This window comes from Gadus chalcogrammus, chromosome 8 (assembly GCF_026213295.1).
Source record: "Gadus chalcogrammus isolate NIFS_2021 chromosome 8, NIFS_Gcha_1.0, whole genome shotgun sequence".
In the NCBI taxonomy this organism is placed as follows: Eukaryota; Metazoa; Chordata; class Actinopteri; order Gadiformes; family Gadidae; genus Gadus; species Gadus chalcogrammus.
This window is the reverse complement of record NC_079419.1, coordinates 25459774-25531065: the sequence shown is the minus strand read 5'-3', so window position 1 is coordinate 25531065 and position 71292 is coordinate 25459774. Positions and strand designations below refer to the sequence as shown.

Sequence of the window (71292 nt, the reverse complement as noted above, 5' to 3'; positions counted from 1 at the left end):
TGTGTCTAGTACAGTGATATATTTGTATATGTTAGGCTATATATTGAGATGGCAGTGTACGAAATACCCGACAATATTCGGGGATGCCCTCATCCCCAGATTGTTCTCGATATGCAGTAGCCAGCTAGGCCATAACATTACATAACATGAACATGAACTGAATAAATGCCAGGTATATAGCATATCGGAGACGGGCACACAATCAGTGCATTTGCAAATGAGAGCATGCAGTATGTGCCATGTGTAGATCTTGTGACATGTGGTCGGAGAGAGTCGTGTGTGTGTGTGTGTGTGTGTGTGTGTGTGTGTGTGTGTGTGTAGAGCAAGTTGTTGAAGGAAGTGTTTCTACTTGACGTTACAATATTTCATGGATGCAAGCAAGCCAAGACAATCAATCTATATCTATAGCCTACATGACCACACACACGCACACACTTTAAACACACTGGTAAAGCAATAGGAGCCTGCATTGGCTAAAGTTGTTGCGATGCACGTTATTTTATAACAGGGAGGGGCAAAGTTGTGCATTACAATGCAAACACGACAATAATTGGCACCGTTCTTGCGCATTCAGAAGAACATGAACTGAATAAATGCCAGGTATATAGCATATCGGAGACGGGCACACAATTAGTGCATTTGCAAATGAGAGCCTGCAGTATGACCGATCTTGTCACATTATTTAACCATCCATCGACAGCTAATCAGACAGATACATCATTGATCACATATAAGCCCACAACAAGCCCAACATCACCACGGCAGGTGCGCTCTCTCTCGGACATTCACACAAACAATCCAACTTCTGCAACTCCAAGGCAAGACTGTTTCACTAAGACCACAAACAACCACAACTAACCAGCCTACATATCCACAACAATGCACAACAATCAGTTCATTACGTTTATCTTCTGTTTGGCGCACATGGCTAATTTGCATACTTGCACATGACTGTCGGCTCCGCTTGTCAAAAAAATAGAACGTATTTGTGAATAAATGCTTTGAATTCTGAATACTGGACTTGGTGAGCTTAAATAGGCTACATTTAAGTAACATTTAGTGAGATGGCCTAAATGAGTCCATGTCCATGCAATTCTTGCCAAACCGTACGGATTCCGTGCGGTTTTGCACTTTTACCGCGCCATTCTAGGGCCGGATTGTGGCCTTCTTGGCTTTCCATACGTATGGCGCGTATGCGACCATTTTTGACACAAAATGGTCAAGCAACATTTTACGCGCGTATCTCGCGTAAAAATTACGCGAGATACGCGTCTGGTGTGGCCGCACCTTAACAGTGGAGTTAAAAAGTTAGCGTAATATTTTGCTCATGGGCGGTGTCATTTAAATTCTGGCTCTTAATATTCACAAAAATATTGATTGGAATTTACTCTGAAAATGTCAGGCTGACCAAAGAGTAATGAAGTGAAACCGAATTTGCATTTACTGATAACTGTGATGTCAAATGCATATACTTGGCTTTACAGTGGTACAAAGTAAAGTTACTTAAAGGATACAAGCCTTAGAATTGTACATTTTCGCCCCTATTCAACTTGTATTGTTTACAGACAATACATGCTGCAGAACGATTACAAGCTTGTTGTCCGCCATCATCTTTTTTGTTGTGATTTCTGAGACTCCGCGGGCTTAAGAGCCATTGGCTAGGAGGTCGAGGGGTGGGGCGATGACGTCATGGTTTGCGGTTTCAGTTGGCTTCAGGCGTCCACACGAAACCAAAACGAAACCGGATAGATTTGAAACCACCTCTGGTTTCAGAAGTTTGCTGTTTCGGTCAGCGGATTCGCCGGCTTCGTGTGGACGGAAGGCCGAACCGTACACGACCTTTGCGGTTTCGCCATGAAATCGGCTTCGTGTGGACGGGGCCTAAGTTTCCTACTGGAGTCATCGAAACTTTGGACTTTGTTATTGTAAGAAATATTGTGTTGCAAAAACACTTGTCTTACCCTTAGCGTTACCCTAACCTTAACCCCAGTAACATTTCTTCATCATAAACTACAAGTTACGCAAAATGGCATACAAACATCCAGTCCAATATGAAAGAAAAACGCTAGCTTCATTAAGGAATCGAACCCCTTATCCCCGCGTTAATGAGTTGTTCTCTGACCACTAACCCATCAGGTCTTAGTACATGCGATTCAAGAGTTAACCACTTGACAATCTTTAAACTTCGGTTGCCTAGAAATTGTAAAGACAGTGATGTGTGTACATTGTGCGAGTATCCGTCACTCGCGATGTGTGTGCAGTCCAAAATGAAAGAAAAAACCTTGCATCACTAGGGAATCGAACCCCCAATCATCAGTTGGTCGTTGGTAACTGTAAACAAAGAGATCGCATTTTGTTTAACTGCTAACTAACAAACGGGTTTATGTGTTCACTGAACAAAGATTATGGAAATAAAAGACCACTTTTCCATCAGAAAAATCATCAGAACCGTTATTACCAACCCATAGACACTAAAGCCAAAACCTTTCTCACATGCACACCCATCGCGAGTGACGGCTATGTGCACACATGCACACCCAAAGCGAGTGACGTAGGACGTAAAGTCCCGCCCAGGTGGGACTTTTATCGGTTTTCTTTAATGTCTTTGGAGGAAAAATTGGAAGTGAAAAGATTGGGGACACATCAACCAAACGATGTACAGATTTACTGTCAGGAGTGCGGTCAGAATATGGCCGGTAATAGTGCATTTGTAAGCGGGTCAACTACGTTTAGTATCGAAACATTTAAAAAGCTGTCTAAATAACCCAACATGACGTGACAAGTGTGTAGAGATAGTGGCCCCTCTCCAAGCTGCATTTCAGCGACAGGCAGTAACAATAAGGTTCTCTAAGGAATCGGAAATTATCTCATTTAATGTTGCATACAACATTGCCAAAGAGGAGTTGCCATTCTCAATTTAAATCCGAAATTATTCTCATGAAGAGAAATGGATTAAACATCAACCCGACGTATAGCAATGAGATGGCATGTGCACAATTCATTGCAGTAGGCCTAATGGGCGACACCTTAAAGCAAAAGACAGCTGCGGACGTCGGAAACGCCACATAGGCCTACATGTCCTTCATGATTGACGGCGACAAAGACGTCTCTACCAAAGAGTGTGTGATCGTCTACAGCCGCATTTTGCGCAAAGGGAGACCAGTCAACATTTTAATTGTGTAATACTTTAAGCACAAAAAAAGTTTTCTTTTCCTTAATGGTTTAGTTCGAAATGTTCAATTTCAGCTCAGTGTAGCACTTTAAACACCTTATTTTTCTTCTATTTATAATTGTGCTTCAAATAAAGACATGCCTTTCTCTACACCTTAATCTTGTTTAAAAATCATTCACATTATATGAAAGTTATGAACAGAGATATAAAGGTGACCTCATGGCGTCTGGAGCCCTGTGAAGTATTGATAAATGTAATGCATTCTTTAGCCCACCCACCCAAAATCACCACCAGCCGTCACTGTAATTTGAGAAATGCATCCCTGCCGGGGACTTTCATTGGATTAGGAAATTATGGGCGGGACTATTTTGTCCCGCTCACGGACGCTCTGTCATCTACGGATACGAATACTTTTGCTACACATTTACCACCTAGGGGTGTTGCAAAACAACCTGCAAAAAACCCCACAGCTGAGACTTGCAGGAGCAGATTCGAGCAGTTGTAAAATGGTTTTGTGCTCGCTCATTAAAATGCTGAATTAACATAGCGTTCACAGATGTGCAACTTCTGATGCATTTGTTCAAATTTGGGTTTACGAATGCACCCCTTTTGGGCATGTTCTCAGATTATGAAACACGGGTGTGCGAATGTGTTTTGCAACAACTGCGCTGCAATAATTGTAGCAAAAGGATTTGTGCACCTGTAACACAGATTAGCGTACTCGTAGACCCTATTTTGTGTTTACAATGGTATAAAAAATATATATATATTTTTTACGACTACAAATGTACTGTTACACATTTGTGACTTTAGAGTACACATGCAAAATAAATATATACGACTTCAAATTTACTGTGACTTTAGTGTACGCATTCAAATTCTGCAGTTACAGGTGCTAAAGACTTTTGCTACAATAATACCTTCATAGTCATCGAGTCCGCTGCTGTTCCAATCGCAGGTACGTACTCGCGTGCTCGCAAGTATGTGCTTGAAGTACAGACTTGCCAAGTACGTGCTTGCAAGTCATCGAGTCCGTAGTACGCGTGCTAGGAATTGAGAAACGGCCAAACGCTAGGAAGCACTCGAGCTAGCACTCTAGTCTCATCTCCATAGGACGCGACTAGCAAGGACGCGTCCTAGCAAGGCTGCAGCCTTCACTTTGGGAAACAGCCACGAGCCACCTCCGATGCATGCTTGGTGAAACGGCGAGATCGAGCACGCATCAAGAACACTTCCGGGTTTTACGACAGTACTCGCTTGATGCCTGCTTCGAATTGGAACAGTGCTCGGGCAACGACTGATGACGTTTCACGAGTCCACGAGCACACGAGCACACACAAGTACGCAAATTGAGAAACGGCCAGAGTTTTAGTGAGTTAATGTCCAAAAAATAAATGGGCGAATGTTTCACATATGTATGTTGCTTACAGAGTGTTTTTTTTTTTTATCCTCACTAGTGCCGATGATAAAGCATTTTTTTTAGCAACGACATCGCTATTGATTTCTATCTAGTGCTAGCTGATATCAGCTGGCTGGATGCTGGCTGTCGGCTGATTATCTGCTATGTAGCCTAGTCAATTTATGGTGGCTATTGAAAAGTAAAAGAACGGTATATGTATTAACATCGTTTGATTTACAGATTCATTAATATATCAATATAATGATGTTATCGTACTTTTGGTATTATATTCTGAAGCCAGGCGTGATACTTAATAAAACAGTTTGATGACCCTGGTGTGTGCTACATAGCAGCCCAGGTGTGAAATAAAATGCATATTTTTTTCATTTAAACTTAATATAAAGTTATTTCGAGCCATTTTGTAAAATTAGGGGTTAGCTGAGCCAGCTAAATATCACCACCTAAATACAGTAGGCTAGTGTTGCCTCTTGCTGCACCAGTAGTAGTAGCTGCTAGCCTATAGGTCAAACTACTGGTTGTTCTTCTCAAGGGCAAATTTGCGCGATAAACACCACAAAATGAAGTTGTATGTCTCCACCTGTCGTCTTCTCCCATGCAAATTATCCTGTAGAAAAGAAATAACGCTGGCTGAAAAGAAGACGGAGCGCACGATCATTAAGTTATTGATTTTTCTCTGGTCAAAGCGTATACCTAAATGCAGTTCAAATGCAGGGGCACATTAATTGAATGGGGGGGGGGGGGTTGTTAGTGTGTTCTTAGCCTAGATGTTGATTTGGTGCAGTTAGATTGTTTGTCTTTTCTTATTGACTGACCTGAACTGCCAGCTTGCCACCCAGCTGATGCATTCCCTCAGGAAGTTCTCCTTCTCCTGGTTTCCTGAGCCTAGGGGTCGTCGCCAGGGGTTAGAATCCTTGACGGATCTGCAAGTAGTATAGTTGTAGGTAGATAGTCGTAGTTAGTGGGGTCAAGGTAGGTAGGTCGTAGTTAATAGGGTGTAGTTAGTAAGTTGTATGTTTGTAAAGTTAAGGTGCTATTTTTTTTTACATAATTACCTGGAATTTAGCACATCAAAAAGGTGATTTAATTTGGCTACACAGTCAGCTGTATCTTTTGCCTCTGCTGGCAGTCTTTGCAATGTTACCATCGCAGAAATGCCTTGATCAAAACAGATACGACAATTGAATAGGTGGTCAGTGTCACATTACAATCAGTTAGTTATTGAAGAAAAGTTTTTGAGAAGATGAAAAAAATTACCAGCAGAGACAGTGTGGCTGAAAACCTCATCATCATCATCATCGTCATCCGCTTATCCGGGGTCGGGTCGTGGGGGGAGCAGCTCAAGCAGGGGGCCCCAGACTTCCCTTTCCCGGGCCACATTGACCAGCTCTGACGGGGGGATCCCGAGGCGTTCCCAGGCCAGTGTTGAGATATAATCTCTCCACCTAGTCCTGGGTCTTCCCCGAGGTCTCCTCCCCACTGGACGTGCCTGAAACACCTCCCAAGGAAGGCGCCCAGTGGGCATCCTTACCAGATGCCCGAACCACCTCAGCTGACTCCTTTCTAAGTAAAGGAGCAGCGGCTCTAATCCGAGTTCCTCACGGATGGCTGAGCTTCTCACCCTATCCCTAAGGGAGACGCCAGCCACCCTTCTGAGAAAACTCATCTCGGCCGCTTGTACCCGCGATCTCCTTTCGGTCATCACCCAGCCCTCATGACCATAGTTGAGGATAGGAATGAAGATTGACCGGTAGATCGAGAGCTTTGCCTTGCGGCTCAGCTCTCTTTTCGTTACAACGGTGCGGTAAAGCGAACGCAATACCGCCCCCGCTGCTCAGATTCTCCAGCCAATCTCATGCTCCATAGTACCCTCACTCGCGAACAAGACCCCGAGGTACTTGAACTCCTTCACTTGGGCTAAGGACTCATTTCCTACCCGGAGTAAGCAATCCACCGGTTTCCTGCTAAGAGTCATGGCCTCAGATTTAGCGGTGCTGATCCTCATCCCAGCCGCTTCACACTCGGCCGCCAACCGATCCAGTGAGTGCTGAAGGTCACAGGCCGATGATCCAATGAGGACCACATCATCTGCAAAAAGCAGTGACGAGATCCTCAGACCACCGAACTGCAACCCCTCCCCACCACGACTACGCCTCGATATCCTGTCCATCTATATCAAAAACAGGATTGCTGACAAGGCGCAGCCCTGGCGGAGACCAGCACCCACTGAGAACGAAACTGACTGGCTGCCGAGGATGCGAACACAGCTCTCGCTTTGGGAGTACAAAGATTGGATGGCCCTGAGGATAGACCCCCTTACCCCATACTCCCGCAGCACCTCCCACAGTTTCTCCCGGGGGACCCGGTCATACGCCTTCTCCAGATCCACAAAACACATGTAGACCGGATGGGCATACTTCCAGGCCCCCTCCAGGATCCTTGCGAGAGTGAACAGCTGGTCCGTAGTTCCACGTCCGGGGCGAAAACCGCATTGTTCCTCTTCAATCTGAGGTTGGACGATCGGCCGAACCCTCCTTTCCAGCACCTTGGAGTAGACTTTACCAGGGAGGCTGAGAAGTGTGATACCCCGGTAATTGGCACACACTCTCTGGTCCCCCTTTTTGAACAGGGGAACCACCACCCCGGTTTGCCACTCCTTTGGCACTGTACCCGACTCCCATGCGATGTTGAATAGGCGTGTCAACCATGACAGCCCCTCAACACCCAGAGCCTTTAGCATTTCTGGCTGGATCTCATCAATCCCTGGGGCTTTGCCACTGCGGAGATGTTTGACTACCTCAGTGACCTCCACCAGGGAAATTGACAACGAAACACCATCAACCTCGAGCTCTGCCTCCAACATAGAGGGCGTGTTATTCGGATTCAGGAGTTCCTCAAAGTGTTCCTTCCAACGTCCGACGACCTCCTCAGTTGAGGTCAACAGAGTCCCATCCTTACTGTACACAGCTTGGATGGTTCCCTGTTTCCCCCTCCTGAGGTGCCGGATAGTCTTCCAGAAACACTTTAGTGCCGACCGAAAGTCCTTCTCCATGGCCTCTCCGAACTTCTCCCACACCCGCTGCTTAGCCTCCGACACGGCAGCAGCTGCAGCCCTTCGGGCCTGTCGGTACCCTGCAACCGAGTCAGGAGTCCTCCAGGATATCATATCCCGGAAGGCCTCCTTCTTCAATCGGACGGCTTCCCTGACCACCGGTGTCCACCACGGTGTCCGAGGGTTACCGCCCCTTGAGGAGCCTAAGACCCTGAGGCCACAGCTAGCCACCGCAGCTTCAGCAATGGAGGGTTTGAACACCGCCCACTCCGGCTCAATGCCCCCAACCTCCACAGGAATGCCAGAAAAGCTCAGCCGGAGGTGTGAGTTGAAGATACCTAGGACGGGGGCCTCCTCCAGATGTTCCCAGTTCACCCGCACTACTCGTTTGGGCTTACCAGGTCTATCCGGAAATTTCCCCCATTCCCTGATCCAACTCACAACCAGATGGTGGTCGGTTGACAGTTCCGCCCCTCTCTTTACCCGAGTGTCCAAAACATGCGGCCTCAGATCAGATGACACGATCACGAAATTGATCATCGATCTTCGGCCTAGGGTACTCTGGTACCAGGTACACTTATGAGCACCCTTATGTTCGAACATGGTGTTTGTTATGGATAATCCATGACTAGCACAGAAGTCCAATAACAAACGACCGCTCGGGTTTAGATCAGGGAGGCCGTTCCTCCCACCACGCCTCTCCAGGTGTCTCCATCGTTGCCCACGTGGGCGTTGAAGTCTCCCAGCAGAACTACGGAGTCCCCTACTGGAGCCCCATACAGGACTCCATTCAGGGTCTCCAAGAAGGCCGAGTACTCTGAGCTGCTGTTTGGTGCATACGCACAAACAACAGTCAGAGTTTTCCCCCCTACAACCCTTAGGCGCAGGGAGGCGACCCTCTCGTCTACCGGGGTAAACTCCAACACCGCGGCGCACAGCCGGGGATTTTGAGTATCCCCACACCCGCCCGGCGCCTCACGCCCTCGGCAACTCCGGAGAAGAATAGAGTCCAACCCTTATCCAGGAGTACGGTACCAGAGCTGAGACTGTGCGTGGAGGTAAGCCCAACCAGATCTAACTTATAGCGCTCCACCTCCCTCACAAGCTCCGGTTCCTTTCCCCACAGCGAGGTGACGTTCCACGTCCCCAGAGCCAGCTTCTGCCGACCGGGTCTGGTCCGTCGAGACCCCTGACCTTCGCTGCCACCCATGTGGCTGCGCACCCGACCCCAACGGGTCTTCCCACAGGTGGTGGGCCCATGGGATGAAGAGAAGGGGGGTGCCACGTAGTTTGTTCTGGCTGTGCCCGACCGGGCTCCGTGGCAAACCCGGCCACTAGGCGCTCGCCATCGAGCCCTCCGTCTGGGCCTGGCTCCAGACGGGGGCCCCGGGCTTCCTCCGGGCCGGGTCACATCTCCTCTTTTTTCGTTATTCATTGGAGTTTTTGAACCATTCTTAGTCTGGCCCCTCACCTGAGACCACTCTGCCATGAGTGACCCTACCAGGAGCACAAGGCTCCAGACAACACAGCTCTCAGGTTCACAGGGACACGCAAACCTCTCCACCACGATAAGGTGACGGTTCCAGGAGAGGCTGAAAACCTGTGCAGCCAAACTGACACGCATCTTGGAAAATGCTGGCAGCAGAATCAGTTAGCATCGGGGCCATCCGAATAATGTGGAGCTTGTCCAGCTCATAGAATTGGCTGATGTGCTTCCAAAGAACATTTCTTCCTTGTGTCTAAGGATGTAAATACATACATATGTGAATCATTGTGATATCTTGTATGTTCAGTATGAGTCCTTGCAATTGTGATTGCTTTGTTTACTGTGATTACCTGTAGGGCATGTTTGAGGTTGTTCCTGATTGACTTCAGAAGGTGAGGGACATCAAAAATCACAGGAACCCTCTGAACCCCCACCAGGATACAGTGGGACTCCTCACCTCCCAGAGGGTCCAGGCTAGCCCCAAGGTTCCGCACAGCCTTCACATTAGGGCTTCCCTGGTCACATATTACTGCCTGCACCTTTGAAATTGGTTAATGCATTGTTGTCAATACAAGGTTGGAGTTAATGTTCATTTGTTAATGCTGCTATTTAAAAAAATAAAAATAATAATAAAACTCTTTGCACTACATACTGTCAGCCCTATATGATGTAGGTGGCGAATGGCATCCTTAATGACGGTAGCAATATCATCTGCTGGCATTGAAGATGGGGAAAAGAAGTAACCAACCGTCTGTTGAAAGACATGCTTTAGGTAAATGTGTTTGAATATACACAGCAATATCATAATAAATGTTTTTCTAAGGTATGGCTTGCCTGCTTCCATTTCCCCATAATGCCCCTAGCCATGACGACCATCGCTTGTATTGCTACAGCCCCAGATGCAGATACACCATAAATGGCATCGTTCCTGCGATCATAATCAAATCGTTTTTTGATTGCCATCTCGTCCAGGACGAGCGTACACATGATCCTCTGCACAGGGGTCATGGTGGCGGCGATGACTCCCATTTGGGAGATGATTCCCTGTAGGAAGCCAGGCTGTCAGGAAATAAAAAGGTTAATAATCAGATTTTGTTTAATCTTAAAATTGTGAAACTGGTCGAAGTTGAGTAGTTTTATTTAATAAATTTGTATTTACAGGGAAATATCCCACACGTGCGCTAACGCCAAAGTGTCCTTGTAGAAGGAAGCGAGAATATGGCCTTCATTTGACGGTAGGCCTTTGGGCTAGGGTGACCAGATTTGAGTTTGTGAAAAAGAGGACACTTCGTCGCGGGGGGGGGGGGGGGGGGGGGGCGAAAACATGGGTATTTTTTCTTTAGTTCGTCCGTGAACATTTACATTTACGTTTAGGCATGGCTGCAGACAGTGGCGATCCTAGGTCCAATTGCGCCCCGGGCAAGATTGTTGACGGGGGGGGGGGGGGGGGGGTTCATTCCGTCTATACACGGCACCTTCTCAACGAGCACATAAGATCGGTCGCCCAATGACAGACTCTCTCTACAGTCAGCTCGCGCAAGAAGGTGGAACGTAAGGGAGATACCATTTCCAGAACTTGGAAGGCCGTAATAACCATATACATATACAATGGTAATAACTAGTAGGTTATGTGAAAGAGCCAGAAACACAAATATGCGACGAGGCAAAAAAAAATAAAAAGATAATAATAACAATAATATATATATATTTTTTTTTTTGCGACGAGGCAAAATACCGGACGTTTTTGGAATCCCTGCCGGACGCATTTTTTAGGTCTCGAAAAGAGGACATGTCCGGGAAAAAGAGGACGTCTGGTCACCCTACTTTGGGCTGCTGTGTAACAGCTGCAGCCCTAGATCCTTCATGTGTCTGTTGAACAACAACACAGAGAACACAGTTCGCACTTTGCTGAGTCTGTTGCTTATTTGGATAGATGTTTACCGTTTAATGGGAAAGAAGGCGTGCGCGTGTCGGCTCATTAGCATCTGTACCGTAGCGGCCCATACCGAGCAGCACACCTCTCCCAAGTGGCCATATTGGCCTGGCCTTGCCAGACTGGCCACACTCACACTGGCAGATTTGAGCACAGTTAGGTGGAAAAAGGCCACGGCCAGATGGCCTAGTGTGAGTGCACCCTCAGATCAAGGAGCCTCAGATGTTGAACACACTGACTTTTACATATAATTGCACCATTCATGAAACTACAGGGTTCCCACCTTTCTTTTCTGATGTTTGGCCCTACTCCTTGCTTGCTGTGATGTTTGAGTGTGTTCTGTTGGATGGAGAGACTGTCGATGTAAGTACGTTCAGCCTTTGGGGAAAGATCTAAGGGAGGCTACAACACTTGCTCAGACACATATTAGCAAACGACAAGCCAAGCAAGCCAAAGTTTACAACAGAAAGATTGAAGGGCTTCTCTGTTGAAGAGGGTGACAGGGTCTTATTGGCAAACAAAGGGGAAAGGGGGAAGAAGAAGTTAGCTGATCGATGGGAAAGTGCAGTGTATGTGGTTGTAAGAAAGAATGATGAGCTTCACACATACAGCGTTCGGCATCCTGTTACAGGCCGGATTGAGACAGTCAGGAACCTGATCATGCCTGTTAATTTTCTGCCGCTGCCTTCATGAGGGGAGTCTGATCTGGAAGCTGACTTTTCTGCCCTCAGTACTGATCTGAGTCAAGATACTGTGGACATGTTGGGTCAGATGGACCAGAGTGATACTCGGACCACTTGTTGGGTATCTGACCTTTCTGAGTCTAGAGCTGATGATGAGACCGATCAGTCTGTCTTTTTGGACAGGTCTGGTGTTCGCAGTGGTTTAGAGGAGGGACAGCAGACTTTCTATTTGTGGAACAGGGTGAGCAAAGTGTTTAGCTACAGGCTCATGTGGACACAGAGTCAGTTGAACTCAACTCTGGCAAGTGTCAGCTTTCTGACCAGTCTGTTGATGCCCACGGCGTTGGGTCTGCTGTTAGCGACTCTATACAGTCAGTCAGGAGTTCATGTGCGGAATCGGTAGCTGTGAGCGAGTCCCAGGCCATGGCCACTGAACAGAAGGGGGTGGTCGTGGGTCTTTCGAGAGGGGGAATTCGCACCAGACTAGGTAGATTGGATAGGCCGGTAAGTAGGCTTATTCAGACTATGTACATACAAAGGGTTAAGATTGTTACTTAAAGTGTAACTTCTGTCTGGAGGTAACTATCTTTTTCTGGGGTATATGTATTTTTTTGTGGTTCTATGCAGGACATTTTCTGATGTGTTGCGGTTGTCTTTGGTTTTGGGTGTATTTTACTGGTACTATGTGTTCCGTAGCCTTGAAATGACATATTTTCCTGGGGTTAAACGTGTGACTGATCCCCTCACGTTTGTCTTGATCCATAGCTGGATGGTTTTTATAACTGGTTGGGCTGGTTTATGGTTTAGTAGTAAGGGATTTACATAGTTACACCTGTAGACACTGTATGTGAGGTTTCAATTGTTTTTTTGTGCCATCGGTTAAGCTAATGTGAGTCGTGTTCATAATATATAGCGATATTATGAACAAGGCAGTGAAGCGCAGACTTTTTATTTTGAAGGGTAGCATTTTTTGCTGTTATGTTTTTCTTTATTCCTTTGAGTGTTATTATATTATGAGGAAATTGTGTAAATGCTAATGTTTTGAGCATGTGTCAAGAAAAAATAAATAACACAACGCAGAATTAGACCAACTACATATGTATGATTCAATTCAGTCTTTTCTTGTGGTGGGTATCTTTCGTATCAAGAATATCTACATTTAATCAATAGATTAATATAATAAGTTAGAAGAAATGTATTTATGACTACGTGCCAAACAAATCGGATTCCATGTTGCTGCACATTCAGCCATAATGAAGGGCAGGTGTTGGTTTATTTACAGTTTGAAAAGATGTGTGTGTTTGGGCTTGCGTACCTTTGTGCGTGCGTACTTAAGTGTGATTATGTACGGATCGCTCTGCAGCTGCATGCCCACATGTCAGGCCTTGAATAGCCAGCTGTGATTAGCAAGAAATCCTGTCCACAAGTACTACAACCCTAATTGGTCCCAGTTAACATGATCTAGTGAAAGCTTGGGTTATGATATAAACTTGGACATGTATGGCCCTCCTCAACATGAATACATGTTATCAACCAAATCCCTGATACATTGATAGAGCAACGTATCACAACCCTAATCTCAAATGCTATTCGGTGCACGCAGCTGCAGGTGCTAGATGTGAGCCTTGTACAATGGTTTCTATAACTGTCAGACGAACGGTAAACAGAGGTAGAGGTAATTACTAATAACAGGAGTGTTTTATGGTAGAGAAAGAAACCACTTGTACACACTTGAGTCTTAGTTACAGAGAGCTTTATTCAGGGCTTGCAGTGTCTAGTAGTAGGAGTCGTTGATGTGCCTCATGCTCATGAATCTCATGCCCTGGTTCATGCCCTGGTTCATGAAGTTCCTGTACTCTCCAGGCCTCATGTACATCATCCTGCCCCTGTACTGGGCCTGCTCGTACATCAGCCAGTGGCCGTCCATCACGTTGCAGGACATGCAGTTGGACATGCGGTAGCGGTCCATGACGTTATCGCAGTCGTCCATCAGCTCGTAGGACTGGCCACCGAAGTTCTCCTTCTCGTAAATCTTCATCCTGTACTGACCACGGTGCTATAGGTGAGGAGGATGGGGGGGGGGGGGGTTAAGGAACCAGGAACTACATGGAGCGGTTAACATAGATGTACAAAATTCACACCACCATGCATAGCATTCGTTATAATCACTGTATGCATACAGTTTATGTGTATAGGCTGCATGTGTTCCTCTGCCGACCTCTTACACCCTCCCTCTTTTATCCAAAACAGTTCTGGTACGTGATCCAAATTATGGAAGCAAACTGTTGATTCAGAACATGAAAGCTTGGATAAAGGTGTGTGCTACATGACTAAATGACCCTATAGACCCTACGACTACCAAACCATGTTCTCCTTCAGTAAACCCACTGTGAGGGCTTACCAACGGGAACATGTCAGTCTGGCATAACCCCTTTACCCTAACCCTTACCACATTCGGATCATGCACTTAGTTTAGCGGTGTGCTGATAACCCTTACCATGGGGATCATGCGGCAGGACCTGATGGAGTCCGTCATGCCCATCATGCTCATGTAGTCAGCGTACTCGCCCCTCCTCATGAAGTACTGGTTGCCCATGAAGTTGGTGCGGTCGTAGACCATGAAGCAGCCGCGCTCCACCCTACAGGAGTGGCACTTGCTCAGGTAGGAGGACATGTCGGGGCAGTCGCTGCTGGACTCGTAGGAGCGGCCCTGGAAGTTCCTCTCCTCGTAGAAGGTGATCTGGGGACAGAGCATGGCAGGGGGTTAGTGGAGCATACCATGAGACTGGAACATGGAACCACAACCACGGCCCTTGTTTTTGTTATCATTATATCAGCTCGTCTGGCCCCTACTGCACTACTAAGCATCCCTGGATAGGAGGGATACCTCTGTTGTGTTCCTTCTTAAGGTTCTCCCCCTCAAGGTTCTTCCCTGTTTTTTTCCTTCAGAGTGCTTAGGGTTAGGGGGTGGACCTATAATGTGGTCCCATGAAACCCTTTGAGATAACGGCTATGCAAATAAAATAGACAGAGATTTTGTTCATGAAATGAGACACCACTTACATTACTTAAATACTCCATGACTGTGCTTTAAACCCTTACTACTGTTGCTATGTGGGAAAATAGGCCTTTTTTAAAACATGCATTCGCTTAGTGCCCTAACATAAATCAAACACGTGATACTAATCACCTTCTGTATACATGATGCATTGAAGAGCAGAGGAGAGATCAACGTCAGAGCTCTGCTACTCGGCAGAGGAGGAGCAGAGAGGACCTACCTTGTTCATCATGTTCATTCCGGTGGAGGTCATGTTTACTGGCTGGATTCTGCTGCTGTTTCTGCTGTGACTCTGCTGCTGTCCTCTACCTGTTTAACCCTTTCCTTTTATACCTGAGCGAGGTGAACCTGGTCCTATTGTCCCTATTGTCCAAACCCCTGAGCAAGCAACATGCCGTGTAGAAATCTATAGAGCACAGGGGGCTGGGTGGACTACGTTGTTTTTTTCCCATTCAAAGCCAGCTTTCAAAAGGTTAACCATCACGATCACTCCTTGGCATTGTTTATCTTCTGTGACAAAACATTTTTAGTATTGTTTTGGGTGGTCAGTAATCCATGACTTGTCGTGAACTGACAGCCTGTACTATAGCCTATTGGACATGTTAAAATATTTACTTACATTTATACTGCAAAAATTGAAATATATATTTTTTGTAAAATAGCTTTAATCTATTTGTTGGTTGAGGTGACGAAAGAATGTGGGGGGGGGGGGGGGTTATTTATTGGGAGTGCGTACATGGTTTATTTATTGGCCGTGGGTGTTCAACAGTCTAATGGCCAGGGGGAAGAAACTGTCACTGAACCTAGATGTCCTACTGTGGATGCTGCGCAACCTCCTGCCAGAGTTCAGCATGGAAGACAGTCTGTGGTGAGGGTGGGTGGAGTCAGAGGAGATGCGTTGGGCTCTGGTCAGGCAGCCTTTCTGCCCAATGTCCCGGATGGAGGGCAGCGGAGACCCGATGATTTTCTCCTCTGTTCTCACCACTCTCTGCAGAGACTTCCAGTCTTTGGCCCTGCAGGCCCCAAACCAGACTGAGGTGCAGTAGGTCAGAAGACCCTCGATAGCGCCTCTGTAGAAGGTGATCAGGATGGGAGGGGGGAGGGAAACTTTCCTCATCCGGCGCAGGAAGTGCAGGCGTTGCTGTGCCTTCTTCGCCAGGGAGATGGGTGTTGAGGGAACAGGTTATCTTGTCGGTCATTTGTCATTTGGTCATTTGTCGGTCAACCACGTCCTTTGGCATCATGGATTGTGTAGCTCAATCTGTATTGGCTATTTATTGACATTTATTATACATATTAAATATATTGAAGGACATGTTAATTCCTTGGAAAATACATCCAGCAGAAAATAAAGAATGAATCAAATCCATTTTGGATTTTGTATAAAGTACATTCATTCTCATTAATGTTCATATTGGCAGTACAAATAGTACAAATATAGGATGCAGTACATTCAGGATGTAAAATGATATGCCCAATAAGCAGCAGAGGGCACTGTGACGCATGCTCTCCTCACCGGCGAGCCTATCTTTGTAACAGCTTTGTTGTCAAACGTTGCTAAGGAAGCTGACGTCAGGCTAACACATTGCTAATCTGATTGCTAACACGAAAAGACGAAAAGATGTAGGATACTGGTTTATGGGCCGTAATTTTTAAGGTAATCTAGATCGACGTTTGCCATTGGTATCCCTTTGCTTTCTACGGTGTCTCCCAACTTTGGTCGATTGATAATATTAGCTTTTAGAGCTAGCCTAGCATGGACCCTGTTTCTATTGCTAATCCTCCTTCTAATGTAATAATAATAAATTAATGTAATGTTAATTTTACCAAACGGGTCAAAGGAAGCGAATTATTGTTGCAATAGGGTATGTGATGTCTTAAGGGGACATTTCGTGCTTGTGATTTGCAATGACGTTATTAGTGTTGCTATTAGTAATGTGGTAGTAGTGGGATGGCCTGTTTCAATTGTAACTGGTTTGTGTTTCGGATTTTTCTAGGATATGAACAAAGGGAATTATAATCCATGGAAAAAACGTGAGGATGACTGAGTCTTGGGAGGAGATCCGCTCCCACCCCCCCGTGGCTCCTCGTCTGTGTGGAGCCCCCAGTAAGGCTGACCCAGCAGCCAATGACAACAGGTCGTCCAAAGCCTCCCAGGTGGATGTGAACCACACCTCCAAACCCCCTCATGCTTCTCGATACGTCCAGGGAACCGTCAACCCCTACCAGCCACGGCCACCGCCCAAGTTGTCAAAGATCGGCAAGCACTGCTCCGAGGATGACAGTCTGAGAACCAGGAGACTGCGAAACAGCCAGGAGAGTCTGAGCGATCCCACCGAGACAGGCTCCTCCACCGACTCCCTCAAAGAGGACCTGAGAGTTCCTGGTCCAAGGGACTTTGTTCTCGGCGACGCAGCCACCCTCAGTAGCAGACAAAGCTCAAACGGGGCGGGGCCCCTGGCCAGTCTTCCCACGGGGTCCCCAGTCTTTCGAGGGCGGGGCCACAGTCTCTCTGAGTACGATGAGAGACCACAGCAGAACCACCTGTCGGAGCCCCGCAACCGGTCCTCCAAGCTCTGGCTGTCCCCGGTGCATCCCATCGGGCCACTGCCGGCGCTGGAGAAGAGTTTTGCTGCCGCCTCCCTACGGACATCTAACAAGGTGGACCGGAACCGCCCGGACGGACCGAGGCTACACCGGAACCTGAGCGACAGCCGGCTCCTGGACAACATGGTGTCAGACAATTCCTCGGTCAACTCCATGAGGTCCACCTTCAGCGTGCTCAACCCCATCAGGCCTCAGGACGTGAGGAACAGGTAGGAACCACAAGACAGCAGGGCCGTCAGTTGACGTCTTGCTTTCGTCTTCTTCTTTTCTCTTCGTGAGTTCAGCACCAATGATTTGGAATCGTCTCATAAGAACCGTGTGGGCGTGAGGTTCTTATCTCTGTCAGGGTGAAGATAACGAGGGAGAGAGAAACAGGGGATTAACGCGGGCTCAGGGAAGATGCTTGCTACTTTTGCAGCGATCAAGGACTTGGTAAAGGGATTGATCTTGACTCGTCAACAGCAGGAGCAGCAACCCTTATCCCTCTCTAACAACCCACTAATTTTCAGCATGGCATAGCATAGCAGCATGTGTCCCCCTTTTGAAGCACACCTCAGCAGTCCGTTATGTTTTGTATGGCTGATGTTTCCTGCTGTCCCCTCCAGGAGCTTTCTTGAGGGCAGCGTGCTGGGGAGCGGAGCCCTGCTGGGGGCAGAAGAGCTGGACCGCTACTTCCCTGACAGGAGGCTGGGCATCTATGTAGCCACCTGGAACATGCAGGGAGAGAAGGTACCAGGGCCGCCTGGGTCTGTCCCCTTCCAACCTCCTCCCTCTGCTACCAATACGACAGACATGTAGTCAGACAAGTAGTCATTATGGCGCATTTCCACCGGAGGTTGCGGGTCGGTTCAGTCCGCAAAGGTGCTGCACAGGTCGCGTTTCCACCGCAAAAAGTTGGCGTGATCCGTATTGAGCCGTATTGAGCCGTACTCGTCTCGCAGTACTCCTCCGTTGGGGTAGTGAGACGCCTGAAAGGGTGCCGGCAAGTTCGAGCTGCATACGCCGTCAACTGTTGTGCAGCACTACACAACAGACTTATTACCCAAGAACCATCAAAGGCCCAGACTAAGTCAAGTGTACTCGTCTCGCAGTACTCCTCCGTTGGGGTAGTGAGACGACTGAAAGGGTGCCGGCAAGTTCGAGCTGCATACACCGTCAACTGTTGTGCAGCACTACACAACAGACTTATTACCCAAGAACCATCACAGGCCCAGACTAAGTCAAGTGTAAAGTCTGGATTTTATTATTCCTCAGGGGCTTCCGAACAACTTGGACGATCTGCTGCTTCCCGCAGACTCTGAATTGGCACAAGACGTCTACGTTATCGGCGTGCAGGAAGGCTGTCCCGACAGGTAGGAGGGCAACCCACACACTGAGACTGGGGTCAACAGGAGACTGATCTCAGGGGTTGTGTTGTGTTGTACCCCAGGAGGCTGGTCTCTGGTGTTGTGTTGTGTTGCACCCAAGGAAACTGGTCTCTCGTGTTGTGTTGGTCCACAGGAGACTGGTCTCTGGGGTAATGTTGTAAAACATTCTGGGTCTCTGATGCTGGGGTTATGTTGTCCAACAGGAGAGAGTGGGAGGTGCGGCTCCAGGAGACCCTGGGACCCTACTACGTCATGCTGTATGCCGCCGCGCACGGTGTCCTGTACCTCACTGTTTTCGTCAGGAGGGACCTCATCTGGTTCTGCTCAGGTCAGTGGTGCTGTTGCCACACAAAGGCCCGGTTGACATGTTTGGTGATTCTGGCTATCACAGTTTCAGTTAGTAGTACTAGTGCTAGTGCTCCACAGTGAGTCAGTTACTAGTGTTTCACAGTGAGGCAGTTACTAGTGCTCCACAGTAGGGCTTTGACCTTTGCCCAAAAATCATATTCGAAATATGTTTGTTTTTTAATATTAATAATCGAATATATTTGAATATTTATTAATAATATTTTGACCATTGAATGCCTTCAGTAAGACCTGGGTTGGGCTTTGCGAGGTTTGTTTACCACGTTGCTATGGTTACCGCTCTTGCGTGTTCCAACGGTTTATTACGTTTCTAATAAATCGCTGTCTAATCAATACTTCATTCACTGCCTCTTCCGTGGTCATTACAATATTATGAATAGACTGCGTCGGGTTCTCCGACGTCTCTCCCTCTTGGCCTGGCCATAAAAGGTTCTTAAAGGTCCAATGACATGAAAATCACAATTTATGAGGTTTTCTAACATAAATATGAGTTCCCCTAGCCTGCCTATGGTCCCCCAGTGGCTAAAACTTGCGTTTGGTGTAAAACGAGCACTAGCTGTTCTGCTCGCCTTTGGAAAAAATGGAGGCTCAAGTGCGCTGATTTGGAATGTCTGTATTCATGACGTCACCAAGAATCTCAGCTCCTCCCCTTACTCTGCCTGGCCCGCCCAGAGACGTTGGCCCGCCAATGAGACTCGACCGTGCGAGCGCCACATGTGTGTGTGTGTGTGTGTGTGTGTGTGTGTGTGTGTGTGTGTGTGTGTGAATACACACACTGTTACGCAAGTGTTTCTTGCCGGTTCTTTGACGTGTCTTGTATTTCCACAACGAGACTGTTGTGGGGGTTATCTGAGCCATGGTTGAGAAGGAATTGGGGGAAAGGAACTTTGGCTTTGACTCGCTGAAGTACATGAACTGCGACATGCCGCCGGTTGCCGCGAGGCACCATCGCCCGGCAGCGGGCAGCCGGCAGCAGGCAGCGCGCGGTTCAGTCGACTTCGGGTTGATGTGAAAGTGGAAGAACCAGAGACGTTGCAGAACCCGACAAAGTCGTTTGTGATTCATAATATCGTCTGGAGGCGCACACAGCTTTTGGCCGTGATAATATGTATTAAATGATATAGATTTCTATGTATTATATGATATTATTTAGATATAGTGCTCCAGGACTGTAACGCAAATGTTGTACACTTCCTTATTATTTGGATAACCGTTCTGCTTTTGGTGTTATATGGCGCATAACACGTCGGACTGTCGTCTCTGGTATTTCTACAACGAGACTCGTATTGGGGGTTATCTCAGCCATGGTTGAGAAGGAATTGGGGAAAGGAACTTTGGCTTTGACTCGCTGAAGTACATGAACTGCGACTTGCCGCCGGTTGCCGCGAGGCACCATCGCCCGGCAGCGGGCAGCCGGCAGCAGGCAGCGCGCGGTTCAGTCGACTTCAGGTTGATGTGAAAGTGGAAGAACCAGAGACGTTGCAGAACCCGACAAAGTCGTTTGTGATTAATAATATCGTCTGGAGGCGCACACAGCTTTTGGCCGTGATAATGTGTATTAATGATACAGATTTCTATGTATCATATGATATTATTTAGATATAGAGCTCCTGGACTGTAACGCAAGTGTTGTACACTTCCTCGTCGGACTCTCGTCTCTGGTATTTCTACAACGAGACTTGTATTGGGGGTTATCTCAGCCAAGGTTGAGAATGAATTGGGGGGAAGGAACTTTGGCTTTGACTCCCTCAAACACATGAACCAAGACATGGAGGAGAAAGGGATTGTTGGCGGCGAATGTCTCCCGCTTGAGCCCCGCTGAGGGACCACCGCCGGAGGCGGAGGTTCCTAAGACCGGCAACGATCCCTTTCTCCTCCTTGTCGCGGTTCAGTCTACTTCACTTTGATGAGGACGTTGAAGAACCAGGAACATCGGAGAACCCAACGAGGTCGTTTGAGATTCATAATATCGGCTCACACAGCTTTTGGCCGTGATAATATATATTATATGATATATCTATGTAGGCCATATGATAATATTTAGATATAGAGCTCCAGGACTCCCGTGTGTTCTAGAATATTTACAGAACACGGCTAAAGGCTGTGTGCGCCTCGCCATTGCGATACATCCACTGTAAACAGAGCGCATGGTACCGTGGCTGCAAGCTGCTCAGGGCCACACCCCCACCCTCCTCCTTGACCCGCCTCGCTCCTCCTCATTTGCATTATAGCTACAGACACCAAAACAGCGCATTTGGGGGAAGCTCAATGTGCGACTGGCTCGGAGTGGCTGTAACTCTGCACCACGGCTGAATTTCGGGAACGTCTTTGAATACTGTGTTAGTTGCCCACTAATACCTATATTAAAGAATACATAAAATAGCATGTCATGGGACCTTTAAGGGCTGCCTATTCGTTTGAATTTTGATTTATTTTTTGATATTCGAATTATATTCGGATAACGAAGTTCGGAGTCAAAGCCCTACTCCACAGTAGTGGTGGATTTAATGATTTGTTTCCGTGACCCAGTTCGCATGATTCAGGTCGCCAAGAGGAGTCGTTCGCGAATCGTTTGTTCATTCGTTTGTTCGTTCAGTCGAGTTTCCGGTAGCACTAACTCCAGTGAGTCTGACTAACTCAGCTGAGAGCCGTGCAATGGCGTCCATTCCATGATGCGATTTACCGCTACCGGAAACCAGGCTGAACGAACAAACGGTTCGCGAACGACTCCTCCCAGTTCAGTCGAGTTTCCGGTGAATCGATTCACAGGAAACTCGACTGAACTGGGAGGAGTCGTTCGCGAATCAGCCTAGTTTCCGGTAGCGGTGAATCGCATCATAGAATGCACGCCATTGCACGGTTCTCAGCTGAGTCAATCAGACTCAGTGGAGTTAGTGCTACCGGAAACTCGTTCCTTCGTTCGTTCAGTCGAGTTTCCGGTGAACGAACCGGTTCGGTTCGTTCGTCCTAAAGACTCGTTCATTCGAACCGGTTCACGAACGAACGAGCCAACACTACTCCACAGTGAGTCAGTTACTAGTGCTCCACATTGAGGCTGTTACTAGTGCTTCACAGTCAGTTACTAGTGTGTTTACATGGGACAGCTAGATCGGATTAAGCCTTATACCGATTTTGCTACTCGAACGGACCGTGTCAATTATCTAAACGTACATGGCCTTTAAGAGATCGGATAATGGCTGGAGCATGGCTGAATCTGCTACCCTAGGTGGCGCTGTAGCCCTTTCAAAAAGTGGTTATAGAGCCACTTCCGGTTGACCTCTACGTCCCAGCAACAACAAACACAGGCGGCATTCGAGAAACATGTTCTCAAGATGTTCTCACTCCTCCGGTGGCAGAGCAGCGGGAGAAGTCCAGCCGGAGGAGTCCGCATACGACCGAGAGGTCGGAACAATGGAGCGTCAGAGAAATAACATGGACCCGAAGTGAACTGACAGCTGTACCGCATACGGCAACAATCCCTTTCTCCCCTATGTAACGGTTCAAACTTGACTTCAGAGTCAAAGCAAAAATTCAGTTTCCCCAATTCCTGCTCCACCATGGCCGAGATAACCCCCACTACGAGTCTTTGTTGTGGAAGTACCAGAGAGTCTGAGAATCCGACGCAGCCTTTAAGATTCATAATATCAGAGAATATCCCCGTCAGTTCAGTCGCGGCGCAATGAATGAATAAAGATCGTATACACGTCAGAAGAAAAAAACTTGAAGTTACTACTTTATTAGTGTGTACTGCATGTTGATGATGATAGGGGGTTTCACTTTATAGGGGGATTATTTGTCTATCAACGCGGTGGATGGGCGCGCAGAATGATCGCAAAAAGAACATTTGTTTGACCGGTTGCCATGGTTATCTCTGTGTGGTTAATTTGCAGTTGCGGTGTTAATTAGCGATGTTGTCAGACTACTATAACATTAAACTGTAATCAGAAAAAGCGGTTACATGCTATAGACCCCATAGTATCTGTGGTATAAAGGCTCGGACGAATTTCTAATTCAATGTACACTTTATGTTGAAAGTATAGGCTGTCGCGATTCCCATTGAAACGAATGGCGCGGTGATTATTATTCAAAACGAGAGCTGGTAAATTGTGGAAAATGAATTAAACTGTAATCAGACAACGTGGTTATAAGCTATAGACCCTACAGTATCGTGGTATAAAGGCTGGGACCTTTATACCACGCACAACATGTTTACGGCTCTTGTCGTTCTCGTCTCTTTCTGCATATTATATGCGCGTAGAGCGGGGAGTGACTTAGACTGATAATCCCTCTATAGAGTGGCGAAGTCACGTCCCTTCCGGTAGAGCTCATGGGACCTATGAGATCGAAAAATATGAATGGGTGTCAATGGAGAGAAAATAATTATTTTCTGGTCCCGGTCTTTATATGCCCTGGATTACACATATGTTGTTTGTGGATTTAAATGATAATTTTTCATGCAAAGAGTTCAACCGTTTATTGTGCAATTGTTCAGATAAAGGCTGTAGAGAAAACACAACGAGAAAGACTACACGGCTCGTATGTGACGTCACGCTCCCTGCGACTGGCGTGGAGAAGACCGCCAATCTTCCCATCGGCATAACTGAAACTCTGCACGTGCCCCGACTTATGATGGTTTCCACCTCTTTCGATGCTTTTATCCTCCCCTTGGAAACAGCGGTGAAGTGGGGCAGAGAGATCGCCATCTCTGTGCCGAGTTCCAAGTGCGGGTGTTGTGACGTATATCATATGCGTCGAGAGCAGCGAAGAGCTGTAGTTCACAAAGCGGCCTCACATAAAACCTAAAATTATCAATCTTCTTCACGAAAATTTTTAGTTTTCTTTGCATGAAAAATTATCATTCAAATCCACAAACAACATATGTGTAATCCAGGTCATATAAAGACTGGGACCAGAAAATAATTATTTTCTCTCCATTGACACCCATTCATATTTTTCGATCTCATAGGTCCCATGAGCTCTACCGGAAGAGGCGTGACTTCGCCACTCTATAGGGGGTAAAGGCATGACACCAGCTTCCTCCATCTTCTGCGTCACCTTTTTAATAAATCGCAGTTTTTCGTTTTCCGACGGCGACAACCATAAACATATAAAGAAATAATTTAATATTTATAATTAGAAAGAAATCTGAATTGTTTATATGTCTATGGCGACAACAACACGACTACCGTCTCCTTCTACTTCCGGCTCACGCCCCCCGGCCGCAAGATCTCGAGCATGCGCAGAACGCGAAATCCGACGTGGGTTTACATGCAGGTAGAAACCGGACTATGATTGAGTTATCTAGGTGTTCTTATCCAATCTCGCTTGTCCGGTGATGTACCGATTTTGGTCCGAAGTAGATCGGGTAAAGGTGTTTACATGCTTTTTAAAAGTCTGGTTGAGGTCTTATTCGTTTCTTTATCCGATAATGAGTGAGTCAGTTATTAGTGCTCCACAGTGAGTCAGTTACTAGTGCTCCACATGGAGGCAGTTACTAGTGCTTCACAGTGAGGCTGTTACTAGTGCCTCACAGTCAGTTACAAATTGGGAGTAGGAGAGGGTCATGTCAAATTCCTCATCTAGTTATTTTCCAAGGCTTACCTTAACCTACGTTAATCTCCACTGCCTCAGATGGTTGACCTATGACCCTTGTGGACCTATGACCTCCCTGGAATGTTTTGTCCACACAGAGGTGGAGCACGCCACAGTCACCACCAGGATCTTCTCTCAGATCAAGACCAAGGGGGCAGTGGGGGTGGGCTTCACCTTCTTCGGCACATCATTCCTCTTCATCACCTCCCACTTCACCTGTGAGAACAATAAGCTACTTAGTTTCCTTTAAGATTCAGAACATTCAGGATCTGTTGGTGATGATTCTGATGGTTATAAATTCATTTTTTTATTTTAGCCGGAGATGCCAAAGTTTACGAGAGGATTTTAGATTACAACAAGATCATCGAAGCTCTCGCTCTCCCCAAAGGCCTGCCGGACACCAACCCGTACCGCTCTGTGGCCTGTAAGTCTCTCTGCATACTGACACCACCACCAGCCCTACCCTCACCAGCACCATCCCTACCATCACCACCCCCACCACCACCCCTACCATCACCTCCACCACCACCACCCCTACCATCACCACCACCACCACTACCGCCTCCACCACCACTACCATCAACACCACCACCCCTACCATCATCACCACTACCATCACCACCACCACCACCATCACCACCACTACCATCACCACAACCACCCCTACCGCCATCAGCACCCCTACCATCACCACCACCACCACTACCATCACCACCATCACCCCTACACCACCACCATCACCACCACCACCCCTACCATCACCACCACCTCCACCCCTACCACCCCTAACATCACCATCACCACCCCTACCATCACCACCACCTCCACCCCTACCACCCCTAACATCACCACCACCCCTACCATCAATCCCACCACCTACACCCTTACAATCACAACCAACGCCCCTACCATCATCACCACCAACACCAGCGCTGCCGCTCTGTGGCCTGCAGGTCTCTCGGTATACTAACACCATCAACGGGGAATGTGATGAACACATTTAGATTTAGGGTCTTACAATAAGTATATATATATCACTGTTGATACAGTATGTTCATGGAACCAAGTGTCAAGCACTAACAATTGTTAGGTTAACCCATTCCCCTTATAAAACAAAGATAGCTAGGAATAGTCTCTACACAATGCTAAGTACTATTTTAAAGTACAAGGGCGGATGCTATGCAGAGTCTAGGTAATCTCTGAACATGTGAGTCTTGAGTCTCTTGCGGAAATCTATAAAACAGCCAAAACTGAGGAGAGTTGTGACTTTTTCACACCTGGTTATCTATTCTGGCTTGAATGACCACTTACTAACAACGGAGAGTTCAAATGAACACTACCAACTGCAATTCTAAACATAAAAGTTCTTAGTTTCTGTAGTCACCAGCAGCAGGATAACATGCAACAACCTTTTTCAAGACCAATGTCAAACGTACCTGATGCTCATGGGCTGTGTTTGTTGTTGTCGCAGCCGACGTTACCACCAGATTTGATGAGGTGTTCTGGTTCGGTGATTTCAACTTCCGGCTAAGCAAGGATCGGCCCGCAGTGGAGGCCATCATCACCCGGCAGGATGACCCCGACATGAACCCTCTGCTGCAGCACGACCAGCTCTCTAAGGAGATGAGGGAGGGTATGACACACACACAAGCACATGCACACACACACCAGACATGGGTCTCTCCGAACACCGGATTCATTTGAGTATCGTGATGCTTTGCTTCCCCAATACTTGTATATCAGAAAAACAATATTGAGGTAATCTTAGTAGAAGCATTTGAATGTTATCATCCTACAGAGGGAGGATGATATTTTCTCTTCAGCCACGTTCATTTAAAGCCTGTAAAATCCAAACTCTGACTGAGAACGTTAAAGGGGACATATTATGAAAACAGCACTTTTCCTGGGATTTTGGGTGTTGTGGGTATTTGGTGCTCCCACACGCATACAAACTTTGAAATAAGTCTGTACATGATTTTTTGAGTGAGCTATGCATTTCTGGAAGCAGCCCGCCTCCAGCTACCAAACGAGCGAGTCAGTTTCGGCGCCCCCTCCTACGTAGGAAGGGGGCACATTTGAATATTACCTCCCACTTCCCCACTCCCCTCCAATCAGAGCATCGCTAAGATTTTGTGGACCAGCGGACGAGCAGCTCCGGCGGGGGGAACTCGGCGCTAGCCCTGCAGCTAAGCTCCGGGAGTACAATCCCTTTCTCTGGCGCCGAGCTCACCCCGCCGGAGCTGCCGCCGAAGGGAAGTCGGTAGGAGGAGACATGGAGTAGAAAGGGATTGTACTCCCGGAGCTGAGCTGCCGGACTGCCGCCGAGCTACCCCAGCCGGAGCTGCTAGTCCGCTGGAGCTGCCACCTAGCTTCGGCGCCAGTTCAGCTCCCTGAGTACACCGCCGGAGCTGCCGGACTGCGGCCGGACGGCTTCGACGGCGGCCGGACTGCAGTCCGGCAGCTCCGGCGCGGGGAGCTCGGAGGCAGTACAATCCTTTTCTTCTCCATGTCGCGGTTCATGGACTTCAGAGAGTCAATGCCAAAGATCCTTCCCCCCAATTCTTCTCAACCATGGCCGAGATATCTCCCACTATGAGTCTTTATCTGTGGAAGTACCAGAGACATCATACACAGTCATTATTCATAATATCATCCGAGGCGCACATAGATTTTGGCCGTGATTTTAGATTATATAAATACTGTATATTATATTATATAGATATAGAGCTCCAGGAATCAGCAAACGGCAACAATCCCTTCTCCTCCATGCTGTGGTTCAGTCTGACAGCTCATTGGTCAATGGGCAGCAGCTCATTTGCATCAACGCTACAGACACCAGAAACAGCGCATTCTGAAGGGACTGAAACAGAGGGGAATAGCGGTAGACGATATTTTATTACCTAAAAGCTATTTCCAGCAAACAGCTTCAAAAACATGTTTTCTGGAACTCAAATACTATGTTTACTTGTTGGGAAAACACCATAATATGTCTCCTTTAAGGAACCACTCATTGTTTATTCCATTAAGATCTATGTTCATCTGGTTTGTATTGTGCCCCCGTTCTGACCCATCAGGCTCCATCTTTAAGGGCTTCCAGGAGGCCTCCATCCACTTTCTCCCAACGTACAAGTTTGACATCGGCTGTGACGCCTACGACACCACGTCCAAGCAGAGGACGCCGTCCTACACGGTAACACCCTAACCCTGTAGAACCGTTATACATTGCTCCAACAAAGCTGTCATGCATATATACACCGGTACTATGCATCTGGACTTAAGGTGCGAACACACCAAGCGCGTTACTCGCGTACGACGCGTATAAAATCGGCAATTTTTCCATAGGGAACCATTGGTTTACGCGCGTATGAGACGCGTACACGCGTTACATGCGTATAAGCAACATTGTACTCGCGTTAGGGGCGTATGAGGCGCGTATATATACGCGCGTACATATACGCGCGTACATATACGCGCGTACATATACGCGCGTACATATACGCGCGTACGCGAGGAGTTCAAAAAATTGAACTTTTTACGCTCATACGCGCCGCAATAGCCAATCAGCGTTGAGCTTGACCCGACGTCACTGGCAGAGAGTAGTGAGCTTGGACAGAAGCATACGGCCGACATCTTTCTTTATTCTGTGTGGAAATAGTAACATAGTTACGCCATTAAATGCTTTTATGGAAACATTTTTAGCGAGAAATGTGCATTTTACTTTCATAATGTTCGCTCGGTGAATGTGAAGGATGTTTGGTTTGATAGTTATGACGAAGAGGGAACGCTCCGTTCACTTGCATGGACAGAGTCTCTGGTTACTAAGCAACCTCAACGTCTTGGCGGACTATATATCTGCTGATCAACACTACGAATGCTGGAAACACACCAGACACACCATGTGAAGTTATTTAACCAGATTATTGTTATTTATATCCGAGATTATTTAATCTAATCCGATCTAAACTCTATCACCCAAACACGACGGCGTTTGGGTTTCCTACCTCGGACTCCAGCGCAGCCATGTCCATGGCAGCCACGGCCGTCAACTTTCTTTATTCTGGGTGGAAATAGTAACATAGTTACGCCATTAAATGCGTTTATGGTAACATTTCTAGCGAGAAATGTGCATTTTACTTTCATAATGTTCGCTCGGTGAATGTGAAGGATGTTTGGTTTGATAGTTATGACGAAGAGTGAACGCTCCGTTCACTTGCATGGACAGAGTCTCTGATTGCTAAGCAACCTCAACGTCTTGGCGGACTATATATCTGCTGATCAACACTACGAATGCTGGAAACACACCAGACACACCATGTGAAGTTATTTAACCAGATTATTGTTATTTATATCCGAGATTATTTAATCTAATCCGATCTAAACTCTATCACCCAAACACGACGGCGTTTGGGTTTCCTACCTCGGACTCCAGCGCAGCCATGTCCATGGCAGCCACGGCCGGCAACTTTCTTTATTTTGGGTGGAAATAGTAACATAGTTACGCCATTAAATGCGTTTATGGAAACATTTCTAGCGAGAAATGTGCATTTTACTTTCATAATGTTCGCTCGGTGAATGTGAAGGATGTTTGGTTTGATAGTTATGACGAAGAGTGACGCTCCGTTCACTTGCATGGACAGAGTCTCTGATTGCTAAGCAACCTCAACGTCTTGGCGGACTATTTCTCTGCTGATCAACACTACGAATGCTGGAAACACACCAGACACACCATGTGAAGTTATTTAACCCGATTATTGTTATTTATATCCGAGATTATTTAATCTAACCCGATCCAAGCTCTATCATCCACCCAAACACAGCGGCGTTTGGGTTTCCTTCCTCGGACTCCTAAATCCAGCGCAGCCACAGGCTGGGGGGGGGGGGGGGGGGGGGGGGTGGGGCGGTCTCATCTACGCGCGTATGCGTACGCGCGTATCTGACCATTTTTGACACAAAATGGTCAAGCAACATTTTAGCTGCGTTACGCGCGTACATGGTACGCGAGGTACGCGCTTGGTGTGTTCGCGCAGTTCCAAAAGAGCATACTCCCACACAAAAAGGAAGTATCATGGTATATTTTATCAGTATCTATCTACTATGAATAACAGCTGGGGCATAAATGTGAACCTTTGCACTAATGGATTTATTGTTATGAATGACTGTTATGAATTCCCCTATATGATACAGTTTTTTCTGTCAGGCAGATAATGGTACAGCCTTACCTCTTCCGTTAGAGTAAACATTGTCGCAAGTCGAAAAATATTCTATTTCGTTCCACGGCGTTACATGGATCAAGTGTGCGTGTGCGTTTGTGCAGAAGTGAATGATATCACAGTTACTCCTGTGTGCCCTGAAACGACATAAAGACCTCCAGTCTGTCTCTGCCTCCGTCTACTAAAGCCCAGTTCAGACCAAAGATTCACCTTGCAACGGCTTGCAACTCGCAACTCCTTGTGGATCCTTGCGACGAGACGGGCTGCGACGTTCTAAAACTGGGCCGTTCACACTGGCTGCAACGCGCTGCAACGGGCTGCAACGCTAGGTGGTTTCCCTAGCAACTGTGAACGCTCTGGCACAGCTGAGAGCCGCAACAGCATCATTTGCGTAGGTTAGGTTAGATTAGTTAGGTTTGTGATTAGTTAGGTTTGCAATTAGTTGTATTTTTATTTAGCTTGAGAGTAGGGTAGAGTTACTGTGTTTTGTTATTCTCCGGATATCGGATATTTAAATCGGATATTTTTATGCTGGAGCTGACAGTACGGTACTGGGACGGAGTAAGGCTGTGACGTACAAGTTGTTCTGTGCTGTGATTAGCTGAAGAGAAATAGTTAAATCGCCGCGTTCTAAAACTGCACCTTGCGATTTGACATGTTCAATCTCTGGCGATTCCTTGCAACTCCTTGCAACGACCCGTTCACACCGCCCCTGCGACGTTCTAAAACGTTCTCGTTGCAAGCCGTTGCAAGGTGAATCTTTGGTCTGAACTGGGCTTAAGAGTCCCGCTGTAGATCGAGCAATCCACCTCATCTAAGAAAGCATCCCTCATACATTCCTTCATTCTCAATAGGAACCTTTTCAATATTTGATATTCGATTGAGGATCCAGACAAACACTCTCTAAATAAAATAACTTATTATTAGGGGTCCGAGCAGCGAAGCTGCTTGGCACCTATTGTTTCTGTAACGTGTTTTTTTCCCCTCAAATTCTGTAAAAGTCATACTGCAGCCTATACCGTAAGTCGAAAACTCTTGAAATTTGCAGGTATGCTTATCAATAACCCCCTCTACCCATGAACCCAAATTTGTGGTACAGTAAAAAAAATCATGAATTAAGCTTATTTCTCCTCACCAGATTGACCTTGACACAAAATTCTTTCTGAATTTTTTAAATCTACTTTCCCACAATTTCATATTAAAGCTAAACATGATAAAAAAGTTTCAAAGGCTGTTTTACTTAGTTCCATTTGATAAATATTGGCCACTAAAGTTGGAGCAGTTAGCCCATTTTTCTTATATGACCATTTTGTTATTGTATAAAAAAACATGACTATTATTAGTTGGATACCAATACCCCCCACTACTAATATACCCAAATTATGGTACTGCACCCAAAGGTTGCGCCATTTAAAAAAATTATGAACTCTAGATTGACCTGGACTCAAAATTCTTTCATCATATTAATCTCTTAAATCAGATGCATCTTTTTCACCCTGGTCTTCTGCTCTAAAAATGTTTACTTTTCCCACAATTTCATAGAAAAGCCTTTTGCCTATGTGACCATTTTGTTATTGTATAACTACCATACGGCTATCATTAGGTGGATACCATTAACAGTGCAAATTTTCAGATCTGTGAAATGTCTGCTTGGAGTTTTCTTGATGTTGTGCGCTTATCAATCGACATTTTCACCATGTGAATGGGCTTCTTGCAGTTCAGGAATGTTAGTGGCTTGAGAGTTTGAATCCTGATTAGAGCATTATGAACAAGCTGAACATGACATTCTGTCATTGCCACTCATTTAAGAAACACAACATTGAACAGCACCTGAAATTCATCAGGCAATCAACATTCTGGCTCATTAGTTTCCAAGAATCGGACTGGCATTAAGGGGAACTTCTTCGTTAACCATTTTTCCTTCATTATTAACTGACATATTTATGTTTCTTCCGTTAGTGTTCTTGACTACAAATGTTTAATTTCCCCCTTGAATTTCAAAGATTTTTCAGTTATATGCTTTGAAGAGAGCCCTTAATTCATTTGAGAAATGTGTGCTTTGAGTTTTCTGGATGTTGTGTGCTTATCAATATACATTTTGACCATGTGAATGAGGCTGCAGTTCAGGTTTATAAGTGGAACATTTTTCCTTAATTAGGACAATTATGTTATATTTATATATCTTCCATTAGTGTGTTCTTGACTTTTAATTTCCCTCGGACCCCGTTAATCACCGCTTGCGGTTATATTTATTATAACTATTATGATGAATCCTGTTTGGTAAGAATGAAGCCCACCCTGGTTCTGCAGGACCGCATCCTGTTCCGCAGCCGGCAGGCGGAGGACATCCAGGTGGTGAAATACAGCAGCTGCTCCACCCTGAAGACCTCGGACCATCGGCCCGTGGTGGGGGTCTTCCAGGTCAAGCTGAGGCCAGGGAGGGACAAGTGAGCTCTCAAATGAAACAACCTCAAGATGGAAAACTTAATAAATATGAAGCTTTATTGGATGAAAAGGAATATCTAGATCCTACAACAACTTTGTCTCTAACCACTGGTCCAGCTAGTGTCTCTTACCACTGGTCCATCTAGTGTCTCTTACCACTGGTCCATCTAGTGTCTCTTACCACTGGTCCATCTAGTGTCTCATACCACTGGTCCAGCCAGATGTCTCTGTAGCAAACTGTGATTGGTCCTTTGAATGTCTTTTTTTTCTCTCTCTCTCTCTCAGTATTCCTCTGGGCGCGGGGCAGTTCGACCGGGGCTTGTACCTGGAGGGGATCAGGCGTAGGATAACTCGGGAGCTGAAGAGGAGGGAGGTGATGAAGAGCCAGAACAGCAGCAGCACCATCTGCTCCGTCTCCTGAGCGCCTCCGACTCCACCTTACCCCCCACCCACAGACGTTGACTCACCTCCCACCCAGACTTTAACTCCAGCAATGTGACCGATACAATCGGGTCTTCAAACCGGTCTGTGTGTCATGTGACACCAAGACAGACATCGGGCCGGCCAGGCGAAGGCAGGGAGACTGTGGGTATGCAGTCTGTATTTATTGTCTGTTTTAAACCAGAAACACATGAAGACAAAGTCCCCCAGAAAATCAGACACAACTATGTTCAACGTCTGCAGATGGAGACGTTCACATTTGCAAAGATAACAAAAATAACTGTTAGCACTGACAAGGTCTGGCGGGAGTAGGGCACCCTCTAGTGGAGCCTGAGGGAGAAAGGCCTGGTGGAGGCCTGAGGAAGGCAGGCCTGGGGGAAGCCTGGTGGAGGCCTGAGGGAGAGAGGCCTGGTGGAATCCTGGTGGAGGGTGAGGGAGAGAGGCCTGGTGGAGGCTGGCTGTGCTTTGAGGGCAGGGACCTTGAGGTCAGACAGCCCAGGGGTCTGCTGACACAACAGGCTGGGCTTTATATACACCACAACTTGCTTATGATTAACCCTTCAAGGCTTGGTGTGTTTGTATTGGGTTTGTAAGGATTTTGTACGTTTTTAATAAGAGACAAAAAAAAAAATGTATTTAAGGTTTATAAATGAACTGAGGGTGATTATAACCCGTAATGTTAAACTTGTTTCCCTAATGATAGTGCTTTGAATAATGCCATTTTCATTGGGGTTAAATGGTAAATATACAGTTATCTTATTTAATACTATTGGGGAGCGTTGATACCAAAATGGTACATATGTGACTATTAATGAGATTTTACATTCCAGTCCAAATGCTTGAAATTAACCTGGCTTCAAATGGGAGCTTGGATAAAACTATTTAGATTAATCGATCAAAGGTTTACTTATACTTACATTACCACAAATGTCTATGATGTTTAATGGTTTGCTGGCATAAGTCATGTCCTTCAACTCTAATACTTCAAAGATTGTTGACCAATTCTGCATCACATGTAAAATCTCAAGGACAAAATTAATTTCAGATTGTATCGTCTCATCTCATCTTCAACAACCGCTCATCCTGGGTTGGGTCGCGGGGGCAGCAGCTCCAGCAGGGGGCCCCAGACTTTCCTTTCCTGGGCCACATTGACCAGCTCTGACGGGGGGGATCCCCGGCCAGTGTTGATCTAATCTCTCCATGGTCCTGGGTCTTTCCCAAGGTCTCCTCCCCACACCCAGATGGTATCGTATGGATGTTTCAGTGGAAAGTAACTGGTGTAGTTCAGACCTTGAATGACGCCACATGCAACTGTATCTCGGAAGCAAGTGTTTGCTTAAGAAGAAACATGGATTGTTAAAACAGACTTCTACCTTTAGTTGGCTGCCTTCTTTCTTATCCCCAGACAGACTGTCATTGTGCAGCTTCCCCACATAATGTACGGTATGGCACTAACTAGCTAAGAGTGTGTTGGCTTCTGCTACTGAAAGTGCCTGTGGGTTGGTCCAGACCCAACTTATTTTCTATGACTTGTCTGATGTAACATGATGTAATAAAAAGGTTTTAAAAGTGATCTTCAGCTGGGCAGTTTATCAACCATCCAACCTGCATTTGAAAACATCAGGACTTTTAAAATAAATTATTGTATTTATGGCCAAATTAATATTACTAGAGTTTTTGCTCGCTCAACCTCTGGTTGTAATTAAACCCATAGCAATAATGTGGAAACCCCAGTCGATAATGTTACTAAATTCTGGGCGCATAATACAACAATTTGCCTATAATGTTACAACGTATAAAATTAGTTCACCACAATTTACTCTTAAAAGCAGTACCATCATTTAAATATTTTTTAACCATTCTGCGAACAAAAGGCAACAGGCTGATTATCATTTAGGGGGCCACTCAATGAAATGCAGAAGCGTCATCAACACGCCCACTGAAGTGGTGTGAGAAATACAGACTTTCTACTCATTCACATTTAAGGTAATTTACATTTCCTACGGAGAAAATACTACCTCAGGGGGTAGTATTATACATTAGATTTTCAGGGTACAAATGTCAGGATATGTTGTTCACACATACGGCCCATCAGTGGAATATCAGGACTTGCACGTGTGTCTGAAAGCAGCTAAGCACTAAAAAAAGTAGTATATGCAAATCAAATATTAAATAGCTTTTACTGTTATTCAGGGCTGAAAGGTGCATTGACATTTTAAAATGCAAGGCAACTACTATTGGTTAGTTGAAAATAATAATCATTGAGATTAAACATCTCTGCCAGTGTCCTGGCCAAGACAGGCAGCAGTAGCCAACAGTCACACATAGCATACACACAAAACGTAAGAAAAAATAAAACTAAAACAGTCTGCAGGGGGAGAAGGGGGATGTCAATATTGCAAGACATTTCGGGAGGCTCAAGAGAAGAGTAATATTAAGTTTGAGCAACAAAGTTTAAAGACATTTCGGGAGGCTCAAGGAGAGTAATATTACATTTGAGCAACGTGGTGTAGTCTTGTGTTGGCTCTGTAGACATAATTCATCATACTGTTTTGACATGTTTTCGTTTTGTGTTATAGGGACACTGTATTTAATATCACGTGACTTATGTGCGGATATGCCGGTCGGTGCGATGATTGAATTTAACAGCTTTTATATGACAAAATGAACGACCTGCCGTTGCTTGTCGAAGTGAGAAATTGTCTCTTCCCTTCTTTTATCGCAATTTATACAGTCTATAGACAGAACGTCTTACCGTGGAGAGTTTTTCGACGGCGGAAGCGTTACGTTTAAAAACATAACGTCTTACCCAGGCCCGCCGCTCCTTATACGCAGAGTACGCAGAGTGCGTAGGGCACCAAGTACCTGGGGGGGCACCAAAAATTAAGGTTTGCAAAAAATTGTACATTATTGAATTAAAATAATATATATATTAGTTATGAAGAGGCCCAACGTTGTTTTTTCTTAATTGTATAACCTATCACTCAATTTCGGCAAATTAGATGTTTTTACCTAACATATTAAAAGAGGCTCCCGATTTAAGCCAAACCCCGCCCTACGATAAGGGTACTGTCGGCGGAGGAAACGCGAGCCGTAACCGAGCTGCGCCGAACCGCACCTTCAGTACTCAACCAAGCCGCACCGAACCGACCCGCACCCTCCGGTGGAAATGCGCATATGACCAACTTGAGTAACTGGTGCGACAGGCCTGCCATTATAGTAGTAAGATATTGATAGGCTTGGATAAACCTACAAGCTAACATCAATCTACGTATGTTAGTTTATACATGTGCAGTGTTCATGTGCATTAGGCAAAACATGGCGAGCGGGGTTGAGAAGAGATAAAACATTCTTACAGGGTAACCAATCGATGACTGAGAAATTCCAAGTTTTCATTTTATCTGGTATTTTAGCACGACAATGAGCCAAATGTACAGAAAGCCTCCAAATTAAGCAGTTTGCCTGGAGGGCGACCTGAATCCAAGTATCATCAGAGCAAACCACCTAACTCTCCTTTAAGAACAGAGGCAAAACTGAAAACAATTTGTTTATCCCGCCTCCTCAAACTGAAGATAAAGGCTCATCTAAATAGAGGACCAACCTCTGAATCACACAACAGGAAGCCTACAGGGAAAACTACCACACAAACCACAATTGCTACTGATTGATGCGGGGCTTCGGTTCTCAGAAGTCCTCTGCTCGTCAAGTCTAGGTACAGCATTTGTTATTTGGGGTGACCAGTTAAACAATCCCAAATGTAAAAAAAAAAACAGGTCCTCCCAAATGACAAAGGCTCCAGCTGGGTACACACAGACTAAAAATGACAAAAAAATGAAATACTCTCCACATCTCCTGGTTGGGGTGGACTCCAGAACAAAGTCCCCTCCCCCACAGCCCCTCTGCATGGGGCGAGATGTCGTGTGAGTGGGTCTCCAGGTTCCCTTTACGGTTTATGTACATATATGGTGGTGGGGGTCCGGGGCAGAGGGGGTCCGCGGGGTCTACCGGAACAGGCGGTAGGTGCGCGGCAGGCGCCCATCCTTGCTGGACAGGGCGGCCTGGATGTGTTCGAAGGAGGGCAGCTCCGTGAGGTCTCCCAGTGCCGCCACCGCCGGCTTGCTGCGCAGCATCTTAGAGGTGACGCGCTTGATGTCACTGGTGGTAACGTTGCCTGGCAACGACAAGAAAGGGTTGACTTCATGCATAAGCACAGCGTATTTACGTTTCTATATAAACCTGCTATTTGTTTATTATTTACTCACATTTTCTCATCACATGCCAAAGAAACGTAATAATATTTTAAAAAGAAGTCCTGGGCAGTCAAAAACATTTTCTAAAGGTCTTATATTTTTACTTAAATATATGCTATTCTTTTATCTAGAACAAGAGAGTTAAAATGCTCCTTAGCATGTGTTCAGGGGATCCAGACTCACTGATGAGCGCACACAGCTCGTGGGGCAGCTTCCTCTTCCCTGTAGAGAGGACCTGGCGACCAACGTCCTCGAAGACGACCGGCCGCGACTCCAGATTCATCATAAGCATGGATTTGAGCTGGGTCTTAGCCCTCTCCAGCTCCATCTTTCACACAGATCATCAAAACATGTACAAATCTCCAATCACATCATGGACTAATCATTAGGAGAGATTCTGAAGATAAAAGGAAATGGATCATTGTGGATGATTGGAAAATACTATTGTGCCAGGATTATTTTTAAATATTGTTATTTGGTATTTTGTGGCATTACCTCTCCGGGTGTCCCCGCCATCTGGATGAACTCCCTGGTGATGATCTCCACCATCTCCCGAAGCTTTTAAAACATAGAAAGTGATTCATAATAATCATACTATCACAGACATGTTTACAAATGTTTTAACATACATTGAAAAACAAGAGACAGGGAAACATGAGCTAGAGAACAGAGGTGGAGCAATGGAACCCATGACTGACTGGATATAAACCATGAAATAAAGATGGTGCAAATATTTGAAAATATATGAAATCAAAGAGAAATATGACAGAACAGAAACTTGAAAGATCAAACATAGTCTCATATATCTATTACATTACATTACATAAAAGGCAATGAATAAAGAGTTGAAATAACACTACTTTAAGAACAGTGAACCGTGGAGACCCTCACCATGCTGAGGTCCGTTCTCTGAGCCTACCCATCTACCTGCCTATATGACATCACCATGTTGAGGTCTGTACTCTGAGCTTAACCGTCTACCTGCCTACATGACATCACAATGTTGAGGTCCGTACTCCGCCTACCTGTCGGGGGTCGGCGCTGGCATGGATGCAGAGCAGGCCGCTGTCCTCATAGCTGTGATGGTAGGCGGTGGCGTTGTACATCCAGTGATGCCTTGACAACGGAACAACAAAGACACAAGTCACATTCTAATATAGAGCATCATGCCTCAAATGTGGAGTCTCTCCTCCAAAACAGTTCCAGTCAGCCTCACCACACTATCTCACTCTACTCACTCATCAAATGCCCAGTAAACTGTCTCACTCTACTTCCGCCGCAGTCAAACATACATCTTTGAAACAGAGGGTTTACCCAAATGAATTAAATGTGTACGGCAGTGAGGTGTTCACCTGTTGAGGACGTTGAGGTAGAGGCGGGTAAACATGCCTTTCCCCGGCCCGCCTGCGGAGAAGGAGCCGCCCCCGCCCATCATCATGTTGAGCACCGCGAACGGGATGAAGTCGTCCTCCTGTTGAGCCCAAACGCCCCTCATCAGAATACACCTCTTAACCACCACTGAGTTAACCAGCATCTTAAAAACATTTAGTTTAGCCTCCTCCTACTCACTTAATGTCGAATTGTCTTCATTTAATCCAACTCAAATGTATATCTGTGACTGTCTGTACAGTACCCCCAAATTTTCCCCCTCTTTAAGTTCTCTCAACCTAGGATGCTAGCTACTAGAGCAGCCAATCAAAGGAGACCCACCAGAAATGAGCAGCTCTCCAGACCAATCATGATGTGTGCAAGTTCTGGGATGGGGGTGGGGCCCAGACTGACGTCAGACATATCCTTCTCCATCTGATCACAAAGAAACATCAAGCAGTATAAACCAACTAAATGACTTCACTTGGATGGTAGACAGCTCGGTAAAAAATCAGCACAAAAATGTATATAAGAGAGAGACAGACACGAGACAGAGAGAAGTGTTTCATGTCTGATTAATATATTCTGTTTCATAAAAATACATAAGGCTATTATACCTATAAAGTGCATTTATAATATAATTCTGAGCATTGGGATTTCCTGTCCCACCTTGACGATGCCGCCGGTATACTGGGCCACGGAGAGGTCCACGTCGGTGGGCGTGGCCTCGCCCCACACCGGCCTGGTGTTCAGCAGGTACCGGCGGGCACACTTCACCAGCTGCTCATGCTCAATGCCCACCCCGGCCAGCACCATGCGCTGAGGACAGTAGTAGCTGCGCAGGTAGCCGTGCAGCACGGCCTGGTCGATCTTGTCCACGTTGTCGCCGGGACAGAAGCGCGGCAGGCCCACCGTGTTCCCGCGGTACGCTGCCTACGAGCGGTAATGCCACGCAGAAGAGGTCACAAGGAATGACCACCAGGCAAATATAAGTACATAAATGTGATGAGATTAGTTCTTCACTAGGTCACTGTCATTGCAGCGAATACACTAGTAGTAGTGTTTACAAGGTACTAGTTTGATGCACTGTTTATATATATTTTCTGTAATTTGCTGCTGAAACATCTGAATTTATCTCATAGGATAAATAAATAAATTAATAATTAAATAAAGTGTTATACAGTGAAAAAATGGTTGAAGAGTCACAATGAGAAGAACTTGATAAGTCTGATATCTGTACACATGTTCCCGAGTGTGGCGTTTGACGGAGCTTACAGCATGTATCATCTCTGTGAGTAACGGCTCAGGATCGGGCCTCATGTTCAGATCCTCCAGCTCAAAACGCACGGCCATTTGAGTCATCTCGATCTCCTCATCTTTGGGCAGACAGACAAGCATTCACTCAGTCAGATATAGTGTATGCTATTACCATGATCTTTTTTTAATTTAAAACAAAACAAACTAAATCAATGCAAAATTCAACACATTTCCCTGCACGTTATTTTTAGTCATTGCAAAGGTTTTCAAAATCTTTCTATAGATTCTTCAATATTATCATTTTTTAAGGATAGGATATATTTGTTAGCATTCTTCTTCTCCCACCTGGTCTTCTTTTTCAAATCAATTCCAGTGATGTAATGTGTTTATGACATGGGTCACCCTGTAATCACTGAGTGAACACACAGAGTTTAAAGACCAATGGCCGACTGACCCAGCAGGCGAGGCTGCAGGACAGCGTCTGACAGCAGGCTGACCACCGTGTCCAGGCCCTTCACTTCTGCAGAGATTGCATACATAGTGGTGTCTCTGCACAGAAAAACATGCAGCAGTATAGGTGAATTCTCCAATTCACCGCTGTTTTCGCTGGTATACTTCAAAAGGTTGTATTCACGGTTTGTAGTTTGTGTGGGATCTTATACAAAAAAATACACCTTTCTCAGTATTGTGAGGTATTCACAGAGTATTCTGTGCATACCTATTGTAATTGTAGGAATACATACTTTTTTTTTGGATGGCACATCCCTCGACCTCGGAGTGGTAAAAAGTTTTCAAATTTCTCAGACCTTTGGCATCCCTCTAAAGGCCGATTTAGGGTCGTAGACGCAGAGACGTAAGCACGTAATTTACACAAGGGACTTGTTTTAGACAAGTTTTGATTTACGGTTCCTTTAAGGTTCCTTAAGGATTGCGCGTGTTGCAAGGGGATTCTCCGCCAGAACAGTAGGGGGAGCAACGAACGAATCTGTGGGCGTGGAAGTGGAAATCGCTGGCTTGTTTATATTTATAATCATAGCCGCGGGAACGTATTCTCAGCAGGGGGTGCTGGAAAAAAAACTCAGCCTGGACTAGACTCGCAACTCGCTACATTGATAAAAAAGATATATAGCAGCGCAGCTCAATTACACCAGTGCATGCGCGCAGTCGAAAATCGATCGTTGTGTTCACACCATGGTTCACATCCAGCTGCTCACAGAACAAGTTTAGCGCACCACCGCTCCCCTCACACTTTTTCATATAACTTTTTTTAATTAAATAAATGCTGCGTCTCAAAATGCCTTGGACAGCAGCGACGTTGACCCGCTTTGCCACGGGCCGAAACAGTGCGGAGCGACCACAGCCAGAGCGAACAAAGCGGGGCAGAGGAGTGTCAGGAATAGTCTTTTGTGTACACATCAGTACGGCCTATTTGCACTACTGTTTAGTGGCAATGCAGTGTTTTATTCTATGCCTTTTAATTTTTGTATATTATTTCAATGAATACAATTTATTTATTTATAAAAAAAAGATCTGGTCTTCAAATCTTTTTTCCAAACATAGGTCGGGTTTGTGTTTATATTCGGACCAATACGGTACAGCGGGCGCTCACATGACGTTATGCATTTCCTGGTGCATAATGTGACGCTTCAGAACCTAAAATCCCGTTTCTCCCCGTTGACACGACAACACACACTTTGGCCGGAGTTTTTAGAAATAATCGTTTTCTGTGATAAGACAGGGCCTCAGACAGGGGGTGCGGCAGCACCCCCAGCACCCCTACTTCCCGCGGTACTGTTTATAATTATCATAATTCGTTCTTGTGTTTTCTTCTTCTCCTTCTTCAAAATTCTTCATTCGCTTCTGTCACGGCCTTTTAAAAATGGCGCTATTATGCTGTAAAACCGGAAATGTGAGACTCCTGAAAGGATGTGGTTAGCTGGCCAATTACAGTCTTTGCGAGCTGCGTAGGGCCGTAGTGTTTTAGGCCCCGTTCACACGAAGCCGAAACGGGCGAAACCGTTACGGTTTCGATCTATCCGGTTTCGAAGTATCTCCGTGAAGACGAAGCCAAGCGAAACCGGGTAGATCTGTAGAAACGCTGTAGTACACATTCCAGGCCCATAAGGGGCGCTGCTTCTGGTACAGAAATCCAGAAGAAATGAAATAAGAAGAAGAGGCGAGCATGCGCATAAAGGCTGCCCTTATGCGCATGCTCGCATGTGATTTCTGAGACTCCACGGGCTTAAGAGCCATTGGCTAGGAGGTCGAGGGGTGGGGCGATGACGTCATGGTTTGCGGTTTCAGTCGTACACACGAATCCAAAACGAAACCGGGTAGATTTGAAACCACCTCCGAGGGTGGTTATAGAAGTTTGCGGTTTCGGTCAGCGGATTCGCCGGCTTCGTGTGTACGGAAGGCCGAACCGTACAAGACCTTTGCGGTTTCGCCATGAAATCGGCTTCGTGTGAACGGGGCCTTAGTCGCATAGTCAGGAATTCTGGGCGACGCACTTAAGCACGTAAGGGGGGATATTTTACCGCGCAAGGGGGGGTTATGTATCTTACGTGCTTACGCTTTACGTCTAAAACAGAGCATATATCGGCCTTAACATATGCCTCGATAAAGTTTGGTGCCGAAATACCCTTAGGGGGCGCTACAACTAGCCTGTCTTAGTTAAACGCTCAGTGAAAATTTGGTGAAAACTTAAATAATCAGCATCTTCATAACCAAAGCTTCGAGTAACAAACTTAAATGTACATGATATTTGGACTTGCCTGTTAAGGATCGCATGGAATGGTTTAGTTTGTGTAAAACAATTGAAGAGTGATGGCAAATTCAATATGCTGATTAAAACGGTGACGAAGAACAAAGTTGGAGGCGTAGTTGGATGTTGAAGTAATGACTACATCATTGATTGGCTTGAACAGGGCGGCCGCTGGAATAGGCGGTGCATAATAATAATAATACTACATTTGATTTGTAAAGCACTTTTCATAAGATAATCTCAACGTGCTCAAGGGCAATAACACATTAAAATCCTGTGATAAAATACATAAATATAAAACAGCTTAAAGGGGAGTTGAGGTGCAGATTCAATTTTGAAAAATCTAAGGACAACTTAAGAACAGCTGCTTGAACAAAAAAGTTGTTAGCCCTTATTTTAAAAAGTGTCCACAGACTGGGGTTTTCGCAGATGTTCAAGAAGGGAATTCCAGATGTGAGGGGCAGCGGAGCAGAATGCTCGGTCTCCCATGGTGCAAAGTCTTGTGCGGGGCTGATGGAGGTTTGTGCTTTGGGACTGGAGGTTATGGGCGGATGAGGGAGGTGTAAGGAGGTCTTTGAGGTATTGCGGGGCGTTGCTGCAGATGCAGAAGTGGGTGATGAGGGCGATCTTGTATTGAATTCTTTAGGTTATGGGGAGCCAGTGGAGGTTCTGAAGAATGGGGGTGATGTGGTCGTATTTGCAGGTTTTCATCAGAGTTCGGTCAGCGCTGTTCTGAATGAATTGAAGTTTCTGAAGGTGTTTATTGGGTACACCGATGAGCAGGCTGTTACAGTAATCAAGCCTGGAGGAGATTAAGGAATGGACGAGTCTCTCTGCGTCAGAGAAAGTGAGGAAGGGGCGGAGTTCAGAAATGTTCTTGATATGGAAAAAGCAGGTTTTGTACACATGTTTGATGTTGTTTGCAAATGTCAGTTGTGGGTCCAGCTTCAAACCGAGGTTGGTAACTGTGGTTGAGAGGGGGATGTCTTGACCGGAGAAGGAGATGGTGGTTATGGGTGATGATTAGGGGTGTGAATCTTTGGCTTCAGACGATTCGATTAACGATTCAGTAGTTGGCGATTCGAATAAAGGACCATTTTTTTTTTTTGGAACGATTCGATTCGATTCTGTAAACCACTTTGAACCAAAATTCTATATCCGTGAAATAAACATGCAATAATGTGACACCCTGTCATGGGTAGATGTGTTGGAGCGTCTTGAACTAGATGGAAAATCACTCGGGAGCCGACGAGAAGTTTGGAAAAAGATGGGATCTTTTATTTCCCAATTTAAGGCCCATAAGGCAATAAAAATAAAACGAAAATCAACAAAAAAGAAAAATACTTTTCACTAAACAAACTGAATGGGCTTGAGAGTCACAAAAACCTCAATTCGAACTTAAGCATACTGGACCTTTATATTATTGCTAAATTTTGGCGTAGCCAAAATATACAAAAACTGCAATAAACATAATTACAAAAACTCGGGGTCACTTCCGGTTTACCCGGAAGTTATGACGTTAATTTAAACCCCGTTGACGCGGCACACATTCCCTAATACAAAGTCTAGACGAGACGCTGGTAAGACGAACATTTATGCTTTGTTAACATGTAACTTTTAAACTAAATAAACAAACCTGGAATTTGACAACGACATCCTTGTTTGAATGGTTATTGCAACAGAAAAGGTGACGTTAATGGTAAATGGTATTAAACAGAACGTTGTAATGATGGTACTTGCAAGATTGTATTAAACTGCCGTAGCGCGCTTGATAAATGACATGGTTGATAAATGATTTTAAAACAGTATGAAGGTAACGGAATACATAGTCAAACAAGACAAACACACACAGGCAACATTGACAGAAGTTATGCGCCTCGTCACACACCCCTTGTCAATTTTACCATTATTCTATGCGCAGCCAAAATGCTTCCACACTTTGGATTTCAAGTTTGCTGGTGCATTAACAATCTCGCTGCCGCTCTCTGCCATGTTTGAAATGCACCAGTAGAGAAACTTGTGGGACTTCCTTGCAAGCTGACGACAGAGTTACGGATTACCGAGCTGCACTTCACAAAATAAACGTGTAAACTAAGTCTTAAAACATTAATCATAATCGATTCATACGATTTAAAGCATTTATATAGATTATTGGTGAAGCCAAAGCGATTCATTCTATTTATTTATTTTAGCAGATCGATTTAGTTGAATCGGTAGGACTGACAATCGATTCATCGATGCATCGCATGAATCGTTACACCCCTAGTGATGACTGGACCTGATGAGGGGTGCCAATGTGTATGGCTTCAGCTTTAGAACTGTTGAGCTGGAGGAAGTTGTGACTCATCCACGCCCTAAGAAGAGACTGGGGTAGAGCATAGGTTGGGGTCGGTTCGCGGGTACAACTGAGTGTCATCGGCATAGCAGTGAAAAGAGATGCCTGGTCGGCTGATGACACGACCCAGTGGCAGCATATATAAAATGAAAAACAGGGGTCCTAGGACAGATACTTCGGGAACACCACAAGTGACGGGGGCTGATCCCAAACTGACGTACGAGGTGAACCAGTCCAATGTGGAGTGACGGAGACCAATGTCGGTGTGGAGGCGGCTTAGGAGGATATCGTCGCTGTCCGATGAAAACCGCGTATGTCCAAAACGGTTACTTTTCAGGAAATGAAAAAAACACCCTAATTTCAAAGCAGTTGAACGTAGCGTTGTCATAGTTGGTACGTCATCTTTAAATGTAGTCGTAATATTGACAGTGTGATGGTATAGTTCACATTTTACCAAAATCGAGTTTAAATGGACATACGTGCATATTTTACAGTAACGGTGGTCGATACGCGTTCTTCCGATCATGAATGGACAGGTCGCGTTTCATACTGACAGATGAATAGGCTACGCTAAGTTTATTAAATAGCCTACGTCCAACTTAACGCTATTTAATAAACTGAGCATAGAATATTAATCTTGTCAGTATGAATAACAGTGTACTGATTCATTGTCCCTTCATAATTATGTCTCCTGCTAACTATGAAGCGATAATGAATCAGTACACTAACAAGCTATACAGAGGTTGTAACGTCCACTCCTTGACCTACGTCTCAGGCGACAAGGGGGACACTTTTTCTAGCGATAAAGTTAGGCCTACTGTAAAGGAAAGCTATTGTCTCACCAGGCTATCATCAAAATAATATTTATTTGGCACTGTATTGCAGAAAAGAAAAGGAAAAATGAAGCTGCCATTTCACTAAAAAAAACACAGACACCCGCTACCGCTCGCTCTCCTCGCTCGTCCACTCACTCGCTGACGTCAATCACACACACACACACACACACACACACACACACACACACACACACACACACACACACACACACACACACACACACACACACACACACACACACACACACACACACACACACACACACACACACACACACCAGACCAACTGCCGGTCAAATCACACAAAACAATAGAGACAGGGATCACACAGGACTTTGACGGCTGTGGAGAAATGAAATCCTCCGTATCCACGGAGAGCTGTCATCACAGAGAGGGCATCTCTTCGCAAACTTACGGCATCAATAAGAGGGGGCGGTGTCAGCAGACTATTATTTAGACAAATTAGCAAATTTCAATCTGACAATTTTACCAGATAGTTAGAAAGGGCGTATCGTGCTTCTGCCTTATCACACCGCGAGACAGGTTCGTGGCTTTGAGTGTCGTGATTTCGGTTTCGATACGTGTTACAGCTAGCCTGGTTCTACCAGACTCTCGTACTCTTCACTTCATTTCATTTGTACAGAGAGTACTGAAGGGAAATTCAAATTGAGCGGAAGTACTTAGGCGGGCGGAGCCAGGCTACGTTACAGCCCTGTTTAGCCTACTTTATTTACGTCAGTCCGGTTCACAATAAGAAATATTCGGTGAAAATTACTTCATCTTATATTGCAACTAGAATAAACTTGAGAACAGTTGACAAAAAAACTAAATACCTAAACTTCAAAGTGTTATTCGGCTACCCGATGATGCGCTTCCAGAGACGCTAATGAGATCATATGAATGAGATGACTCCACAGGGCGGGAGATACGCGGCGGGATTGACAGCTTTGACACCAAATGGATATACTTGAAAGTCAGATGACGTGTTTCACAACTTTTCATTGGTCAATTAGGTTCATGACGCATACTGTATACGGAAATGAACCTGGACATAACTATCATCGTAAAATCTCAAAATCGGCAAAAATGGACATACGCGGTTTTCATCGGACAGCGACGATATGGTGGTCGACAGTGTCAAAAGCCGCTGAGAGGTCGAGTAGGATGAGCAGGGAGGGGGATCCAGAATCGGCAGAGATGAGAAGGTCATTGGTTACCCTCAGACAGTATTGGGAACGTTACTTTAAAAAAGCAATTAGTTATAGTTACTCACTACTTGTTCCAAAAAGTAACTGAGTTAGTAACTGAATTAGTCTATAATAAAAGTAACTAGTTACCAGGGAAAGTAACTATTTGAGAAAAAATAAAAAGTTGCTATATGTCAAAGAATTTCGATTTTTCTGAGCAGTTTTCACTTGGTCTTAATGTGTTAAATGTTTGAACTGCCCATTCAAGGGCCGGATATACTTCCAACTGCATTTTAATTTTGCATGGTTGCAAAGGCTGTGGAACATCTGCCGAATACTACAGAAAATGCCAACTTTTCATCGGATTGCTCCGGTCTCGCCCTTTCTGCTGCTTCATCGAATCTGTTTGGTGTGGCGAGGGTGTCCTGGCTTGTGTGTAAAAACCCTGGTTCCAATTGGCTACCATGAAACATGACTCTGCCTTAGCCAATCTATGTCGTTGTTAACCCACCCTGTCTCCTCACTAGCAGTTTGTGTTTGGAGCCAGGGATGCGTTCGGACTACGCAGTTTATTCAATCAATTCATAGTAACGCACCGCATTTAACGTACAGTAACGGTGAAGGCGTTGTAACGACGGAAACAGTAATTAATTAGATTACCCCGTTACTGAAAAAATAACGGCGTTACATAACTTCGTTCTTTTAAACTGCGTTATTACAAACACTGCCCTCAACAATGCTGTCTCTGTACAATGGGCAGTGCGGAAACCAGATTGGAATTTTTCAAACAGTGAATGACATTATAGATGTTCCAGTAGCTGTGCAGCAACATCTTTTACGAACACCTTCGACAGGAATGGTAGATGGGAGAAGGGCCGGTAGTTGGAGAGGCATTCTGGGTCGAGGTTGGGGTTTTTCAGAAGAGGTCTGATAACAGCAGTTTTGAGTGAGGGTGGGACATGGCAGGAGTTTAACGAGTGGTTTATTATTCGTGTGATGAGAGGGCTTATTGCAGACAGGTTAGATAGAGTGCTGTAGGTGCATGAGTTACTGAAGACCAATGGACTGCTTGCAGTACACACGTTTCTGTTTTTAGGGGTCCAAGCCAACAGGTTGGATCCCTATTGTTTTTGTAAGGATTATTATTATTCCCAGCTAGAAGTGGTACCACAGCCCAAACCGTAAATGGTGCACACACGCCAATTGCATGACTAGATCCAGGTATGTGAGGTGACCGCAGACGACCAAATCCAGACATGCCGGCCACTAGGTGGCGCTATACCAAGGAATACGCGTTTGGGGCTATAACTCCCACACCGAACCTCCCACAGTCCAAAACGTTAGACACACAGATTCACTGGAGTCTGCTGCATCTTTTGGCATAGACCACGCCCATTTGCGTCTATGCATTTTTTTTTTCGCAAAATCGCGAAAACCGCTAAACTGTCTTTTCGCTACTCCTCCCACATTTCTTGACCAATCAACACTAAACTTTGCACACGACGTCTTCAGACACACACGAAAAGAAAAAAAAAACTATTCTGACTCGACCGTCGGTGACGAAACGGTAGCGTTTTGAATATTTGTTTATTAGCTACGTTAAACATGGAAAATCATTAATCCCCAAAAATCCAAAATTAGATATCGGATCGAGTTCACATTTTACACACATGTTGGCGTTACCCTAAATGGCGTTCACTAAAAAATTCGGAATATTTCGCCGCTAGGAAAATTCTCTTTGGAAAATTACGCCATTCGGGGGCGCAATAAACGAGGAAATTGTATATCTCCTAATTGGCCAAAGGAATGTTCTGAAAACGCGTTTGGGGATATATCTCCCACACCGAACCTCCCACAGTCAAAACCTTTATATCCACAGGTTCACGGTAGCGTTTTGAACACATGCTTCGCGTTGTGCCGGCGAAATGCACATTTCTTGGACCCCTGCATAACTGCTTGCAGTTCTAGTTTTTATTCTTCTTCTCCTTGTTGTCTGTGTTCATATTGCTTATGTTTTAACTGTGATGCATTCATTTAGAATTTTTTTTTTTATTATTTGTATTATAAACACATTGAAAGTTAACCTATTGGATTCCAATGGGATTTGGAAAACAGATTATTACAATAGTCATAATCATTATTGATTTACAGTATTGGTTATGAGAAGACAAAGGAAGGCGAGGTTACCTGGATGTTTGGCAGTCACATATTCCGCCATGCTTCTCTAACGTCAGAAGAATTTCATCTCTACTCCCATACTGAGCTGTGGACTAGAGATGAAGGTACAAACTGTCAATAAAATGATGAGCAATACCTTTTTGTTCACATACCACGTTTGTGTTTGCATGCTTGTGTTTTTGCCACCTTACATTGTTTAATTGTCAAGGTCAGAGCTCTCAATAAAACATAATTTATATAATGATTTTATCCCAACTTCAGATCTGATAGATTGACTGCTGACTGCTGGCTGCTTCCTGGCAGCACACATCATTCCTGTTGTCTCTCCTTTAGTTCACAGTACGGTTCCGAGACTGAGTAAGCAATACTTACAGAAAAGGCAAGTTTCTCTAAGAAATGAGCAATCCCACTGGGATACTTGGTCTCGTGTCTTGACCCGGAATTAACTAAAACTAAAAGACAACAAAACAAAATCATTCACGTACAACTTATATCAGCTTGGCGGGTCATCATGCAACATAACATCAGCATTGCCTGCAGAATAAGTAACTCACTTCCAACAGTGCAGAATTGACCAAACTTGTTCTGAGACGCCACTCTCAGGCCGTTTTCCAGAGTGGTGATCCTGGTCTCGCTCTTCTCCAGGCCGTCCACGGAGGCGAACGTCGGGGAGGGGACCCCGGGCAGCGGGGAGGACAGGGGGATGTTGGGGTACCCACCGCCCCCGCTGTACCTCCTGTAGGCTGCGAGCCCATACCTGGAATCATACACAGAATAACTACTGTCAATCAATCACCAAGCAAATTCAAATGATGGTGTCAGATCTTAAGGTTAACGTCTATTGTGATTTGACTTGTTTTGATAGGTGGACACACTGGTCACATCACGATTTGACACTATCGGAATACATCGATAAGGTGTGCGTCAAACACACAAAACCGTCAGAGCGAGTCGATTGATCCGCTAACAGTTACACTATTGTATACTGACACGATTTGTTGTGTTACCTTTGAACGGGGCTCCAGGATCTACACCTCGACATGTGTGTCGCCATCTTGACGTGTGACCAGACCACACAATAACCCGGATGACAACTGTATAACTTCCACAAGCAGCGTTGCCAGATTGGGCCAGATTTCCCGCCCAATCTGGCAACCCTGGCTGCTTCCTGCAGCCAGGGTTCATGCATATTTCACACCCAAAGAAATGTATGAAGCCTGAAATCATGTAATGTTTTTTTCCTCTCGGCATTTATGTAACCCATTTCCTGTTAACGACTCTTATTCTGAAGGGGCAGATCGGAAGTGTCTGCCTGTGGTGTCGCTATTTTGATATGCTGGGAGTGCTAAAATAAAGGGGATCGTGCCGATTCTTTCTTTGTAATTTACTCAAGTATAGGCGATAATAAAACCCTCGGTTACATTTATCTTTTCCTTTTGAATTTTTTTTATGATTTTTTTTTGCAAAAGCAAATGCTCAAGTGTAAAATCAAAAACCACACCACTCTTTGTCATTATAACTCATGTATTATCTAAATTATCTTCACCAGTTTACCATGGTTCTGACTGCTTTATCGTACTTAACTCTCTGTCATTACAAGGTAACTCCACCTCATTTATTCTCCACAGAGACTTTCCCGAGGCAATTATTTCTGTAGCTGGTCGGTGTCTGTACTATGACAGAAGGCAGATGGGCCTTCTGTCATAGTGCGTTTGTGTCGGTCTTTGGAGTTAGAATCATGCCAAAACCCCCCCCACACACAAAACGTGTTTTACTCACGCACAACGATTCACACACACACAAAACGTGTTTTACTCGCGCACAACGATTCACACACACACTCAGTGTGGTTTGCAAATACAAAACATCAATCACAAACTAATGCATTTTGCTTCAGAAACAAATATGTTTTCACATACAAAGAAACATATTTCTTCAATTACAAAAAAAATATCCTCCAAGTAGGCCTACGAACTAAAATCTTTCAAGTAAGAACTAAAATCTTCAAGTACAAAAAAAGATCCTTCAAGTACAAAACAATTCTACAAGTACGGAAATCTGAAAGTTGCGCGTGGATCTGAAGGCATTTGCGCGTGGATCAGCAAGGCGGAAAATTAGTGCCAAAAGTCACGTGACAAACAAATGTCCTGTGATTCACACTACACAACAGCAGGTGGCGCTGTTGAGTCAGTTTAAGGCCGCCAGGACGATCGCCATTGTAACACGGTAAATAAATGGCATGAGCTTGTGTGTGAAACGTTTTGTGTGTGGGGTTTTGGCATGATTCTAACTCCATAGTATGTATGTATGTATGTATGTATGTATTATATCTGTGTCTGTCTGTCTGTCTGTCTGTCTGTCTGTCTGTCTGTCTGTCTGTCTGTCTGTCTGTCTGTCTGTCTGTCTGTCTGTCTGTCTGTCTGTCGTAAACTGTGTGCAATGCTTTTAGTTTTTGTAAAGATAAGAAGCATAACGCAAGGCTCGCAAGCAACTCTAAAGATCAGCATTTCAGATTAGACATCCACCGGGCTATCGCTGCCTTTCACCTTAGAGGTGAATGGATGGTAAAAATAACTATTGATCGTTTGAGTGCTGCCCAATGGTTTGTAGCCTACAACCAATGTATCCCTAATATTGATTACAGGCCGGTTTCTACCTGATGTGCCTACCTACGTAAGTGTCATATTTAAACCATTTGGAACAACAGTCAAAGTTAGTCAGAGTGTGTGGGCAGAGGGGACATAAGCAAAGAGAAGGCTCAGGCAGAGTCCAAGGCTTAGTTTATCTTATTTCCCAACCGCCTGTCAGCATGTCCTCTAGGGAGAACAGCTGGGAATTCACTGTGCAGAGGGCTGCAGTTTGGTGCCTGGTGTTCCACATCCCAACGGTTTGGTACTTCTATGAGCTCCAGGAGACCATATGCACGCTGAAAGAGGAGAACCTCCACCTCCAACACCGGCTGGAGAACATCTCATGGGTCATCAGGGACCTGAAACACCTCCTCCTGGACCACTTTAAAGTAGGGATGGGTCAGAATATTCGATTATTCATTCCTGAGGGAGCGTTAAAAATTGTTCCCATTCAAATATAACGTTTTTCACAAGCCATAACTTTGTTAACCTGGTAATGCCTGAGGGTTTACAATACCTGGAACAATCATTGCCTTCCCTTAAGGTTCTTATGCAACAGAAACGTTGTTCACTCGCTCTCAGCTATGAGCCAGAGAGGTAACGTTATGCATTGTACTCATTGTATTCGAAATTCATCCCAGCCTTTAAACAACAGGTACGGTCTATAGCATATAACTGCGTTGTCTGATTACCGTTTAATTCATTTTCCACAATTTACCAGCTCGTGTTTTGAAGACCGAATCACCGCGCCATTCGTTTCAATAGGATTCGCGACGGCCTATTCTTTCAACATAAGTGTACATATTTATAATTTGAAATTCATCCCAGCCTTTATACCACATATACTATTGCAGGGGTCACCAACACGGTGCCCGCGGGAACCAGGGCGCCAGCAAGGACCATATGAAGGGCCTGCAGGCCTGTTCTGAAAATAGCACTGCTCATTCTTGAACAAGTCAAGTCAAGTTTATTTATATAGCACATTTTAAAACAACAGTAGTTGACCAAAGTGCTGTACACAAATACAATATAAAAAACAAAACAAAAAACAAGGCTTAAAATTGCATATTAGCAACAACAATGAATAAGATGAAATAAAATCTTAATCTGTATTAAACGCCAATGTAAAAAAGTGGATCTTTAGTTGCGTTTTGAACTGGTTGATAGACTGGGCAGTTCTCAGACTCGGGGGGAGACTGTTCCAAAGATTAGGAGCGGCCACAGCGAAGGCTCTGTCGCCTTTTGTTTTTTGTCTGCACCTAGGTACATCCAGCAGCACCTGCTGAGCTGACCGAATTTCTCTAGCTGGAGCATGGATGCAGACCAGCTCTGACATATATTTAGGTGTCAGCCCATGTAGAGATTTAAAAGTAAACAACAGGATTTTGAATTTAATTCTAAAAACCACAGGAAGCCAGTGAAGAGAGGCCAGGACAGGGGTAATGTGGTCATATCGCCTTTTCCCAGTGAGGAGACGTGCAGCAGCATTTTGGACCAGTTGCAGGAGCAGACATTGGTCCACACCAAAGTAAAGCGAATTACAGTAGTCTAGACGGGACATTATGAACAGGTGAATGACTCTTTCAAAGTCCTTTGGTGGGAGATACGGCTTTACTTTCGCTAGGAGTCGCAGCTAGAAGAAGCTTGTCTTCACGATTGAGCTTATTTGCTTGTTAAATTTAAAATCATTGTCGAAAATAACTCAGAGGTTTCTGACAAAAGGGCGGCTGTAGGAGGCAAGGGAACCAAGAACACTGTAGATGCTATCCAGTAGTTTGGATTTGCCAAAAACAATTATTTCGGTTTTATTATTGTTTAGTGTTAGGAAGTTAAGTTCCAACCAGGTTTTCACATCTTTCAGACAGCTTGACAATGCATTTGTGGAGTCCTTGTTTGATTTTAATGGCAGGTAGATTTCTAGGTCATCTGCGAAGCAATGGAACGAAATGTTGTGTTTTTTAAAAATGGAACCTAGGGGAAGCAGATGTAACTCAAAAAGAATTGGAGATAAAATAGAGCCTTGGGGGACCCCACAGACTAGTGGGGCTCCAGCTGAGGCGTACTGGCCAAGATGAACAGAGAAGGTTCTCTTTGACAGATATGACTTGAACCATTTTAGGACATTTCCAGTAATACCAACACAGAGTTCCAGGCGGGATAAAATAATCTGGTGGTTGACTGTGTCAAAGGCAGCAGTCAAGTCTAAAAGCACGAGCGTAGCAGAACTCCCCGAGTCAACAGTTAAAAGAATATCATTAAAGATTTTTAAAAGTGCAGTTTCTGTGCTGTGGCGTGATTTAAAACCAGGAAGGGAAGCTTAGAGATAGGCCTAAAGCTGGAGAGAACAGAGGGGTCGAGGTTGTGTTTTTTGATAATGGGCTGGACTATAGCATGATTAAAAAGAGTTGGAACACAGCCTGAGGCAAGGCAGGTGTTTATTAACGTTAAAATGTATGGGCCAACAGTGTTAGACACGTCTTTCAGTAATCTTGCAGGAATACTGTCTAGCGGATATTGTGAAGGTCTCAATTTTGTAACCACCTGCGATAGCTCAGAGAGCGACAGTGGGTAGAACTGCTCGAAGACAGTAGGGCATACAGGAGACACCGCTGGATCTACGGTGGACAGAGGAGGGGAAGACTGGATTGCAGAGATTTTATCGAAAAAAAACCTCAAGAAATTGTTCACATAAAGGGAGTGATGGCAAAACAGCAGGAGAGATGCAGGGATTTATGAGATTTTTTAGAGTGACAAAAAGAACCTGGGGTTTTTGGACACAAGGTTGGATATGAATTGGGTTTTCGCAGATTTAACGCCTTTCTGGTATTTTGTTAAACTGTCTCTTAAAATCCCAAGGGAGACATAGAGTTTGTCCCTCTTCCATTTTCTCTCAGCACGCCTACATGTGCGTCTAAGAGTACGAGTGTAATCATTGAGCCACGGCTCAGTGACAGGTTTGGGGGCGTCTATCTTTAAAAGGTGCAATCAAGTCCAGAATATTAGAGCAGGTAGAATTAAAATAACTGAGTATCTCCTCCGCAGATGTATTTTCTAAGTCACTTGTGGGAGGCATATGCCGCGTTTCCACTGCAGGGTGCGGAACGGATCGGTTCGCAAAGGTGCGGGGGGGTTGCGTTTCCACCACCAAAAGTGGGCGTGACCCGGACTTCGCTGTACCCGTTTTGGCCTCGTTTTCAGTACTCCTCTGTTGGGGTACTGAAAACGAGACGAGACGCCTGAAAGGGTCCCGGGAAATTCTAGCTACACACCCCCTCCGTTGATTGGTCGACAGGATCATCACTTCCGGGCGACGTGGGGATAAAATGAAACAAACAGTAGCCTCGAGGTATTATTCTTTACAATTAACATGTCGCGTAAAACGCTTGCTTGGGCGAACAAGGAGGTGGAGACGTTCGTCTGCATTCTTGGGGAGGAAGACTTTTGCGATGTTTACGTAGCTGCCGCGGCTATCGACATCCGGCCTACCTTAAAGGGTGCTGTTGGCGGTGGAAACGCGACCTCGGAACTGAGCTGGGCTATACCGCCCCCTCCCTACCGCACCTTTGCAAACCGAACCGTTCCGCACCCTGCAGTGGAAACGCGGCAATAGAGTCAATAAAAGCAAAAGAAAACTGTGATGCGGTCAACGGATTCAGCGCGCGCAGGCGGCGCGCCGGGGCGCACATTGAAGCCTGAGCGCAAGGCAGAGTCAGAGTGAACAGCACAGGTAAATGGTCTGAGATCGGCCCATCACAAATTTCACTAATACACACATTTAAGCCATGGGACAGAAGGTCTAGTGTATGACCCTTTTCATGCGTCGGGAAAGTAACGGACGGTGTGAGGTTAAAAGAGTCAATGAGATTCAAGAAGTCTTTAACTAAGGGCCGGGAGTCGCAACACACATGGATATTAAAATCGCCTATGATTAATAAGCGATCTGTGTTCAAGACAATTCCCGCCAGAAAGTCATAAAAATCCTGGATAAAATCCTTATTAAACTTCGGGGGACGGTAGATCACAGCACATAGAACAGGAGGTTGATCTCGAAGAGTTTAGTCGGGGAGCCAAAGTCTCAAAAGCTCAATAAAATGGGTTGAACCTGACATGGTCTGCCATACTTTTTATTTGTGTTTTTTCTGTGAACTTTGACCCTAAGAACCAATAATTGGATGGTCTGCTCTGGCGGAAATATCGCGATTTTTTTTTTACTGTATGCACCCTATATTTTTTATCAGAAAAATTTGAAAAATGTTTTTTCCCTCAACTCCTCAGTGGGTTGTGTAGGCTGTCAATAAATGCATTCCAGATACACAGAACACATGTGCTGACAACATCCACTGAAAAAATAACTCTTAAAACACATTCCTACATGATTTTGCATCAATTTAATGCAAAAAAGATAGGCGTTTTCTCACTTTTTTCCAATATTTTCATCTTTACTTTATTGGCAATCAATTATTCCCCCAAGTTATGACATCAGTCAATATGCCATTGTCTTCACCAAACTGTAAACTCATTCCACAGAAAAAATAACTATAAAAATCCAACCAAAATTAATGGATCTGTGATGATTTCACTCCTAGTTGGTGATCAACAGGCTCAGAACCTAAATAGAATTCTAGGCTGCTCTCAAAATTCCGAAAGACATTTAGCATGGATATTTAGCATCATGGCATTTAGAATGGAAACATTTAGCAAGGATATTTAGAATCATGGCACATTTACAGACACACACACATGATCTTAGTTATTTGAATGAGTTTAAAACAACCAACCAACGGTTACCAACGGACTTCGAAGCTGCTCATCTGTCTGAGGTATGTGACAGTGACTTCAGTGAATACCGTCAGGTCTGCCTCAGCATTTTGGGAAAAGAATGGTTACATGGATATTGTAATGGTAATTAACTGAAAGGACCACACCAGTCTCCAAACAAGTCCTCATCCCAAACATATCCCTGTAGCAGCAGCATTACTACTTTAATTAGCTAGCTTTAGCCGTTTTAGCCCATTTTTGTGGTTGCTGTAAACAGCCATAACTCACAGGAATGGGGTAGAGACTTACTATTTTTTTTAAATGCTCAGAATCTTATGTATGGTATGTGTCCATTTTGCTTCGACCGGAAGTTGAGAAATTGAGAAAATATCAACTGGACTTGCTAGGCAAAGAAATATATGAGAATAAATGCTGCTACAGGGATACGTTTGAAGCGAGGAATCATTAGGAATAAACTTGTATGAAGACTGGTGTGGTCATTGAAGTGTTTATCATGATAACAGATGCATCTCCAGAGTTAGGTGAGGACGGCCAGGTGAAAGTCACTCCTAAGCAGCAAGTTCTCAACCATGCCCGGGATGTCTGCCAAGCAGTTGCCAAGATCCCAACACCGATACACATTGGGACAGCTTTGTACGTCCTTAAGGAAACCAGAAGCAAGTTGACTGTGTCACTCCTAAATAGATTTGGGAACAGCATTAGCTACAAAGAAGCACAGAGATATATTACAACAATGGCAATGGCATTTGAAGAGCAGACAACTAGGGATGGTGCCTTCATACCAACAAACCTGAAGGTTGGACGATACACAGTTTGCATTTGATAACCTTGACTTCCAAGAGTACACAAAAGATGGACAAACACTGCATGGCACAACACACAACATATTCCAGTACAAGAATCCAGATGAAGACCCCACACCAACGGTTAGTTTACCTCTACTGAAAACCCTCCAAACAGCCCTGGAATCTTCTCAGCCTTTTCACACCAAGGAAGCCACCTAAGTCTAAAAGATTGTCAAAAGAGTCGCTCCCTGGTTGGAGTTGAAACAAAGCCTAAGCTTCCTGTGTGTCTAGCAGAACCTCTTGACCACCTGAGCATCCTCTGGCACCTGGTGCATAGCTGCCCTACTGTACTATTGGAGGACCTGAAACCAATGTGCGATGCTCCAACATGGAGTTCATTCCAAGCATTTCTCATCCTAGATACCACTTCTGCAACTGTGATCAGCTATTGTCCTTCCTTCCCCAAGTCACCAACAAACCCATATGTGGTTGAACAGTCTGTTCAGTACTCCATGGATGTGTTGAGAAAACATGGTCAAGAGTATCCCATCATCACATGTGATCAAGCAATCTTTGAGCTGGTTCTGGGTCTGCAAAAGAAGAACAAAGAGAAGTATGCTAAACTTATCTTGCGCATGGGTGGCTTCCATATTGCTCAGAATTTCCTTGGAGCCATTGGGCATTTTAAGCAGTCCACTGGAATCGAAGACATCATGGTCGAAGCTGCTGTCTGTCTCCGTGGAACAGCAAACAAAATCATCAGCGGGAAAGACTACTACGCAATGCTGCACGCCCACATAATGGTGTATGCAGCCATGTTTGACCTACACTGGGAGGCATTTGCCAGATGGTTGGTTGATGAAGAGAAGGACCTGGAGTACATGTGTGTGCTAAGCAACAATGTCCAACTACTCCTAGATGCCCTGTCAGAAGAGGACGTAGAGATGGCAACTTCTGCGTGTGCTGATGCAACTGAACAGCTGAAAAAGCTGTCATGTTTGATGGCTGAGTTTGATGAAGCACGTTCCTCACCTACCACAAAGCTATGGCTATGTATGTTATCAGCAACCAGATGATCAATCCTTTCACATGTGAAGAACAGGAGCTGATCAACATTTCAACAGGCCACAAAGCCCCATCTGCTGACTTGATCTGCGCTCGTGAAAAAGGACTGGAGGCACTGGCTGCAGCAAGACGAACAGACAGTGAGAGAGTAGCCCAAATTAAACTTTCAACCTTCAAAGCCAAAGAAGTCAATGTCCATGGCATTCAAAGCCACAAAGGTCTATGAGGAGGACAGGAAGGTGGAAGTGTTTAGCCACGAATGGACAAGTTGCCCAGCCTCCCTGTTTCAGCCAGATCCGTCCCTTGACCAAAGTTATGCAATGCGTAAAGGAAACAAGGCAGACTACCTGGCTGCAATAAAGACATCCCTTGGCAGCTCATGGGGGGAAGTGGACAAACTACCGCCGTCTGACAAGCCTGTTGTAATGGTAGTAGATGCCAAGGCGTTCATTCAACGTTACCAACATCTTGGGAGCAGCACCTTCCATTAAATGCAAGGAAAGTACATGAGGCAGCTCCTTGGAATCCTCCCAGACAAGTGTGACTGCATCCACTTTGTTGGTGATCGATATGATGTCTCCCCTGCTAAAAGTCTGAAAGGTGAGGAACAAGAGAAGAGGATGAAGACCTGCCCCAACAAAATGAAGGAGTACAAGCAACATGATGCAGGATGCACACAAATTCTTGGTGGAATCATTTGTGATCCTGGTCGCACCGTCCTCTTGTCAGCGGATTGTCAGGTTGAGCTTCCAGAACTTTCCTGTGAGAAAAATTAGGAGGCAGATACCAGGATGTTTGCCCACATTGCATTCTCAGTACAATTTCTGCACCACAAACGGGCTGTAGTGGTTGCGACAGACAGATGTGATCATGATGTGCATGTAGTACATCACACAAATGGATGGGCTGCAGGAAATGAGGGTGAAGACGATGGATATCTTCCTACCTGTTCATGCCATCACAGAAGCTCTGGTGGTGAAGTATGATGTTGCAGCTTCAGATCTTACATCCCTTCTCCTCAGCACCTACATACTTACCGGATGTGACACAGTGAGCTATCTGTACAGAAGAGGAAAAAGACAGGCCTACACAACTGCTATTAAAAACCTGACAGAACTTCTGCCGCTGTGAAGGTATGGTTGAGTTTGCTCTTACAGAAGAGAAAACTCAACCCCCCTTAACACCACTACCGACTTTGCTAACGAGCTTAATCACTTTTATGCCCGCTTTGACCGTGACAACAGCACTACGCCTGTCAAAACTACCCCACCACCTGGCGAACAACCCCTCTGATTCACTGCCTCTGACGTGCAGTCAGTGCTGAGCAGGGTGAATGTAAGGAAGGCAGCTGGCCCGGATGGCATCCCTGGGTGTGGAGAACATGCGCTGAGCAACTATCTGGAGTCTTCACCAACATATTTAACTGGCCCAGGCTGTTGTTCCCGTGTGCCTCAAGACCACCACCATCGTCCCCGTGCCCAAGCAATCTAACCCAGCGTGTCTGAATGACTATCGACCGATAGCATTGACCCCCATCATCACCAAGTGCCTTGAGAAGCTAATCTTAGCTCACCTCAAGCCCAGCCTTCCTCCTGCATTAGACCCCCATCAGTATGCATACCGTGCCAACAGATCGACTGAGGATGCCATATCCACAGCCCTTCACTCTGCCCTCACCCACCTGGACAATAGCAATTCCTATGCTAGGTTGCTATTCATCGACTTCAGCTCAGCTTTCAACACAATCATACCATCTGATCTGATCATCATACACAAGCTTGGCATCAGCATATCCACCTGCAACTGGATATTGGACTTTCTGATCAACAGACCACAGACGGTGAGGTTAAACAACCTCTCCTCCACTACAATTCCTCTACACACTGGTGTACCACAAGGGTGCGTGCTCAGCCCTTTACTGTACACCCTCTTCACCCATGACTGCTCCCCCATTCACAACTCCAACTCCATCATCAAATTCGCAGACGACACAACAGTGCTCGGCCTGATCAGGAATAATGATGAATCAGCCTACAGGGAGGAAGTCCAGCACTTGGCAGCTTGGTGCGCTAGTAACAATCTTGTGCTCAACACCACCAAAACCAAAGAACTCATTGCTGACTTCCGGAACTCAAAGGCAAGCATACACACACCCATTCACATCAACGGGGCTGAAGTGGAACGGGTCACCAACTTCAAGTTCCTGGGTGTCCATATTTCACAAGACCTCTCCTGGTCACTCAACACCTCCACTCTGATCAAGAAAGCTCAACAACGCCTCTTCTTCCTCAGAAAACTGAAAAAAGCTGGACTCTCCCCTCAGATCCTCCGGAACTTCTACCGCTGCACCGTTGAGAGCATCCTCACCAACTGCTTCACGGTGTGGTATGGTAACTGCACTATGGCTGATAGGAAAGCCCTACAGCAAGTCGTTAAAACTGCTCAGAAAATAATTGGCACATCACTCCCTGCCCTCACTGATCTTCATCATTCACGGTGTCTGCAACGTGCAAACAAAATCATCAAGGACCACACACACCCCAGTCATGCCCTGTTCTCTCTCCTCCCGTCCGGGAGACGTTACAGGAGCCTCAGGAGTCGCACCAGCAGGCTCAGAAACAGCTTTTTCCACAACACTACAACACTGCTCAACACAAAGACCCTACACTAGCCCCCCCCCCACCCCCCCCTTCTTGAACATGGACTATGGTCAGTCTGACTACCTCAAACCACCTATGCACTTTACTTATGCACTTCAATATGCACTTATATTCATACTGCATTCTATGGACCCTTCAGAACTATATGCACCTTATAAACTGACTGGATATTTTTAACTTTGTTGACCAGCTGCTATCTGCTATCTGTGTCTTATGTATTATTATTATTATTATTCTTATAGCGCTGCTTTAACAAAAACGTTTTATTGATTGCACTACTGGCTAGATGCTAAACTGCATTTAGTTGTACTGGTTGTCCTTACTTGTGCAATGACAATAAAGTTGAATCTAATCTAATCTAATCTAATGGTGACCCTGAGGAAAGCCTGGATGTTCAGGAAGAGGTTATAACAGCAGCACGGTGATACTTGGTGTCACTCTATGACAGGAGTGACTTTGGTGGTAATCTAGATGCACTGCGAGCCCATCTCTTAGTGAGCCTCAAAGTTGCCTGCGTTGCCTTCCACCACGTTGCCTAACCCTAACCCACCAACTGAAGATGCCTTCCCATTACACCTTTACAGAGCCCTGCATCAGTTGGCTGTGTGTAAGCGGGCACACATGGTTCAGCCAACCTACCCAGCTGCCACTGATTTTGGGAGACAACTTGTCAATGGCAAATTGGTGGCAACCATGATGCTGAAAGAGGCAAAACCTTCTGAACTCAAACACAGCAAGCACTGCCGCTGCAAGAAAAGCATGTGTGCCCGAGGATGCTCCTATGCAAGAGCCAATGTGAAGTGTGGCATTGCATGTCTGCACGGGGACCACAACAGATGTTCAAGGATTGAACTTGCTCTTGAAGACAGGGACATGTAAGAAGGCCGCGTGCGGGCGTGTGTGTGTGAGAGAGAGATAGATTGGGGGGAGGGGTTCAGTTTTTTCTGTGCTGCTGTATAACTCAGCCTGCCGGTCTTGTTTGCTGTCTCCTCAGGTGGTGAGGGTTAAGGTCTGTCCACAGAGCAGTATCTGCAGTGTGCCACCCTCCTGATTATCCCACCTCACAGGGACCTGCACCTAGTTAATTAAGTTATGCTAAATTATTTTGTTCCGTTAAAGTTGTAATAGTTGTCATCTGAGGCAATAAAGTAATGAAAGTCATTATATTTATTGTGTGAAACAATTTCATTGGGGAACAGGGTTATGTTGATGACATTACCAACCATGTGGACATTACCAACCATGATAAATATCCAGTGTAAATATTCAATATGTCTTTCGGAATTTTGAGAGTAGCCTAAAATTCTAATGAGGTTCAGAGCCTGTTGATCGCCAACTAGTAGTGAAATCATCACAGATCCATTAATTTTGGTTGGATTTTTATAGTTTTTTTCTGTGGAATGAGTATACTGTTTGGTGAAGAGTAAGGCATATTGACTGATGTCATAACTTGGGGGAATAATTGATTGCCAATGAAGTAAAGATGAAAATATTGGAAGAAAGTGAGAAAAACGCCTATTTCTTTTGCATTAAATTATGCAAAATCATGTAGAAATGTGTTTTCAGTGGATGTTGTCAGCACATGTGTTCTGTGTATCTGGAATTTATTTATTGACAGCCTACCCAATCCACTGAGGAGTTGAGGGAAAAAAAGGTTTTTCCCATTATTCTGTTCACTTTTTTTTTTCGAGATATTTCGGGCAGAGCAGACCCTCCAATTATTTGTTCTTAGGGTCAAAGTTTACAGAAAAAACACAAATAAAAAGTAAGGCAGACCATGTCAGGTTCAACCCATTTTTGAGACTTTGGGTCCCCGACTAAGTTGCAGTTCAAAGCTAGAGAAGCTGTTTGACGGAGTTTGGCGGCAGCAGAAGCTGGATTTAAAAACTGATGCCAGCCCTCCACCTTTCCCAGTAATCCGGGGGGTGCTAATGAAGGTACAGTCAGGCGGAAGAAGTTCAGCAAATGCTGTAAGCTCGCCAGTGCGAAGCCATGTCTCTGTCAGAAACATACAATCTAAGTTCCTGGACGTGAAGAAATCATTTAGGATTAATGTTTTATTAGTTATTGATCTGGCATTGATAAGTGCCAATCGCAGAGTGAGCTCCACGGTGGAAGATGTAGTGTGCTTACGGGTCATTTTGATGGGCTGCAGCAGACTAGGATCCACTCCGCATCTTCCTCCCCTCGTAGTGTGAAGGCTAGATGTGCGAGGTGGATGGCAGGCGCTGTCGGTAATAATGGTCTGTATAGGGAATGTGTCATTTGAAAACAGTCAACTATGAGGACCATTGTGTGGAGCAGATTGTACGGCATGCTGTATGTTTGCAGCCAGCACCGAGCTGCCCAAAGTGTTTGGGTGGATTCCATCAGTGCTATAGAGAGAAGAACAACTGTTTCCCAACATTTTTAAGTCATTGTTGATAATTATTGTGAGAAATCATTAACATGATCAGTTCCTTCACATAGATGAGTATAATTAATCAATATTAATAATATTATTGGTTATTTCAGAAGAGTGTATCAAACTGGGTGCCCTTCGTATGACTCAGTACCCATGAAGTATAGCTCTCAGGTTCAAAAAGGTTGGTGACCCCTGTACTATAGGGTATATAGCATATATTATTTTTTCACTTCTTAGCAGGTAGTTTTTTTTTTGCGTTTAAGATATTGTACGGTTTAGAAGTTAATTCATATTTGAAAGTTGTAGAAGAAGTTAATATAATTTATATTTGAGTTACATACATTTATATTTGAGTTACTAGAAATGTATTTACAATATTAAGTCAGTTAATCAATTACAAATTTATGTTACACAATTATTATTGACATATTGACATGTTTACATATTTAACCCATGGACATATTATAAAATGGACCACGGATTCAAAAATGGCGCCTATTAATTCCTATGTAAACTGCTCAGTGGCGCAGGGCAACATCAAGGAACTCTCTAAATCGACACCTCTTCGCCCGGGGCTGAAACTTACGTCCTACGTCACTCGCTATGGGTGTGCATGTGTGCGCGTAGTCGTTTGTCTCAGGGATCTGTGCACGAACTCCCTTGCACTACAGGATTACGAGCGTCATGTCGTTCGTGATTCTTGGGTGGGTGACATTCCTACAGTCTGTGATGATAGACTATATTTCTACAAATGACTTACTATTACTAGCGATTAACATGACGAAACAACACAAACTAAGCTAAGCTTAGACTATAGCCATACCAGATAACGCCATACCAAGCAGGTATGAAGTGGCGAAGTGGGGAAGGATGCCATGGAGCTCAGCAGTGGGGTGCACAGTGTGTACTGTTCTCTGTTCTTCGCAACAGGCAACTGTGTGTTGGTGTGTCTTTCCCACTCCTGGCTAATAGTTTCAGCTTTTGTACTGTATATCAGAAATGATTAATATTAATAAACAAACAAACTTCGAATATGATTTTTGGGCAAAAGTCAAAGCCCTACACACATAACTTAATTAATTTACTGTTTGGAATACTGACATTAAAATGATCCAGCATGAACTGTGATCCATAGTACCGCGATATGACATGGCTGTCGGTGTCGTCCGTGGGCCAGTACCTCACATGGATATCCATGTTTGCTTTTATTGGTTTTGTTCACTCTCATCGAACATGTGAGGACGTACTGTTTATCGCTTATGCTGCGTGACAGCTCTCTTTTTATGAAAGATGCGATGCCGTATTTTGCAAGATAGGCCGTTTTTTTTTGTTTTCACCACAGGTGAACGACTTCGCAAACTCAGAATCTGGGAACATAGCAGCCAAGACGCTACTAATGTCCTCGTTCGATTTGAAGGATTATGTCTGCTCACTGTGTGGAGAACCCATAATACCTCCGCCTTCTGGTTTCTGGTGGCGACACAAAGCCGGTTAACGCCGTCTGATGTGAAGTACTAGCCACGGATGCTGAACTTTTCAGTCCACTTCTTTCAAATAATACGGGCATCGGTGTAGTCCCGCTAGCTGCCACGGAGTATCGGATATATTTCTGCGACCTCATGTGGGACTCAAGAGCTTTTGCTCCCATGGTCCCAAGTATGAATGCCTTTCGGGTTAAACGACACCTTGCCTCGTAGTCACCTGCCTTCTCCAACCACCCCCGAAACTTATCCTCAAAGCCATTTCTCATTGAATTTGCACCGTCCCCTCCTGAAAGTAGCGCAAGTTGGCCTGATGATGTCAACAGTCACTAGCTTAAAGTAGCGCCAGCAAGTTAGCCTACTGATGAGTGACTGATGTCAACGTTAACGTAACGTAAAACTCCTGAAAATGCCGTAATTAAAAGATGCACTATGTGATTTGTTGTGTGAAACAATTTCCCCTAGTCTTAAAAAACCCTCTGCAAAAAGTAATACCTAGAGCAAATTTACAGTAAATTTAAGACAATTTAAGGCCTTAATTTCACACAAAGAAAAGTACGACTTTTTAAGACTTTTCAAGGACCCGCGGGAACCATGTAGAAGTACAATTACTAACTAATTTCTGACATGATAGGGCTTTCCACGGCAAAAGTACGGCATCGACAGTGGCATCTTCATGTTGATGGTAGGTGTGACTATTGGTCGGATGTATTTACTCTTTGCGCTTAAAAAATATTAACATAAAATTATTCTTTTATTTACAGTATGCCCTTTACAAAGTGATGGAGGCACCCTCTGACTTCACTGTTGTAAGTTCCCTTGCTTATTCAAAGCTATCTAAAAAGTTATTTTATATTAAGGCTGATATATATTTTTTCTATTTTATTAGACTGATATGCCGGCATTGAGAAAATGGTGGTGTATCATGCTGATCGAAAACCTTGGAAGGTAAGGCCAAATTATGTTCACCTTTGTTTGACTAAGAAATGGTTACACATGATTGTCTCTATGGTATTTGTAGTTTATTAATTTCTCTTTCTTCCTTTTATTCTTAATATTTGAGCCATGGGAAACTCTTTGTCCACTGGACCGACGCATCTAAGGCTCTTCTTCGGGGTGAGGTGCCACCAGTTTTCAAACTGAAGAAGAGGAGGCAAGATGACATTCATGAGGTACGTTTTTATTTATATATTTTTGATGCTGTTAATGTTAAATTGTATTTGTTTGTTCTTTTTTTGTTCATTTACTCCTACAACGATCTTTAATTTCCCTGATTCTTCCACCATTCAGTCATGACAATAATCTTTTGTAAAGAATGTGCCATCCTCCTAGGTGTGATGGTCTTCATTATTTTAAGTATTTAAAGAGGACAAAATGATTCTGGTGTTCAACTCACAGTTTCAGGTCCTCCTCTCTGTAGACAGACTTACCCCCTCCAGTTATGTGTCCCACCACAGTGGTGTTGTTGTCTAATTTGATGTGTTATTATCTGGATGGGCTTGTCTGCAGTCCTGGGTGTAGAACCTTATCAGAATCAGAATCAGAAAAGGTTTATTGCCAAATACATTTACACATGAGGAATTTGTCTTGGTATTCCTATTCGTTGCGCACGATCTTAACAAACAATAAACACTAAGAAAGTGTTGAATAATAAGTGCTGAAATAGATAAGAGTAAATAAAAAAAAAAATTATATAGTAAATAAAAAATATAAATAAATAAATAAATAGAGATACACTATATACATTGTGGTGACCCGGCTCAAGGAACAAGAGTCTCGGATGCTCAAACTGCCAACAAGGCACGTTTATTAAGTCCAAACAACGGAAAAAAGGGGAATCAACCGTCAATGCAACTATAACAAATAAAGAGTCTGGGCTCCGTGAGCCACTGGGGATGCTGTGGCAGTGTCTCACGCGCTGTCGCCGGTTATTCCAGGTGAGGAGTTCCTTCCGTGGTCTCCTGTGGTCTCTCTAGACCGGGTCCCGGGCAAAGGTCCATCCGGGTAGGGAATCTCGCTCCGCTCTCTGCTCCACATGGGTCACGTACCTCCTGTCTCAGACTAACCTCTCCGCTTCTCTTTTATAGCCCTCACCTGGGTCTGATTGGCCTGGTACACAGGTGTCTCCTGTTGGCGTTGAGTGGGACCTTCTCAAAGCGACCCTTGGCGCCCTCTGGGGAAAAGGGTGGTAGACAGCACGTATTACCTGCCCTCTGGGCTTCCAGGCCTGCCGTGTCGGGGCCGGGTTGCCACAACATATACATCTGCACCGTAATAAGATAAGAAGATAAGATAAGAAAATACACGTACAATTGTGCGTGATGGTGAAAGTAGTGCAAAACTTGTTGTCATCATAGGCAGATGACTGTGGGTGTTGATGGGGGAAGGGGGGGTAGTGTGCGTGTCAGTGTTGGTGGGGGTCAGCGGCCGTTGTTGATGAGGCCAGTTGCAGACGGGAAGAAACTGTTTTTGTGGCGGGAGGTTTTGGTCTTGGCAGACCTCAACCTCTTACCAGAGGGCAGTGTTTTAAAGAGTATATGTCCGGGGTGGGAGGGGTCCAACATGATCTTGCCTGCAGCGCCTCAGTGTCCTGGAGGCATGCAGGTCCTGGAGGGACGGCAGGTTGCAGCCGATCACCTTTTCAGCATATCGGATGATACGCTGCAGTCTGCTCCTGTCTTTGACGGTAGCAGCAGCGTACCAGATGGTGATGGAGGAGGTGAGGATGGACTCTATGATGGAGGTGTAGAAGTGCACCATCATGGCCTTTGGCAGGGTGAACTCTTTCAGCTGCCGCAGGAAGTACATCCTCTGCTGTGCCTTTTTGGTGATGCAGCTGACGTTCTGCTGCCACTTGAGGTCCTGGCTGATGACTGTACCCAGGAAGCGGAAGGACTCTGCGGTGCTGACTGGGGAGTCACACAAGGTGATGGGGAGGGTGGGGCTGCGTTCCTCCTGAAGTCCACAACCATCTCCACTGTCTTTAAAGCATTGAGCTCTAGGTTGTTTTGATGAGCGTGGTATCATCTGCAAACTTCAGGAGCTTGACCGACTGGTGACTGGAGGTACAGCTGTTGGTGTACAGGGAGAAGAGCAGGGGAGAAAGAAACGCAGCCCTGAGGGATCCGGTTGCTGATGGTCAGGCTGTTGGAGACGTGCTTCCCCAGCTTCACATGCTGCTTCCTGTCAGGACAGGAAGTCAGTGATCCACCCGGCAGTGGAGTCGGGCACGTGCAGCTGGGAGAGCTTGTCCTGTAGCAAAGTGGGGATGATGGTGTTGAATGCAGAGATGTAATCCACAAACAGGATCCTGGCGTAGGTTCCTGCCGAGTCCAGGTGCTGGAGGATGAAGTGGAGGGCCATGTTTACAGCATCGTCCACAGACCTGCTCTGTAGGCAAACAGAGCAGGTCCAGGAGAGGGTCCGTGATGGATTTGAGGTGCGACAGGACAAGGCGCTCAAAGGACTTCATGACCACAGAGGTCAAGGCGACTGGTCTGTAGTCTTTGAGTTCTTTTGGGCCTTATTTTTTGGGGATGGGGATGATGGTGGAGGATTTAAAACAGGCTGGTACATGGCATGTCTCCAGCGAGGTGTAAAAATGTCCTGTAAACACTGGAGACAGCTGATCTGCACAGTGGCTTGTAGGGTTGGAGGGATGAGACCAGGAGTCTGGTCCATCTGCCTTGCGGTGGTTTCTGCCATCTTGAAGAGTCTGTTAACGTCCCTCTCCAGATGGAGGAGAGGTGACGGGGGGGGGGGGGGGGGTCTCAGAAGTATACAGAGAGGGAACGCCTGGGCTCCTGCTGAGGTGGGGGAGGAGGGGGTGGTGGTCTGGGGGTGGTTGATGGGGGTTTGGGGATGGTAACAGGACTGCATTGTCTTTCAAATCTGCAGTAGAACTTGTTCAGGTCGTTGGCCAGGTGAGGGTCGTCGATGGAGTGGGGGGCGGATGGTTTGTAGTTGGTGAGCAGTCTCAGACCCTTGCAGACAGACACTGGGTCGTTATCTGAGAACGTGACCGTTGGAGTCTCTTTGAATACGAAGTTTAGCATCTCTCACTGCCCCTTGCTAAACCTGTATTATCGACTCCTTAAAAACTTGTCTTTGACTCCGCTCCGAAACGCCTTCCTCTCCTTTGCCAACCTTAGCTGTCCGAGTTCTGCTGTGAACCAGGGTTTGTTGTTGTTGTAGCATCAACAAACCAACCTGCTGCGAGAATGGTACACAGCCTGTCTTCACAGGAAGCTGATTATAAGATGTCACAGCATCAGTGTACTCATCAGAGACTGTTGGTGGCAGACCTGAAAATATCCACCAGTCAGTGCATGGTCCAAGCACGCCTTAAGATCCTCCGCAGGCCTCACTAGTCCACTGCTTAGACCGTCCTCACAACAGGTTTACGAGTGTTTAACTTCTGCCTGTATAGCTGATCAGGTGGACCATGACCGTGGTCAGAGTGTCCCAGTGCAGCGCGGGGACGGCGATGATATGCCTTCTTTAAGTTGTGTTAACAGTGATCCATCGTGTTTCTCCCGTCTCTGGTTGGGCACTTAATGAGCTGGCGTATTTGGGAAGTCATGGCTGAGTTACCTTCTGTTAAAGTCACCGACGACAATAACAAAGGAGTCCGGGTTAGTTCGCTCCACGTCCAGTATGTGGTCGGCCAGCTGACGTTGTGCCTCCTGCACGTTGTTTTGCGGTGGAATATAGGCGGCCGACCAGAATGAAGAAAGCGAACTCACGGGGGAATAAAAGGGTTTTACATAGTTTAAAATGTTGGGGTTTCCAGAAAAACAGGAGAACAGTGCTGTAGCATCACTGTAACATCTTTACACCAGCCACTGTTGAGGTAGAAACAGATCCCTCCACCCTGCACTTTGCCGGAAAGCTCCGTGTCGCGGGCCGCTCTGAACAGCTGGAAGCCTGCCAGCTGTAGCACAGAGTCCGGTGTTGATCCACACAGCCAAGTTTCCGTGAAGCACAAAACAGAAGATGTCTGTTCCTCCTCACCAGTCGCTGGAGCTCGTCCAGTTTATTGCACAGTGATCTGACGTTGGAGAGAAATATTCCGGGTAGCGGAGTGCGTTGTCCGCGTCGGCGGAGCCGCACTAGCGCCCCGGCTCGTCTACCTCTCTTGCGCCGTCTCGCTGCATGAACAAAGGTGAGCGCACCTTTGACATAAGTGTCCCAATATTTTCCACGGATGGGATGGAGAAAGTCGGGAAACAAATCCACAGAAGTTGTTTCCCCGATGTTCATGAGCTCTTCTCTGGTGAACGAGCTCCGGGTATTAACACTAAATTAACGAACAAAACGAGAAAAATCGCTGCGCAGCGAAGTACCGAGGCTGCCATCCGCGGCGCCATCTCTAACAGTCTCTTACAGTTCCAAGTCTTAGTTTAAGTAACTAACTGGTTGCAAAAATATATAATTGAATATAAAATGATTCCAACTGTGGTGGTATTTCCATTTTCCATTAAACAGGGGCCAATTGACAACATCGTGGCTGGAGTTGCCTGTCTGGCGTCAGAATGCAGGTTTGCTCAGGGGGAAATGGTTCGAGCCCATCTTTCAGAATATGGACGCAACAGAACAGCAGGAGCTCCTGGAAAGGATACGTTTTTCAAATGATGAAGAAGAAAAGTATCCCCTGCTCTTCACCTTTGCTCTCCAACATTTTCAGGAAGACATGGAGGTCTTCCTTAACATGGCAGCTGAGGAGGATCTTCGAGTCAACGCCATGTTCCTGGTTCGCTGGGTGGAAACTCATTGGCATTGCTCTTGGTTGTGTGTGTTGTGTGTTGTGTGGTTGTGTTGTGTTGTGTGGTGTGTGTGTGTGTGTGTGTGTGTGTGTGTGTGTGTGTGTGTGTGTGTGTGTGTGTGTGTGTGTGTGTGTTGAGGTTCTGAGTTTGGTTATTCTTTATTTCAAGGATAGCCCCTTGAGATGTATCATCTAATTTTCGAGGGGGTTCTTACAATAATGACAAATAATACAATGAAAGTAAAAAGTATGTTATAAACATTAACTTCAAACACATAAGTCACAAGGACAAAACACGCACACTCACACACCACACACACTCCAACAATGCTCCCCATAGGCTGACACCCCCCCCTTCCCACCCCCTACCAGCCAGTATTACACAGAGTAGAATCAAATATATTAATATACATTACATACAATAATACATTTTCTTGCATGCACAAGTAGAATATACAGTACATATTTGAAACCCAGATACACACATGTAATAGTATAGTGGACAAAAGGAAAAGCAGGTAGAGTAGAATGAGTCCTAGAGAGAAAAGGTAAGATAGATCAGAAACAAGAGCAGGATGTTTTATAATGCAAAACTAAAGATGATTTGAAGATATGGAAAGAAGTAATAGACCTAAGTGAGGAGGGAAGGTTTGTTCCAATCTGATGGAGCTTTGAATTGAATGCCCGACGACCAATTTCTTTCCTGATTCTAGGCTTAAC

General features: G+C 45.3%; 4 protein-coding genes across 7 annotated transcripts; 2 read left to right on the top strand and 2 right to left on the bottom strand.

Moving 5' to 3' along the window:
* Positions 1-13517: 13517 nt before the first annotated feature.
* Positions 13518-15078, bottom strand: LOC130387859 (gamma-crystallin M2-like). Its single transcript, XM_056597157.1, has 3 exons — positions 15022-15078; positions 14241-14483; positions 13518-13799 (listed from the first exon to the last, which is right to left on the bottom strand). The coding sequence occupies exons 1-3, from the start codon at positions 15052-15054 to the stop codon at positions 13518-13520; spliced, it is 558 nt and encodes a 185-aa protein (XP_056453132.1). The 5' UTR covers positions 15055-15078.
* Positions 15079-16336: 1258 nt separating this feature from the next.
* inpp5e (inositol polyphosphate-5-phosphatase E) lies at positions 16337-35150 on the top strand. Of its 3 annotated transcripts, none has more exons than XM_056597150.1 (11): positions 16337-16458; positions 16799-17617; positions 18014-18137; positions 18663-18760; positions 18979-19103; positions 24832-24951; positions 25050-25157; positions 26205-26366; positions 27808-27923; positions 32254-32364; positions 32674-35150. In XM_056597150.1, the coding sequence occupies exons 2-11, from the start codon at positions 16842-16844 to the stop codon at positions 32731-32733; spliced, it is 1800 nt and encodes a 599-aa protein (XP_056453125.1). In that variant the 5' UTR covers positions 16337-16458; positions 16799-16841; the 3' UTR covers positions 32734-35150. The 3 variants fall into 3 exon arrangements, with proteins under 3 accessions (XP_056453125.1, XP_056453124.1, XP_056453126.1); XM_056597149.1 differs by having other exon boundaries at positions 32254-32390; positions 32674-35149; XM_056597151.1 differs by lacking the exon at positions 32254-32364.
* Positions 33259-50110, bottom strand: pmpca (peptidase, mitochondrial processing subunit alpha). Of its 2 annotated transcripts, none has more exons than XM_056597153.1 (13): positions 50012-50104; positions 49559-49782; positions 49377-49456; positions 49014-49096; positions 40159-40253; positions 39723-39823; positions 39117-39380; positions 38790-38882; positions 38432-38550; positions 38105-38195; positions 37575-37637; positions 37263-37407; positions 33259-37000 (listed from the first exon to the last, which is right to left on the bottom strand). In XM_056597153.1, the coding sequence occupies exons 1-13, from the start codon at positions 50056-50058 to the stop codon at positions 36831-36833; spliced, it is 1575 nt and encodes a 524-aa protein (XP_056453128.1). In that variant the 5' UTR covers positions 50059-50104; the 3' UTR covers positions 33259-36830. The 2 variants fall into 2 exon arrangements, with proteins under 2 accessions (XP_056453128.1, XP_056453129.1); XM_056597154.1 differs by having other exon boundaries at positions 33262-37000; positions 49559-49761; positions 50012-50110.
* Positions 50111-51550: 1440 nt separating this feature from the next.
* On the top strand, positions 51551-70963 carry LOC130387961 (uncharacterized). Its single transcript, XM_056597253.1, has 10 exons — positions 51551-51557; positions 51649-51677; positions 51813-52023; positions 65443-65493; positions 65573-65617; positions 65698-65756; positions 65872-65980; positions 70296-70367; positions 70495-70583; positions 70945-70963. The coding sequence occupies exons 2-10, from the start codon at positions 51664-51666 to the stop codon at positions 70961-70963; spliced, it is 669 nt and encodes a 222-aa protein (XP_056453228.1). The 5' UTR covers positions 51551-51557; positions 51649-51663.
* Positions 70964-71292: the final 329 nt, after the last annotated feature.

Coding starts and splice junctions, on each gene's coding strand:
- LOC130387859 (XM_056597157.1), bottom strand. CDS start 15,054: ATGACCTCCACCGGAATGAACATGATGAACAAG. Junction 14,484..15,021: donor GAATGAACATGATGAACAAG/GTAGGTCCTCTC, acceptor CTCTGTCCCCAG/ATCACCTTCTACGAGGAGAG. Junction 13,800..14,240: donor CCTGCCGCATGATCCCCATG/GTAAGGGTTATC, acceptor CCTCACCTATAG/CACCGTGGTCAGTACAGGAT.
- inpp5e (XM_056597149.1), top strand. CDS start 16,842: ATGACTGAGTCTTGGGAGGAGATCCGCTCCCACCCCCCCGTGGCTCCT. Junction 17,618..18,013: donor CCTCAGGACGTGAGGAACAG/GTAGGAACCACA, acceptor TGTCCCCTCCAG/GAGCTTTCTTGAGGGCAGCG. Junction 26,367..27,807: donor CTCTAAGGAGATGAGGGAGG/GTATGACACACA, acceptor CTGACCCATCAG/GCTCCATCTTTAAGGGCTTC.
- pmpca (XM_056597153.1), bottom strand. CDS start 50,058: ATGGCGACACACATGTCGAGGTGTAGATCCTGGAGCCCCGTTCAAAG. Junction 49,783..50,011: donor TCCTGGAGCCCCGTTCAAAG/GTAACACAACAA, acceptor GATTGACAGTAG/TTATTCTGTGTATGATTCCA. Junction 37,001..37,262: donor CGAGCTGTGTGCGCTCATCA/GTGAGTCTGGAT, acceptor TGTCGTTGCCAG/GCAACGTTACCACCAGTGAC.
- LOC130387961 (XM_056597253.1), top strand. Junction 65,494..65,572: donor GTGGCATCTTCATGTTGATG/GTAGGTGTGACT, acceptor TTTTATTTACAG/TATGCCCTTTACAAAGTGAT. Junction 65,981..70,295: donor GGCAAGATGACATTCATGAG/GTACGTTTTTAT, acceptor TCCATTAAACAG/GGGCCAATTGACAACATCGT.